Here is a 53,818-nt window from a genome sequence, read left to right as displayed (position 1 = left end):
TAAATTCCTTTAATGCCCTTTTGAGTGTTTTGGGTTTTTTTAAACAGGTTTTGGGGTTGAGCTTGTTTTAAGAAATCGATGTCAGTTTTGTAATTTATAAGAAGTTCGAAGCCTCTTTATTATATTATAAATGGACTTTGGGTGTATTTCTAAGATTGAAACACGTGAACATTAGTTGAAGAAATTGTGTATACTTGTCTTATTTCCTTGTTAGTAAATCCTTTTATAACAATTGGAGCTTTTGAAGAAGCCCATTTTTTAATTTCAATGACCATATATAACATCCATGTTTTTTTTTTTTTGGCTTCTTTGTTGCAGTACGTTTGATTTTGATGAGATGTTAATACGTATGACAAATGTTCTGGAGGTTCAAAGAAACAAGGTGATGATTAATGGATTGATTAATTACTTAATTTGATGGAAGGAAATTGATGTAGGCAAAAACGAGCAATTTCCTAATCGAATCAGAGAAAATATTCAAAGCCGTTCAGTGGCGGACCCACAGAGGCGCAAGGACACCTCCTCTTGCCAGAAAATGCGTTGGAGATGCAAGAATTTGCCCCTTTGCTTGTGCCCACCAAGTGTTCTATTAAAAGCCTCAAAGAGGCTGTTTTGTTGCTGCTGTGTGAGACCCTGAATATTTACCTTAGATTGTTGAGCTCGATCTCACGATCACGTAGGAGAAAACGGTTCGTCAATTGGACCTCCACAACCAAAGTTATAGATTTTAGAAGATTTTGAAAAAATTTCACTTAAGTTGCAGACACAACCAGTCGAAGAAGAAGATGACTCGTGTTTGTAGTTAGAATCCTGTGCTTCTCACCTTGCATTCCTTTTTAATGTGGTCCACTATCAGGGCGCCATGTGTCAAATTTTAATTAGACCAAATTTAGAAATTCATTACAAATTCATATGTGCTCCAAAAAATTCACCGAAAAATACCCCAAACTCATAATCACATCTACTTTTATCTTGTGACCTCCAAATCACATGTACTTTGGGTTAGATTAATTGGTATTGATTTTGGTTAGATTAATGGATGATTTCATATGAATTTTGATAGAATAATTGTGTAATTGACATGCATTTTGTTCATATTTGATATTAATTTTGGTAAATAATTGTGTAACATGAATTTTGTGCATTTAATTTATATAGAAAATAGACTATAGTCGATTAGGCTTAGACGTAAAACTCTTATTTATTTTAATTATGAATAATATTAGTATTGTTTAAATTGTAAGGCTATTTGGTTATTATTATTATTTTTTATGATGTTTTAGCCTTTTAACATTGCCCCTTCCCTGAAAAATTCCTAGATCCGCCACTAAAGCCGTCTTGTGTTAATTCACAAAGTCACATTGGTTTTCCATGTTGTTATTAAACTATATGAGTCATTGATATAATTTCAGATGATTTATCCCATTTTTGTTTTTATTTTTGTTCTAAGGGAGCTGAAGCTCAAAAACAAAACTACATAAACAAACTTATGGGTCTAGCAACCCCATTCATGCTCAAATGATTTATCACGTTTTTCATTTAAAAGAAAAACTAAAGCTGTTGTTAAATTCGAGTATTATGAATGCATGCACATGAGCATCATTTTATTGTATATTCTTGACAATAAGGCGACCGTAACTCTCTACAATGAGACATTGTCTACAATAATGCCAAATTAGTTTTAATGAGGTCAGCCTAAAAATTATGTTCTAATCAAGCAGATCATGTTGTATTTTCTAATTAATTTGTTGTGACAATCTTATATTTATCTGCTAATTTTATTTTGTTTCTTCTATGATTTACCTTTAAAATAAGTCAGCATATCTATTCAAGAAAAAATAACAATATTGCATATAGACATACCAATACCAACGTATTAAAGTAACATTTTACCATATAGTTTACTTTGTTCTTGTGCATTCACAAGAAGGCATAGAAATACCAATATCATCGTATTAAAGTAATCATTTTACCATTTAGTTTATACCACGCAGAAAATGTGATAGACTAATTGAAATAAAACTATCATTTCCACCAAGAAATGAAATTAACATGGGACCATTTCTTTACATGTGATAGCAGTTTATATACAATCTGCTGACAATCAATTGCTTTTACATATAACACGTCTTCAAACATCAAACTCTTACATACACCAAAATGATGTGAGTCATAAAGCTATAGCACAACATCAAACATCCAATTCACCCAAAATACTTAAATGTGTGAGATATTGGAAGCAATTAAAGGTATAAATCTTAAACAGTTCAATATAAGGGGCACTGATGCATAGGATCACCCTTATTGTTCTAGCTACCCTTCAGGTGCTAGTTGCTTTGTGCTTGAGGCCGAAGAAGACAGACAACAAGAAAGTCTTCCGGAATTGGAGCATTCTGGAATTGGTTTCACTACATCATAGTGATAGGTTGTGTTGCCGTAACATTGGAAGCTGTAGAGGAGAAAACGGATATGCCAATAGAAGTTTGAAACATTGTAATGAATAACATTTATAGTTTTGTTCTTAATTTCTTTATGCATATTTTACTATTTAAAGTACAAATGAAAATAAATTGATATATATTTTATTGTTACCAAACAACTATTTATGTGTATGTAGAAATAACAGTTTACTTATATATGTAATTAAAAATTACCAAACAAAAATTAGTAATTCAAGTTTAAAATACTCCCCTTTCGAAGTAGTATTATTTGTTGCATCCTCTTGCAAAAGATAATGAGTCATCAATTTGACTATTCATATCAAATGTCAGTAAGGTGCTTGCAACTTAGAAGTAAAATGAAAACAAGAATTTCTATTGTAACTGGCTATTTACCTTACTTTTGTTCCTTTGGCTAATGTTTTCTAAAGATAATCTTTCAATTATGACCTAAAGAATGATTAGTACTCGAACAACCAAATTAAATATTATTATTGTATAACTTACTAACTGGTTAGCGCTTGAGCGCTCCTGTCTTATATATTCTCTATCTTTCTTAAGTCTAAAGTTTTACTTAGATAATCAATAAATAGGCTCCAATAAGGACACACTGATGAAGCTATCATCTTCCCCTAGTTCCCAACAGCTAGTTGAACTAATTTTGGAATAAGAACGCCTATAGAAATACCAAATGTGCAAAGGGAAAGAACCAAGTTGGGCCTTTAACCTTGCTTTTTTGGTTGGGCTCATTTAATGGGAATTTACATTTTTGGACTATAAAAATAATTTGACCCAAAAAGAAAGATATTTAGTTATATACTCATTCTTAGCACTAGTGATATAGATAAATTCTACACCATTTAATTTCTATAAATAAACCCAAATAATGACGGTTTGCTATACTGAATTTAATTTTGATTATTAAATTTCTTTGATTCCCTTTTGGGTGTTTTGGGTTTTTTTAAGAGGTTTTGGGGTTGAGCTTGTTTTAAGAAATCAATGTCAATTTTGTAATTTATAGGAAGTTCGAAGCCTCTTTGTTATGTTGTAAATGAGCTTTGGGTGTGTTTCTAAGATTAAAACACGTGAACATTAGTTGAAGAGATTGTGTATACTTGTTTTATTTCCTTGTTAGTAAATCCTTTTATGACAATTTGAGCTTTTGTGACAGGACCCAACTCAAATTCCACTTTGGAATCTGAGTCGAACCCTCTGCGTGTCCAACACCTGGCAGGTGCCGGGCACACTTGACCAAATTGCCATTTTAACTAAGACTCAAAATTTCTTTTAAGGTTTGACTTCTGCCGAAAATTTGGCAGAGTCTCCCTTGTAATTCGCTCGTTTTCCAAAATTTTCACCTGTACAAAATGAAACTCATATCTCCACAATCATTAAGCATGCATCAAACTAGGGCTCGTCAATGGGCTGGGCCGGGCTTTAAAGAGAAGAGAGAAAATAGCGGGCCGAGTTTTTTTAGAAAATTCAAAGCCCAAGCCCGACCCATGAGCCGGGCTTGAGAAAGCCCATCGGGCCGGGCCGGGCTAAGCCCAACGGGCCGGGCCAAAACGGGCCTACTTCAATCGAAAAAAATCATAAACTTAATCATAAGGGCATTTTAGTCCAAATTTGAGATTAAACTCACTTAATTCCAATATTTTCACATCAAACCAAATTCATAAAACACCTAATAAAGTCACACAACTTAATAAGATTTTCTACAAAAATAATAAAACCAAGTATTGTTTTTGAGGTTATTACATAATTAGACCGTAATACGTTTTAAGAAATAATTTTTAAAAATAATAAGTAAATTTTTTTTTTTTTTTAAAGGATGGTATGAATAAATATGCAAATGTTTGGTGATGTGTTCAAAAAGCATGATTATATTTGGTGGTACGATTATGTTTCGTGATATGATTATATTTGGTGATATGATATGTTGTTCATCTTATTTATATATATATATATATATATATATATATATATATATATATAATTGTTGTATTAATAATTGACACAAATTAAATTCATGTGCTAATCATCCAATTATAAAACTAGGAATGAGTAAAGAAAAGTAAATGAAATGAAACAAATTATATATGTGATTTAAGTGATATAATCCTAATCCTAAACTCTTATTTATACATAATTATATATGTATGCGGGCCTAACGGGCCGGGCTTTTGTGGGCGGGCCGGGCCGGGCCTTCTTGGGCCGGGCCTATGGGTCCGGCCGGGCTTCAAACACTCAAGCCCAAGCCCAGCCCGGCCCAAGGCGGGCCGGGCCATCTCAAAGCCCATAACGGGCCGGGCCGGGCTTTTTTTTGATGGGCCGGGCGGGCCCCAATCGGCCCATGAGCCCGCGGGCCAAATGATGAGGCCTACATCAAACAAATAACATTGAATGTCCTCAGGCCTCTTTACACTAAATAAATCATTCTACCATCTGAATTTGATCTCAACTCTTAGAACAACATGAATACATTAACAAGTTCCAATATAACTTAATGGAACAAATTTTTAGCACTTGATCTTGTGGCTACACCTAGAAACTCTAGGTTGCCTACGTACTCTTACCAAGGGATCAAGCCACACATAGTTCTTTCACACTTCCCTAACCAAAAGCTTCAACTCTAATTAATCCTTTGAAATCGTACAAAATATTTTTGATTTAAGAACAATCTTCCACCCAATCACATATGTGCATAAACAACACAGATAAGTATAAAAACAAGAAAATTACTAAAATAACTTTTGGTCACATGAAACCTTAATATCGATGTCAACAGTTTAAATAAAACATGCTTCTATCTTCCACATATAATAACAGACTCATCACTTAAGAGAATAGTTATGAATTGTAGAAAATCCTTAAAACTTGGAAACCTTCAATCCTTGTCTCATAAAATCAGAAAATAGGTATTAAAATTTTTACCCAAAAATACCAAGATAAAATCATCAATTTTAGTTTAAACATCTTAAAACCCAAATACTCTCCACCTAGGCGTAACCCCATTCATGATCCGTCAATTCTACTAATATTCTGTCAATTCCAAGTACCATGTTTGTTACATTCTCACAAAACTCGAGGGACATGGAGACAACCCGAGATCGCATATCCTCGCAGAACTTATTTGCCACATTATACTGTCAATTCCAAGTGTCACATAAGCGATACATCCTCGCAGGCCTCGGAAACTCGAAGTCAACCTGAGCCGCATTCCTCGTAGAACTCGGGGGACACATAGTCAACCCAAGAACACACATCCTCGCAGAACTCGGGGGACATGTAGTCAGCCCGAGAACGCATATCCTCGCACCACACGGTTTAGGCGTCCTCGAAACTCGTGGGGCATTGTCATAAATGACAAAACTGTTTCAAATGCCTTTTTGGGGGGGGGGGGGGGGGGTACTTCTGAGGTGGGTTTGAAAACCTTTTTCCAAAACTTATCATAAAATTTCTCCTTTCCAACAAATCCCTTTTCCAATCTTTTCTCAACTTCCAAAAAATTAAATCCTTAAAAAAGCTAAACAAAAATTCCTTCTTAAAACGGGAGCAATTCCAACATTTCTTAAATGACTTTGACCATACATAATCTATCAAAACTGTTTTCGTCAACATTTAAATATGTAACACATACTATCCAGTAAACTGCTATTCATGATTTATTAGTTTCAAGTCACTGAGCATATATTTAAATATAGACATATAATTAGGCATTTAATTAATTCCTTATTCATGCCAAAACTCGATTAACCATACCATTCCCAACTCCACACAATTAAATATAATATAACATACTTGAAAACTGAAAGCGATTGCAATAATTCATAAACATTTAATAAAACTCTTTAAGCATAACACAATTGTAAAACAAACCTCTAATTGCTATTTCAAATACTAAATGGCTTCAACCGAGCTGACATAGCCACTATCTAAGTCAACTGGGCTCGTAGGGCTTACAACCTCATGAGTAAACTCATACTAGAACTTTCACACGATCCAACGGTCGGTTTGACCCCAATTGCGGATTTTGACCAATTGGGCATGCAGGCCCACAGCCTCCGATTTCTTATCCGAACATTCCTATAAGTCCGACAAGGTCTACTTAACATGTCCCGACGGTTTGGTCTCTATCGAACGGTCGGATAGCTCGCGATCGCACGATCGGACGGTTATCGTTTAACGCAAACTTTAAGTCATTGAATCAGAGCATCCGAGACTCCGATTCAAAATCTGCGAATTCCTACACGATCCTAGAGATGTCTAGATCAACATATCTTAAATTAGAGTCGATCCAACGGTCCAAACATATCAAACCCAAATAACACCTAATATGCGTAATCCGATCGACAGTCAAACGATAACCAAATTCTAATCCTAGCATACCGTCGTGCTTGGGACTAGGGCTCGTCAATGGGCCGGGCCGAAATGGGCCTAAAAAATAGTAAGTGTAAAAAAAAAAAAAATGTATAAGGATGGTATGAATAAATATGCAAATGTTTGGTGATGTGTTAAAGAAAAGTATGATTATATTTGGTGGTATGATTATGTTTGGTGATATGATATGTTGTTTGTCTTATTATATATATATAATTGTTGTATTAATAAATGACACAAATTAATGTGCTAATCATCCAATTATAAACTAGGAATGAGTAGAATTCAATGGAAACAAACACAATTTTTATAACAAGTAACACACAAAAAAAAATTAAAGAGGGGGATTTGTCATTCAAGTGATGTAATCCTAATCCTAAACCCTTATTTATACATAATTATATATGTATGCGGGCCTAATGGGCCGGGCTTTTGTGGGCGGGACGGGCCGGGCTTTCATGGGCTTAATCGGGCCGGGCTTATGGGCTGGGCCGGGCTTCAAACACCCAAGCCCAAGCCCGGCCCAAGCCCAAGCGGGCCGGGCCCTCTCAAAGCCCATAACGGGTCGGACCGAGCTTTTTTTCAATGGGCCGGGTGGGCCCCCGTAGGCCCATGAGCCCGCGGGCCAAATGATGAGGCCTACTCGGGACAACATGGAAAACATTTTAGGACCAAATGGGCCACCCAAATCTGGCCCACGCATCGGCAGCTCATGGGTGTCTTGAGAAAATTTCGGTGACCGGAAAATTCTCGAAACACCCTACAATACCTATACTATGTGATCAAAACAACAAGTGGAGCAATTTTTGTTCTTGGACCATGGCCAAAAATTGGTTGGAACTTGTTCGAAACTCAAGCCGAAAATCGGCTGAAACTTTAAATGATAAAACGAGTTCCAAAACGCAAAAATCAATCCCAACCAACCTAACCATTAGCTAAGTCACGTTGAAAGGATGAGAAAGCATACTTGGATCGACAAATTTGGCGGTCGGAATCGCCGGAACGAGCGTTGAAAAATTTCAAGAAAAATCGGTCAGTTTTGGGCTTTTTCAGGCGAAATATGTGGCGATGACGGCGGGAATGGGGTGGGGCAAGAAGAGGGAAGTGTGCTAGTTCTTTTAGGACCGGTGCCACCTTGATTAATGGCTGGATGAAGCAGTGGCGACCCAAAATCGGTCGGCTGCCAAAACTGGGGGAGGCTGTTTCACGACGGGAATGAGAGAGAGAGAGAGAGAGAGAGAAATCTAGGTTTTTAAAAAAAAAATTGACTTCGAAATATTTACGGTTATGTCACTGGGTTTCTGTAGATCATAACTTCTTCGTTATAACTCCGATTTAAGCTCACTACGTGTCTACGGACTCATCTCGACGTGCTCTACGCAACGGTACTATTAAAATCCCCAAATTCTTACCTAAACAAAAAGTCAACTTTTAAATCCATTAAAATATTCCTGGGGTAAAATTGTCTTTCACTTAAATAATTTAATAATTAGGGTTATTACATTTGAAGATACCCATTTTTTAATTTCAATGACCATATATAACATCCATGTTTGTTGTTTTTTTTTGCTTCTTTGTTGTAGTTCATTTGATTTTGATGAGATGTTAATACGTATGACAAATGTTCTGGAGGTTCAAAGAAACAAGGTGATGACAAAAACGAGCAATATCCTAATCGATTCAGAGAAAATAACATTCAAAGCTGTCTTGTGTTAATTCACAAAGTCGCATTGGGTTTCCATGTTGTTATTAAACTATTTGATCAATAGTTTATCACTTATTAAATGAGTCATTGATATAATTTCAAATGATTTATCATATTTTTGTTTTTGTTTTGGTTCTAAGGGAGCCGAAGCTCAAAAACAAAACTACATAAACAAACTTATTGGCCTAGCAATCCCACACATGCTCAAATGATTTATCACATTTTTCATTTAAAAGAAAAACTAAAGCTGTTGTTAAATTCGATTATTATGAATGCATACACATGAGCATCATTTTATTGTATATTCTTGACAATAAGGTGATCGTAGCTCTCTACAATGAGACATTGTCTGCAATAATGCCAAATTAGTTTTAATGAGGTCAGCCCAAAAATTATGTTCTAATCAAGTAGACCAAGTTGAATTTTCTAATTAATTTGTTGTGACAATTTTATTTTTATATGCTAATTTTATTTTCTTTCTTATATGATTTACCTTTAAAATAAGTCAGCATATCTATTCAAGAACAAATAACAATATTGCATATAGAAATACCAATATATATCATCGTATTAAAGTAACATTTTACCATATAGTTTACTTTGTTCTTGTGCATGCGCAAGAAGGCGTATGGAAATACCAATATAGTTTATACCATGGACTAATTGAAATAAAACTATCATTTCCACCAAGAAATGAAATTAACATGGGACCATTTCTTTAAATGTGATAGCAGTTTATATACAATTTGACAATCAATTGCTTTAACATATAACACGTCTTCAAACATCAAACTCATACATACACCAAAATGATGTGAGTCATAAAGCTATAGCCTATAGCACAACATCAAACATCCAATTCACCCAAAATACTTAAATGTGTGAGATATTGAAAGCAATTAAAGGTAGAAATCTTAAACGGTTCAATATAAAGGGCACTGATGCATCACTCTTATTGTTCGTGCAACCCTTCAGGTGCTAGTTGCTTTGTGCTTGAGGCCGAAGAAGACAGACAACAAGAAAGTCGTCTGGAATTAGAGGCTTAAGTGGGCTTTATGGTACTATTTAGCCCTCAAACCAGCTTCGTTTTGTTTGGTCGAAAAGGCCTCAGACCAGCTATACAGCCTTATAAGTAGAGCCCATAGCCAAATGCGGGCCTCATGTTCATCCGGCCCAATATCACCAATTGTTTGTGACCAACGGAAAGACCGAAAACCTACTAGAACGACGTCGTCTGCTCAAATCTTCCCTTTATAAAGACAGCCAGAAAAAACCCTACCCAAACCCTAGGAGAGCGAAAATGAAGTACAATCCCCGCGTCACCAGCTCTAGGCGGAAGAACCGCAAGGCTCACTTCACCGCGCCGTCGAGCGTGCGGCGGGTGTTGATGAGCGCGCCCCTCTCCTCAGACCTCCGCGCCAAGCACAACGCCCGATCCATGCCGGTGCGCAAGGACGACGAGGTCCAGGTGGTGCGCGGGACCTACAAGGGCCGCGAAGGCAAGGTTGTCCAGGTGTATCGCCGCAAGTGGGTCATCCACATCGAGCGGATCACCCGAGAGAAGGTCAACGGTTCCACGGTCAACGTGGGCATCAACCCATCCAAGGTGGTCATCACCAAGCTCAGGATCGACAAGGACCGCAAGTCTCTGCTCGACCGCAAGGCCAAGGGTCGCGCCGCTGCGGACAAGGACAAGGGCACCAAGTTCACAGCTGAGGATATCATGCAGAACGTTGATTGATTTCATTTTGGTTTGTGTTTTTGTTAGTAAGATTAGCGACAGTCAAATGCTATGGTATTCCTGGAAATAGATTTTGGATTTATTTATTTATTTATTTATGCCTATATTATATGCTCTCATTTTGATTTTGATTTTGATTGATTGCTAGTTTGTGATTTCTCTGCTGATAGTTTTTTATTTGCATCATACATATGTTATTCCAAATGAAGGGTAGTATATTTATTGTGTTCAATAGCAGTGTTATATGCTTGATCTTGTATATGAGAAGAGGTAAGGGGTGAATCTAAAATGTAATATAGGCCTTGTTATTGCGTATGGACTAGGGTTTTTGCTGCATTGATGATTTTGCCTTCCGATTGAGATTTTGGTTACTCTAGGACTTGATTTGACATTGGTTTAGCTACTCTAGAATACAGATATATATCTTGACTCCGAATTCACTCACGTTACAGTTGGTTCTAAGTTTGTCCAACAAGCTCGTCCCTTCTGTCTTAGTAAGATTATACATTACTCACTTGAAGTGGTTGATTACTTTCTCGTTTCTTCTATCTTAGTAAAATTATACATGTCTTGTGGCATGTTCCTATTACTGTCAAATGATGAGTGCTTTATGCTCTTGAAAATTTAAACAAAATTTGTCTTTGAGGTGAGCATTTCTTTATAGTCTCGTGGATTCGTTGTAGCTTCAAAATGATCTTGAATTAGCAAATCTTGGTACTGTATAATCAGTCTGCATAAGTAATTGTGTTTGCTTTACTCAATCTATAAGTATTTCACCTCTCTATCTCTATCTCACTCATCGATGAGAATGATAAGAAGTAGTTTCGCCTAGTGGTATTAGGATTGGAGAATAACGCTGATTTATGTGCCATTGATGCGTCGTTGTATGTTTTGCCTTCTGAAACTCGTTGTTTAGTTTTCACCTCTGTTACTGCGCTTGTATCATATAATATTCAGTTCCCTGTTGGATCATTTCCTTGCTGTTTATTGAGATCCAAACTTGGTATGATTTGTTTTCTTTTCATCCCAAGCTTTTTGGGATTTTTGTTGCCTTCTCAGGCAAAATTCAACTTTTTGTAGGATTATATTATTCTAGTCAAGTAACAGATCCTACTACTCATTTCTTTCTAGCTCTCTCGTTCAACCCTCTACTTAAATTTGTCTAGTTCACCCATCTCATACTCCGTAGATATGTCCCACTCTGCAAATCCCTTGCTCTCAGTCAGCTAGGCACAGCTTACGGCTGACAGCTGATCCGACTGTGTAGATGGCTCTCGGCTGCCAAGGATAAAATATCTGTATTATGAAATTTAGAATGCATTGTGCACGGCAGTTTGCAACGCAACTCTCCCTAGCTGTTCTGAACAAATTGCTTTGAGTCTTCACCTAACACTTGAAACGATGACAACAAAGAGTTTTAACTTGTATCAGTATCCTAGTTTATTTATTCATTAATTATTATTGTATTTTTTAAAGTATCCTAGTTGCAGATTCTTGCTTCTTAGCATGGTGGCTGAGTTTGTTTATTGGTTCTGAATGTTGTTTTATGTCCAACTTTGTTCCTCTCGTTCGACTTTTGGCATAGTTTCTTGTAGTAGCCTTTTGCCTTGTTTGCTGGGATTTTTTCTCCATGTTCTTGTAGCTGTTTCCTTCTTATTGAAACGAAAATTTCCAAAATAGTTGAGATCAGTAAAACTTTTATTTATTTTGCCAAAGGATGGCTGGTGTAAGTTACAACCCAGCGAAGTAAGGACTTAGCGACCTACAGTTATAAAGCCAAAAGAATATAGAGAAAAAGAACAAAAGAAGACCACGATTGAGCCCGAGCATCAAACAATCCATCCACAGTGACAAGGACTAGGAAACATGTTTCTGTGGAAACTAATTATTAAGTGCTCCTCTCAAGAGCCAGCCAAAAAATTGAACCAGGTATTACGTTCCAGCAAGGCATCATTAACGCCTAAAAATCACGGCTTGAGGGCAATGGCCACTCCAAACCTGGGATTTTTGTCCAGGGCCTTGGTGTCGATCTCCCCAGATATTGTCAGCAACGACTTTGGTATGACCTCATGCTGCAGGAGGGCCCCCAGCTTTCCATGATTGTTGAGCTTAGCTTTCACTACAGTCAGAAGATCAATAGCATATGACCCTCCCACTGTGAAAGTGTTCTCGTTTGTGGAAAACTTTCTAGTGATCTCTCCCACAGCAGCAGTCCTCTTCAACACATCCAGGAAATGCACATAAGATGCTCTGATATTAGTTTATTTTAAAGTGAAAATTAAAATGTCATATATGTGCACATCAACGGTATATATCGTCAAGACTCATCCGTAATAGAAAGGATCGTACAGTGATGGTGGGAGAAAGGGAACCTGGATTGGTTTTGTGACTAGTTGACTTTTGGGTTAATCCTTCATTATCCTTTCTTAATTAAAAAGTTGTTAATGATTTTGATTTAATCAAGACATGCTGAAATTTGCAAAATGAAAAGTGATGACGTGGAGTATGCCACGTCATTTGGTGCACAATTTTGGTGTCTCTAGTATTACTTGACAATAAGGCAACCAGTAACTCTCTACAATGAGACATTGTCTGCAATAATGCCAAATTAGTTTTAATGAGTTCAGCCTAAAAATTATGTTCTAATCAAGCAGATCATGTTGTATTTTCTAATTAATTTGTTGTGACAATCTTATTTTTATATGCTAATTTTATTTTGTTTCTTATATGATTTACCTTTAAAATAAGTCAGCATACCTATTCAAGAAAAAATAACAATATTGCATATAGAAATACCAATATCATCGTATTAAAGTAACACGTCTTCAAACATCAAACTCATACATACACCAAAATGATGTGAGTCATAAAGCTATAGCCTATAGCACAACATCAAACATCCAATTCACCCAAAATACTTAAATGTGTGAGATATTGGAAGCAATTAAAGATATAAATCTTAAACGGTTCAATATAAAGGGGACTGATGCATTATGGCGGAGCCACTCCTAGACCTGGAGTGGCCCTGCCCCCCCATATTTTTATTACTCTATTATATTATATATAATATATAGAATTTGTAATAAATAACTTAGAATTTAAGTTAAAATTTCCTCTAAAACAAATTAGACATGACTCAATTAGAAATATTTAGCTCTAAACATGTAAATATTGAATGTTTAGGTGTTTTATATACTTGTATTTTCAACTTTGGCCCCTTCAACTTTACAATTCTAGCTCCGCCCTTGGATGCATAGGCATCACTCTTATTGTTTCTAGCTAGCTACCCTTCAGGTGCTAGTTGCTTTGTGGAATTGGTTTCACTACAAGAAAGTCTTCTGGAATTGGAGCCTTCTGGAATTGGTTTCACTACATGGGGGAGTCTTTTGATATACTGCAGCCTGGAATTGGTTTCACTACATGGTAAAAATTACCAAACAACTATTTATGCATGTATGTGGTAAATAATCACTACGTAATAGTATACACAATAAAAAGTGACCAAAATAACAATTTACTGAATAACAAAAATTTACCAAGTGAAGTTTAAAACCACAATAAAAGAATTTTACCAATTTACCAAGGGAGAGTTTTTAAAATTATTATCACTTGTTAACTGAAGCTTGCCCAGCCAACCCAATTGCAAGTCCCTCCTCCTTCCAATCTCAATTGCGCCAAGAGAAAGACTCAAGCTGGGCCTTGCTTGGCTTTTATTTGGGAGTTTGGTCTTCTCTTTTATGTTGCTTTTGTTGGGCCCATTTAGTGTGAACTAAAATAATAACTTAGTCGGGCCTATATTATGTCTCTTAGGTAAGGTCCTATCTCTTAACAGTTAGATTAGATTAATCAATTTGATCCAATAGTTAAGAAATAGGATCTCACTTAAAGGTCATATATAAGGCTCTCATTATAGAATTCTTGTTCCCAGAAAGGCTACAATAACATCCATGCTTTTTTAATTTCTTCTTCTTTGTTGCAGTACATTTTATTGTATGAGATGTTAATTAGTATAAATTTAGTTAAAGGTTAATTTCAGTTTGTTACTTTACATGCTGTTGTACTTATAAGGCATATTTGTCTATACACTCTCAATTTTAATAATTAATTACCTCAAATTTGTCAATATTTTAAAATGTCATTCTGGAGTTAGGGTTTCAACCAACATTTTCGTTAGTTGTCTACATGATAGCCTTGAATCCCACTTGTTCGCGTGATTCGAAGTCAGTTTGGCCTCTCCGAGATTGTCATATATGACAACCGATGTTGTTCGTGACACTTAAAATCCTTGGCCTTGTTTTTCCAACCTCGCCCTCAACTAATACTTAGTTAAGCCCTAAAGCCCTCGCTAGAGTTCAGTTTCAAACAACTACTTTTTCTATTTAATTTGTTGTGAATTGATAATCTCATTTTATATGCTAATTTTATTTTGTTTATTCTATGGTTACCTTTAAAATAAGTCAGCGTACCCAATCAAGAAAAAATAACAATATTGCATATAGAATTATCAATATCATCGTATTAATCATTTTACCATTTAGTTTATTTTGTTCTTGTGCATAGGCAAGAACGTGTATAGAAATACCAATATCATCGTATTAATTTAAAGTTTTCATTTTACCATTTAGTTTATACAATGTCAAAAGTGTGATTGACTAATTGAAATTAAACTATCATTTCCAACCAAGAAATGAAATTAACATGGGACCATTTCTTATTACATGTGATAGCAGTTTATATACAATCTGACAATCAATTGTTTGAACATAGAACACGTCTTCAAACATCAAACTCACACATACACCAAATTAGCATCCAATTCACCCAAAATACATAAAAGTGTGAGATATAAAGGTCATTATATTGGCTTAGTCAGCGTAAATTTTTCCAAATTTTCCCTTTTCCTACTTCTCATATTTAGTTCAATTCTCTCCACCATGTCACAACAAGCCTGCACAACACATGCCTTCAACCAAAGGACCTTCGCTGCCATACTCTACAAGTTTTGAACTCAATAATACACTGGAATTACCCCTCCAAGGGCACCATCGTATGTGTCCTCACAAGCTGTGGCGACTCCAGATGGGTTGCATTGGCCATAAACCTTACCTCAACTAGCTGTTGGAAAAACAACAATCAGTGAAATGATTATAAATCAACAATATATAAATACCAACAAAATTGAATTTATAACAAACTGTAATTTGAAATACAGTAAACAATAAATAAATGAAACTGACTTGGATTCAAGATATAGGCTTGCAGATTTGATGCAATGTCCTAAAAACAGTAATTTCACCCCTTCTTAGTGCTTGATATTCTACAGGTGACTGTCTCCCAAGATTCAACTATTTATATTCTAAGCCCTAGTACTATGACTTAGAATATGACGAACTTTGTTTCTTTTTCCTCTCAAACAATATGAATGTGCTTATAGAATGCTTTTTCTGTGTTTGACCAATGAGGCATGTTCTGATTTAAATAGACTTTTAAAACCTTATCAGAAGAGTCACAACTGTTAAAAAATAGTTAATTAAACAAATCCGAATTAATAACTTTGCAACACCTATGTAATAAAAAGATTACCAAACAAGAAATTACCAAGTTTAAAATACTCCCCCAGAGTAAAATCTCTAATGATAAAGTGCAAAACGTATATTCTATAACATAATATTTCTGTCTTGTATTAATACTAATATTAATAACTCAATTGTAGTCGATTTTAAGCATCTTCTAACTAGAAGCTTTGCATGCTACAAAATCGAACGGCGGGGGCCTGGTTCGGCGCCTGGCGGTTTGGCAGTGGGTAACAGAGAGAGCGAGAGAGATTTGGGCTTTTCATTGAAACTGTTCAGTTTTTCGTTGGGCTTTTCATTTTGCTAAGAGATTTCAATGAACAAATATACGCACAGTACAGGCAAAGTTTAGCGAGTACAGGCAAGCAGTGCAGCAGCTATGCAGAAATTATTCTACATGTTAAATCTCATTACACAATTACACAAATGAATGCATGAACTCCTTCCCAAGTTCCACTGCTTTATTGCAATCTGGGTGGTCTCGAAAGCCACATTGCACAAGGCAGCTTTCGAACCAAACAAAATTGATTAATCGATCGATTAATTAATTTGATGGATGGAACTGGAGTACGCAGGAAACGAGCAATTTCCTAACCGCAGGGAAGGACAAACTCTTTAGTTTTATTTTTTGACTGGAAAAACTAATGGGGTTTTTTGCAGGATGTTATATTACAGGTAGAAGCAGCCCTGGCGCCGAAGAACTGGAAGCCCTTGTCTTCTATTACGCCTGCAGATACCCCTTCTCCTCCAAGTATGATATCACGGTTTCGGCCATCTCACATGGGGGGACACAGTCCCTACCTTTCTGCTGCAATACTATCTGCAAGATGAAAGCATATTAAGAAAGAAAAAAACCAATTTAAAACAAGGAATTAAAGGCTTGATTTCGTTCATAAACACAAAGTAATGCTGCCCTACACAGATGTATGATTTCCTTTACAGACATACCTCACAATTTAATGGTGGCTCGTATGGATCATCAACCCCTGTAAAACCTGCAGAATGCCAAACAAATCATTCACCACTTATATGATTGGTGAGAACTGATTTACCTGGGGTTGGGGAAAGAAATAACACAAAAATGATAGATCCATTTAGCACTGCATCGTCTTTAAACTTAAGCTCCTAGAGCATACCTTTGATTTTTCCAGCTCGAGCAAGCTTGTAAAGGCCCTTCGGGTCCCTATTCTCACACACATGGAGTGGCACGTCCATGAACACCTGAGAAATGTGAGGTTTGTCGGTCATCACTGGAAACATAGAGCCTCTTGCCTTTTGTCACATTGTGGTGGTAATAGCAAACTAAATTCACTCCCTATATTTTTGGATTGAATCCAATCCTCATATTAAAGACATCACATACCTCAATAAAATCTCCTTCAGGAAATAATGCACGGCAGACATCTCGGTCCTTTCTGTATGGAGATATTAAACTAGCAATACAAATGATGCCAGCATCCGCAAAGAGCTTAGCTACCTCAGCTTTTTTTTTTTGTGAAGAATTAAATCAGTAAAAGAAAATCTAAGAAAATAAATGGAAAAGTCAATAAATTCTGACTACAAAAATACCCACCAATTCTTCGTATGTTCTCTGCACGATCTTCTGCTTTGAAACTAAGATCACGATTTAGACCATGCCGAACATTGTCACCATCAAGGATGTAGGTCAGCTTTCCTCTCATGTGCAAGCCTTGACTCAAAGCACATGCCACAGTGCTTTTTCCTAAAATCAGAGACCAGGATATGAGAGTGTGGGTTATAAGGTGAAGACTAAAGAGTAACAAATTGAACAGAAAGAATACGCAATCAGAGTCCAACAAAGTTGCACCAAAAGTCATAAGCAATACAAAAATGTCTATCTAGAAAGTCTTCCAATTGATGGAGATGGTTAATGCGTTAGCTTTCTTCTTTCATAGTTCCTCCTTTATAGTGTACCATCCAGTAAACACCTTGATAGATCTTTAAAATGACAATTTATTCATGCAAACTATCAACATGTATGTTTCCTTTGCTGATCCGGCCTTGAATAGTTTGTTTGAGCATCACCTAAGGATGACATTCATAAATCAAGGAACAAATAATATTTTTATTAAAATGGGGACAAATATTTGTACTTATCAAATTAATACTGTTTGAGATGCATTTATTAACTATTGTTTTGATATTCACGATAGCTCCACCAACATAAAATCAGTAAAATGGGCCATGATGTAGCAACAGCAAGCTCAGTTGGACAAGGCTCTTCTTTGTTTAGATGTGAAATTAAAATAGCTCTAAAGAAAGTCATAAGATTAACTGCTCGGTGTAAACAATTTACACAATATAAATTCCTGTTAAGTATGACAAGACTAAAAAACAAATGAAAAAGCTTATGCTGCACTGTTCTATGATTATACCATTTATCTGTATTCATAGTTGAATATCAAGGATCCTGACAGAGACATGAATGAAGAAGATTGAACCTTGTGAAAAGATGAGTTTGGGTCATGCATAAACAATTAAGGATGAAAAAGGTACAACTGACTTAGGCACGGATAACCTCAATTGTTTTAATCAATGAATTAGCACTTGAAGAGGCTATAACTATTAGCCAAAAAACAAAATTACAGGGTACTTAGCTGTGTTACATAATATTAATGTAATCAAGCTAAGGTATAATAACAATACTACAGCTAAGAAGCAGCAGAGATGGGTAGCAAAGGAAAGCACACAGAAAGAGATCTGTAGCTACTGAGTGATATCTTTCTAACCTATTGTGTGTGCGTGTGTGTATGAGAGAGAACGAGGGAAGTCTACACTCATAGTATGTCAACTTCCTTTCTTTATCCTCTTTTGACATATCTCTTGAAAGGGAAAGCTGAGGTCAAATGATGGCACCACCTTTCATGTAGGTATCATCACCTTGCCTTCTGGTTATTGAGATGTATAATTCCAGAAGGGTTATACCAGCAGCATGATTACTGCTATGCAAGTATAACTACAAATCACAAATTCCCATATCAAAATATACACACAAGAAAACAGTCAAATCTTAAAGATTCCAGAACTACAGAAATTAAATAATTTTTGCATGAGTTATTAAATAACAAAATAGCTAAAACTTCATGTGTGCATATACAATAACAATTACATAGTTGCTAACGGAGACGCTGATTAGCCTTTCATATTGCAAAAGTGAATAGAAAGAAACAAACCTGAACCACTAAGACCAGTAATCCATATGACACAGCCTTTCTGCTGAAGTAAACGTTGCCTATCAAGTTTCTCCACTGAGCTCTTATGCCACACAATGTTTGTTGGATTCTCCATCGTTGACATCTGGCGTAGATTTCTACCTAGTTAGATGGTTGGTTTCAATTAGAACCCTAAATCCATCCACTGAAGAACACTAGGTTTCCTGATAACCCATAGCTTAACAACATTCTAGAACAATAACAATATTCATGCTCAAGGGCTGAGAATTTTGCTTCAGCTGAAGTTTAACACGCATATATTTCATCAAAGTGTCAACAGCATATAAAATGATTAATTCTGCTCATAGCCTCCATAATCTAAAAGCACCGATCCTTAATCAATTTTCTTTAAGAGAATTGAAAAGAAAAGGAATTCTACAAAAAGAAAAAACCTCTAATATTCACCAGATCTGTCATAAAAAAACAGGTACTTTGAGGCTCAAACAAATATGAACATTAAATATACCATATTCAATTCAAGGCCAATTTCTAACCAACACAGCAAGAAACCCACAATAACTGAAAATAAATAAATAAATAAATAAGCAAGGTTTTTATGGTTACTGAATCATCAACCTTGTGCGACGGACTTGAAATGCTTTAATTGTGCTCAAAATGGGCCGCTGGTGGCACTGAGGAGAGTTGGCAGCATGAATGTTGTATACAGAAGATGAAGATACAAAGAGGGGTTGACCAAAGTAATGACAGTATGGCATAGGAGAAGAAGAAGAAGAAGAAATTATAAACTAATCACTAATCACTAACAAGCACTAAGACTCAGCCCACCATAAAAACAAACAAAGTATGAGTCCATAACCAATGATTTAACCCACCTTCCTCCTCCATTTTATTCAAAAACGTAATTATTAAAAAAAGAAGAAGTCAATTTTGCTGTTACAAGGGAATTTTGCCCTAGAATCTACTTTTCTCGTCCACTCAATTCTCACCCAAGGCTCAAGGCCAAAAAGAAAAAGTAATTTACGAAATACCAAACATATCTTTAAAAATTAAATAAAACAGAGAGCGACATTCAAAACTCCTGAATCTAAAGTGAAACAGCAAAATGCCCAAATCCAAAAGGATATATGTTGCTTCCACAATGCAAGCCAAACATTACAACTGGCATCAAATTTTAATTAAAAAAACCTGAGAGAACTTGAAATTGAAGAGAGTGGTACCAGAAATGGCGGCGCAATCATTCCTCAAAGAAACGCTAGAGTCCTCCATTGCCTTAATCGGTCTCAAAAACCTGGATGCAATCGCATTGCTTCCCTTCACCCTAAAGAACCCTATCTTCGCCGCCGACAATGACGGCACCGCCAACGGTCCAGATTCAGCGCCCCGCGGCGGGCTATAAATCAACGGTCGCGGTCCTTTCACCACCGCACTCATGAATTACCAAAACGACAAGATCACAAGCAAGCAATTGTTCAACAACCCGGCTTTTTAATAACGTACGTTTGTGCTTTTGGATTTTTTTAGTGCTTTGGTAAAATTAGAGAGCCGTGGAGGGCTCACATGGAGAGGGAGGTTGACTGGTTGTGCGCGAGAGGAAGTGGTTGGTTAGCGAGATACGTATTGTTGAGACCAACGGCTCTGCTTCCATTTCTGAGCTTCTCTTCTCTACTTGTAGACAGGCTTGTAGGAGATGAGACAGAGAGCTCAAAGAGAGACGTAGTTCTGCTGCACTGCTTTATCGAGCGAAGGAAGTGTAGTCCCACGCGCTCTTATACTATGCTTGAGACCAGTTATAATTCGCCACGTGTTTTTTACTGGCAAAGATTTTACACGTGTTGTTTCTTTGGTAGTCCAGTGGGACTCCGTGGGGTACACGTCCCTTCCATATTCTTTGTCAGTTTTTTAAGATTGCGTCTCTGGCTTCAAGTTGCTGGGAGTTTATGGGAAAGCTTGATACCTGTGCTCTTCAACACATTTATAGAGAAAGAAATGTGGTTGCTGACAGTAATTGCTTAATGGAGCTACAATCTGATCTTCGGTGTTTGTTTTCTTGATATGGCTCCGAGTTGGATTGGCTCTAGCATTGTTGATGATTTGCTTGGAGTCACTATGACTCAGTTGGTCTGTAGTGAGTAGTTGCTGTGTGTTCTTGGGGTTTTACCCCCCCCAGCCCCCTTTCATAAATAATGGTTTTGTAATGGTTTTTCAATGTGTGAGATAAAACATAATAGTAAATAATGTTTTGTGATGGGTACGTAAATTAAATAATTTCTCACTTCTATTTGGTGAATAATTATTTGCAACTTTACCATCAAATGTCAGCCAGCAACTTTAAAAAAGAAGAAAAAACACACGGCCAAGATCAATCACTTTCAGCCCTTACGTGTAGCCAAAAACAAGGCCCACCCCCGCCAAGAATCTGTTTGTATTGTACGTAATATATTATCCAAAGCACACATCTGTTACGCACTGTCGTGCCCGCTCCTCCTATCCGCCGTCTGTGTGATCCAGTGATTCGCATAGTCAGCGCCACCAATGATGTCGCGCAATGCTGCCTACCCCAATACCCCATAGTCATCGTCACTTGACTCACTTGACACTTGGTTCAGGTTTTCGTTGATTTATAATCAAAAGCAGACGTGAATGGGCCTTGGGTTCGAAACCCGTTGGAACACTTAGTGATTAGAGACAAGTCAAATTCCGAGCGAGGATTAATTTCATCATTCGAGTGTGAGGATACTTCGTGGTATTTACGAAAAAAAGATAAACCTAAATGACAAGTCGACCAAACTTGTCCCTACCAAAAGTGGCACAAAACATTTGGCGCGAGTGAGTACCTTAAATTGACATTTTTGTATGTTTGCGAGGTTTGGTGGTAATTGACATAGAAGCCACTAGTTGTTGCTGGCTCTCTTTTTGTGAATGTGATTAATCCAAGCTAATCCTCTTATCCTACTCGTCAAACATGAATTATGCAGATAGTGTTATTTCCCTCTTTTCCTATTTGCGTACGCGATTGTTGTTTAACTTTATGTCTTTTCTTTTGTTTGTTAGGTCCCTTAGGCGTGGGAGTTTCAGTTGTAAGCTATGTGAGAGGTCAATGAATAAAAAAAATGAAAATAACTAGTCTTAAATCCCTATCAGGGTTTTAAGTTAAAGTTGTAGAGATCAAGGCTCCTCAATTAGCCTTCTTTCCAAATTTTCCTTCATTATATTCAACATACGCTTCTCAAGGGGAAAATAAAAAACCAGTAGGCACCCCATTCCTCATTTCTATGAATCACAGATTGACGCATTTAGAAATGGCTCATTAAAAACATAAAGAAATCTTTTGGGACATATACCAAACTATGATTAGTATGTAAATAGGAAATGCTAATCCAAAGGAAATGAGCAGATATTAAGGACAAGTCCAGAAAGACCATTCGAAAGGAAAAAATTTAGAAAATGGTAACGCCCAAGAAGAGATATGCATAAAAATTGAGCTTCCCCGAGAGGAAAGGTATCATGTATCATACAATAAAAATCCTAAAATTATCAATAAAAATCCCCGAGAGGAAAAGTAGTAACGTATTATACAATAATTTCTCCTTGATCAGCTACGAAAAAATGACAGGTAATTTACCGGATCCTAAACCCTATTGGATCACAATAGCTCCATCTTTATTATAGCCAATATCTCCTCCATGCCTTATGATCTTGTCCTTGGAGGCAGCCTCTTTAGCAGAACCCGAAACCCTAAACGCCTTCTTCAATCCATTTATCAACCTCTCGCTGATTTTCTTCGTCGACCTCGGTGTCCCTTTACAAGAAGAAGACCAATTGCTAGTCCCTTCACTTCTCTCTGCTGATCCTTTACCAGAAAGAATCCGAAAACTAGCCGAAGAAGCAGATGCTTTGTCACCCTTTGTTATCTTATTGCTATTCTCGTTAGTGCCATAATGAAAGCTCGCAGACATACGCCCGTCCTCTAATAATATACTATTTTCTTGCTTCTCGTGACATTCATCCAACAGCTTCTTCATGCCATTGAGCTCCTCCTCCAAGCTCTGTATCCGCGAGCTCGTGGCAGCCATTGTGGCCCTCAGCTGCCCGGATTGGCGCAGCATTTTGTCGCGCTGGAGGAGAGAGCCTAGAGTCGTGGCCTCGCCGGCCGGCTCTATTAATTTTTTGTTGTCATGATGATCATGAGGTTGGATTTGGGTGTGATCAGCTGCTGCTGCTGCTGCTGCTGCTGCTGCCGAGATAATGGTGCGGCGAGTGTTGAGCTGCTCAATCAACATGGCTCGGACTATGAACCGTAGGGGCATTATGGGGTTTTGGACTGCATCCAGGAGGACTTGTGGTGAGAGCTTGCTACAGTCAATGGAGCTGCATATTTGAGTTTTCTCGTCCTCTGTAATTTTTCCACCGTATCTCTGTGAAGAAAAGAATCATATAAAATAACTTTTAATTCGTGTCTTTTCATTTTGAATAAATTAAAATATAAGTAATCAAAAAATGAAAAGAAAATAAGAGTGCATGTCTAATGAAATTGATCTATTAACAAGAATAATATGCAAAATTTTAATTATAAAAAATAATAATAATAATAAAACTATTGACAAAGGATAATGACACTTTATTTTTATTTTTTTTAATTCAGCGATCTACATTATGGGAGAGGGGGGTCAATTAGCATCGTTGAGATTCGGACGGGTGCTATGGGTGGAGGGGAAGACCTCAACCACTAAGGTAAACCCATTGACCATATTTTATATATCTAACCAGTAAACCAGGCAAAATTATTCATTTTAAACAATTCAGTTAATTATATGTAGGTTTAAATATTTAGATTCAATTTTGACTCGTAGCTCTCAGCAAAAACAAAATGGCATAAATGCGTGGCCAAATTGACACTTGCAAGTTACAAAGGACGAAGAAAAACATAAAATGATTGATTGCCTTACCACGAGATAAAGATCTACGAGCTTATAAACGACGTCGTGGTTCCCAAAACTGCGCTGAATGGCCTCGGCGACTATTTGAAAATCGTCGGGACACACCGTTATAACCTCGTTCAACCAATCAGCACCGCCTTCACCGTCATTTGACAGAGCGAACGCCTCAATGCACCCACTCAAAAGAAACGCCGCCGTTTCTGCTTCGGGAAGCAAGGATAGGCACGAACGGAAGACAACGGATGCGTAATCTCTATTAACGGCTACTACTTGACGGAAGTAGGTGTCCGTTAATTGGAGCAAGTTGTCATCGCCGTCACCGTTACTCTCCGTCATCTCAAGCAACTCCGCGGCTGTCCTTAGAGCCGCGAGGTTTAACAGCGTTATGACGAGGTGGGCTCCGTAACAGAATTCGGCCACGAGAGTGAACGTTTCGGCCGAAATGTTCAGAGGCAGCGTGAAGTCCGATACGAAATCGGTTAGTTGACGTTTTAAATATGTGCTTCTTGATGTGAGTGCATCCTATGAATGAACAGAAAATGAAAAAAGTATTTATGGATGTCATTGATTGGAAAATAAGTAGCATTTATACGTTTCTGAATTCAAATGGACAAGACATGAAAACCAAACAAAAACATTGACATATTATTATTATTTTTAAATTCACTTGTATTATTAAATCGACCTGTTAATTAAACCATTTCAACTATAATGAATTTAAAGTTCTTAAGAAAATATTTATTTTAAATATATATATATATATATATATGGCACACGGATCCCGAATTCTCTACATTCAGAGACTACGCATTTATCTGTATTTCGCAAATGAAGAGGCTCGAGATCCTATAGGATACAACAACCATTTAAATATAGAATTTGCTCAATCCACATAAAGGTATCAAAACTCCTCTTTTGGTGCTTTGTGCTTCTTCAGGAAGCAGTTTGATTTTTTTATAAAATTTCAACCAGTTTTTATTGCAAGATTAATATATAAAGCAGCTTCCATACACATGTCTATAAATCACATAAAATCAATGGAGGCTTATCTCTTGCCACTTTACCCACAATGACTATAGTTTTTAGGTCAAGATTTCGATCCCAACCAATATAACCAAAGTACTTTAACTTTTGCCCTAAAATTTCCCAATTTTAACAAACCAAATAGGCCAAACATCCCAATTTCAGATTCTAATTGTTCAACCTCGCAGGAGGACAATGTATCCACACCCAATATAAACATAATTTCATCCTTTTCTCTCCAATGGCTGCCACGTTTTTTTCCTCTTTTACCCATCTCTCAAAATACAAAAAAATCCATGTAAAAAAATTAACAAAAGGCACACAAGATCAAAAAAAAGAAGTATCAAACTTATAATTGACAAACCTTGTGTAGGTGGAAACATTTTCCCTGAACTCGAATCAATACTTCTGCTTTGTGCCCTGTTGCCCGAGACCTAAGAAACACACAAAACTATATATATATAAAAACTAGATTTTGAAAATATGTAAATAAAGGAAAAGAAGAGAGATGAAATACCATGATTCTACTCTAGAATGCAGAGGAGTGCAAGGAGAAGAGAGGGCTGGGGAGAGAGAAGGAGAGGAGGAGGAGAACTCATAGTCATCTTCTTCATAGATGGTCTCAACAATCCCCAAGTTCTTCCAACCCCTCATATTGCCTTTAGCTACTCTTCCTCTCTCTCTTTCTCTCTCACCTTGAGAAACACAGTTTTGATTTTTGAACCCGTTTTTTATTGATGCAGCTTTAAATGCCATTAGGGTTTTTACCCCTTTTTTTTTTTTTTGAAAGGGTAAAGAATTCCCTGCTGCTTCGTTAGGGTTGAATATTTATGGCGTGCATGTGATCACTCATAAATGCATGCCAAATATTCATTCCTTTTCCTTCAATGCATTTTTATAAATAAATAAAAAAATAAAAAATAAAAATCGTATGTATGGTTGCAGACCGAAATTCTGTTTTGGTAGGAACGTCTGATTTAAGAAATATCTGATTTGAACACCCTTTTAAATTGCTCTAGATCACTAGGAACTTCTAGAGGGCTTTCCTTCTACTGAAAGACTGGCTTATTGGGGCATGGCATTTGCATGTGGTGAAAGTTTCAAGTATGTCAGCGAAAAAATTGTGAAGGTCTGCCGCTTTGCTTCGTGATCATGAAAACGTATATGGAATTTTTGTATTCAAACAAATAATTACACGTATTGATGGTTTTTTTTATTTTTTTATTTCTTATTGTTTATTAAGTGACTCATTGCATGTGACATGCGGCAGCATGAAATTAAGCAAAGTTTGCAAAAATGGAATTCTTGACAATTTGGATTTGTTTTCCAAAGAAAAAGAGTCAATGCAGAAGAATAATATTATTGCTATATCAGTCATTCATGCAATCAATCGAAATAATGGAAATACTATTCGGAAAGATGAATTCGCTTTCACGTTATATCTATAACAATAATGTTACGGGCACCATTTGATGTGGCATATGACATGACAATCCATGTCATTTGCCACATCATCTATTTTTAACTTGCTTAATTCTCTATCTTATCTTATCTTTATTAGTTCTTTTATTTACTTGTTTTTATTTTAGTCTTTGAGTCTCCATAGTTCAAGAATCTTGCAACACATTCCTCCTCCATAACCACAACGACGCAGCTACTATTGTGAAGTAACCACCACAATCCACTCCCCAACCATCAATCTTGAATCCAACTCATCGGCCCATAATAATTTGATTATGGGTTATTTAAGTCATATTAAAACTCTTGATTGAATCAATTGGAATTCACAATTAACTGCTTGAGATTCATATTCATTGTAAGATACAAGGTTTGTAAACATAATCAACATTTTTTTTTTTGGGTCCATGTGTAGATGTCCCAATGCCAAGGGTGCTTAAATAACTCTTGCATAGTAATTTCATCATCAGCAAAGTAATATAGCACTATATTACTTGATGTCTCTATTGTAATTAATATATGAAGGAACTTTCAGCCACCAAAAACACCCCTTTTAACATTTGGGGCAACATAAAAATGGTAATCCTATATGGAGGAAGAACAATGGAATTATGACGGGACCGCATCTCCACTATGAGAAGGAGATGCTGCGGCCTGAGAGACTGTATAATAGCAACAGCGTTGATGCTATAGAGGAAGTTGTTGCTGCAGGGACTCTTGAACTATTAGGACTCAGAGATTAAAATAATAAAAAAAAAATTAGACAAAAAATAGAAATAGATGATGTGGTATTGAAATGTTGGTATAATTGTTGGTGCCCGGAGCATTACTGTATCCATAATACACAAGGCCCATTGAGGGTCCAAGGAATGAAAGTTTTAAGGCCACTTGGGGGCACTAAAACTCAAGCCCATTCCTCGGGCCCAAATACATGGGTTAGCATGAGAGAGGGTAAAATGGGATCCAATGCCTTAGGAGAATATCCCGTAGACTGTTGTAGCACTTAGGCAATCCCACGTTAGTTAAAACGCCCAAAACAAATAGGCTATTTCCAGCAACTTGACGAAAACATGCGGGCTGTTGGAAAAAGGAGTACCAATAACCCAATACCTGTGAACGAAGCCCAGCCCAGGTCCTTGTTAAAAAATCTCGCATCGTGTTCCACCCTTGACTAAGCTCCACAAACAGCCAACAAGAAGCCATTGCAAGAACCAAAGGAAATCCATGTGTGTGGGAGGAATACCTAGTGGACAAACAACTTTATCCATTCTCTTTTTCCTCTGCAAACTCTGATTTGAAAACCAAGGGAGAAAGAAGGTGGCGCCTCATCCCTACGAGGAGGTCCAGCCACATGAAACCTTGGAACCCCAAAAACCCTTTGACCCAGGCACTCTGGTTGAAGAGATTTCACAAGAAGGGGGGTAATTGGAAAGAAGCAAAGGAAAAGTGGGAATGGAGGATCGACGAAATTAGGGTTCCAAATGCCTATAAAAGAGAGCTTCCTCTACCTAGAAAGGGACACCATTCCAGAGCACGACTAAGCTTTGTCAAGCAAACTGAAATTTACTCTAGACACCCCATCTTTTACTTCCATCGTTGTTTTCTCTCTTTCTGAGATAGAAATCCTCCTAATTTTCCCTTCTCCACTCTGAACCTTTTCCTTCTGAAAGAAATTCATGTTTTTATATCTCTCTCAAATTGCTAAACTTGTGAATGCTTAGCTCTCATGCCACAAGCTCCTCAAGCCAAGCCACTTATCAATTGTTTACGTTCATCTGGTTATTAGTGAAAAGAACCTAAAAGTGTTTTCTAAGATTTCAGCGAATCTTTCAAAACTCTTTTGGGAGCTTGGTCCTTAAACTCAGGCATCGGGGGTTTTTGTTTGTTTTCTTCTTACAGCAGCCCAAACTCATTTGTCAGGCTGCTGGAACAAAAAGGCCCCTACACTAACTTAGTACACAATGTTCATCTTACACACAACATACCATCAACAGAAGCAAAAATATCAATACATAGAATAGAAGGGTTTGAACTTTGAACAATGGAAAATTGGCAAAGAAACACACAATGGAAATGGACAGTTAAGGCCACGTTTGGAAGGTGAAATTAAACACGACAAATTTCGGTTAAAATGGCGCCACGTCCGATGTTTAGGGAACTTAACAATGACGAGATCGGACTATTCAATTGGACAACTGCTCCACAGACGAGTTCGAAACGAAGCTTAAGTGGGTCTCTATGGGCACAATAATATCTCGTACCGTGTTCGAAACAAGGCTGAAGTGGGTATTATTTAGGCCTCAAACCAGCTTCGTTTTATTTGGTGGAAAAGGCCTCAGACCAGTAATACAGCCTTAGACAAATGCGGGCCTCATGTTCATCCGGCCCAATATCACCAATTGTTTGTGACCAACGGAAAGACCGAAAACCTACTAGAACGACGTCGTCTGCTCAAATCTTCCCTTTATAAATACAGCCAGAAAAAACCCTACCCAAACCCTAGGAGAGCGAAAATGAAGTACAATCCCCGCGTCACCAGCTCTAGGCGGAAGAACCGCAAGGCTCACTTCACCGCGCCGTCGAGCGTGCGGCGGGTGTTGATGAGCGCGCCCCTCTCCTCAGACCTCCGCGCCAAGTACAACGCCCGATCCATGCCGGTGCGCAAGGACGACGAGGTCCAGGTGGTGCGCGGGACCTATAAGGGCCGCGAAGGCAAGGTTGTCCAGGTGTATCGCCGCAAGTGGGTCATCCACATCGAGCGGATCACCCGAGAGAAGGTCAACGGTTCCACGGTCAACGTCGGCATCAACCCATCCAAGGTGGTCATCACCAAGCTCAGGATCGACAAGGACCGCAAGTCTCTGCTCGACCGCAAGGCCAAGGGTCGCGCCGCTGCGGACAAGGACAAGGGCACCAAGTTCACAGCTGAGGATATCATGCAGAACGTTGATTGATTTCATTTTGGTTTGTGTTTTTGTTAGTAAGATTAGCGACAGTCAAATGAGCTTTTATTGTAAGCACCTGAATTTTCATTATGCATTGATGGATTTGGCGTTTAATGATCTCTTTGAGGATCTTTTGAGACATGGATTTTGCCCTCTTTTTCTATGCTATGGTATTCCTGGAAATAGTTTTTGGATTTATTTATTTATTTATGCCTATATTATATGCTTTGATTTTGATTTTGATTTTGATTGATTGCTGGTTTTTGATTTTTCTGCTGATAGTTTTTTTATTTGCATCTTACATATGTTATTCCAAATGAAGGGTAGTATATTTATTGTGTTCAATAGCAGTGTTATATGCATAAATAAAGGCCTCGTTATTGCATATGGACTAGGGTTTTTACTGCATTGATGATTTTGCCTTTCGATTGAGATTTTGGTTACTCTAGGACTTGATTTGACATTGGTTTAGCTACTGTAGAATTCAGATAGATATCTTGACTCCGAATTGTGACGTTCATTCGTTTACTTTTATTTTAGTATGATATTGAGCTGTCATTACATTATGTGCAGTAAATCCGTGATGTGATGTATGTGGGTTTAATTGTTCTTATGGATACTGTAGAATAATAATGTGTAAGGTGTTTCAGTTTTTGGAGCCATCAAAGGTTATTTTTCATGCTCTGTTCTCTGCGTTACAGTTGGTTCTAAGTTTGTCCAAGAAACTCGTCTCTTCCGTCTTAGTAAGATTATACATTACTCACTTGAAGTGGTTGATTACTTTCTCGTTTCTTCTATCTTAGTAAAATTATACATGTCTTGTGGCATGTTCCTATTACTGTCAAATGATGAGTGCTTTATGCTCTTGAAAATTTAAACAAAATTTGTCTTTGCGGTGAGCATTTCTTTTTAGTCTCGTGGATTCGTTGTAGCTTCAAAATGATCTTGAATTAGCAAATCTTGGTACTTTATAATCAGTCTGCATAAGTAATTGTGTTTGCTTTTCTCAATCTGTAAGTATTTCTCACCTCTCTATCTCAGTCTCACTCATCGATGAGAATGATAAGAAGTAGTTTCGCCTAGTGGTCTTAGGATTGGAGAATAACACTGATTTATGTGCCATTGATGCGTTGTATGTTTTGCCTTCTGAAACTCATTGTTTAGTTTTCACCTCTGTTATTGCGCTTGTATCATATAATATTCAGTTCCCTGTTGGATCATTTCCTTGCTGTTTATTGAGATCCTAACTTGGTATGATTTGTTTTCTTTTCATCCCAGCTTTTTGGCATTTTTGTTGCATTCTCAGACTAAATTCAACTTTTAGTAGGATTATATTATTCTAGTCAAGTAACAGATCCTACTACTCATTTCTTTCTAGCTCTCTCGTTCAACCCTCTACTTAAATTTGCCTAGTTCACCCATCTTATACTCCGTACATATGTCCCACTCTGCAAATCCCTTGCTCTCAGTCAGCTAGGCACAGCTTACGGCTGACAGCTGATCAGACTGTGTAGATGGCTCACGGCCGCCAAGGATAAAATAGATGTATTATGAAATTTGAACATGCATTGTGCACGGCAGTTTGCAACTCAACTTTCCCTAGCTATTCTGAGCAAATTGCTTTGAGTCTTCACCTAACACTTGAAACGATGACCACAAAGAGTTTTAACTTGTATCAGTACCCTAGTTTATTTATTCATTAATTATTATTGTATTTTTTAAAGTATCCTATTTGCAGATTCTTGCTTCTTAGGATGTGGCTGAGTTTGTTTATTGGTTCTGAATGTTGTTTTATGTCCTAACTTTGTACCTCTCGTTCGACTTTTGGCATAGTTTCTTGTAGTAGCCTTTTGCCTTGTTTGCTGGGATTTTTTCTCCATGTTCTTGTAGCCGTTTCCTTCTTATTGAAAAGAAAATTTCCAAAACAGTTGAGATCAGTAAAACTTTTATTTATTTTGCGAAAGGATGGCTGGTGTAAGTTACAACCCAACGAAGTAAGGACTTGAGGGTGAGCCTAACCAAATTCTAGGTCGGGCTTAGGTTTAGTCGAATTTGACCTTGGCAAGCTAATTGTTAAAGGGATAAAAAGGGCAAGAATAAAAGAGTAATTATACTGCATTCCCAAACGTAATTTTATCTGGTATGCATATATTGTTACATCAACTCAAATATGCCTAGCGCCAAGTTTACTGTCATTACATGATGAACTTGGCCCAAAAGCCGTTTAAAATCGAGCTAAAGATTCAGCGCATGAAATATGCTGATGCCACATAATTGAGATAAAGGCCTTATGAGAAACTAGAAAGAAACTAACCACAACTGGGGCAACGTATAGTTTGTTGGCATGATCAATTTTGCATTTATAAAAACCATTGGAGTTACTCTCGGCAGGTGGATTCTTTCAAACAGACAAGTGGCATATCACCTGGCACAACATATGTAAAAAAATTCTCTATCAATCAGAATTCTAAGGTTTCTCCATACAAGGAGACTAGAATATGCAACGACTTAGCGACCTACAGTTATAAGCCAAAAGAATATAGAGAAAAAGAACAAAAGAAGACCACGGTAGAGCCCGAGCATCAAACAATCCATCCACATTGATCAAGGACCAGGAAACATGTTTCTGTGGAAACTAATTATTAAGTGCTCCTCTCGAGAGCCAGCCAAAAAATTGAACCAGGTATTACGTTCCAGCAAGGCATCATTAATGCCTAAAAATCACGGCTTGAGGGCAATGGCCACTCCAAACCTGGGATTTTTGTCCAGGGCCTTGGTGTCGATCTCCCCAGATATTGTCAGCAACGACTTTGGTATGACCTCATGCTGCAGGAGGGCCCCCAGCTTTCCATGATTGTTGAGCTTAGCTTTCACTACAGTCAGAAGATCAATAGCATATGACCCTCCCACTGTGAAAGTGTTCTCGTTTGTGGAAAACTTTCTAGTGATCTCTCCCACAGCAGCAGTCCTCTTCAACACATCCAGGAAATGCACATAAGATGCTCTTATACTGTCTCCCTTGTCACCCCTGAGAGAGAGAGGATTTCAGAATATTAAGACTAGAAAAGTTCCAACCATTCTAAATACTTACAACAAAAGAGAAAGAAACAAAAGTTGCTTACGATAACAGAGTTTAAACTATTGTCTTTGATTATGGTTATGGTACAAACACTTACAGAATTATTGAAGCAGACTGGTCTGGTTTGTTCACGCTAATTCCAGCAGTGTACTTTGTAAAGTTTCCAGAAGTGGTGTCATAACCCCCTTCTGCACCAAATGCAATGGTTGGGGTACCAATTGTGGCTGAAAAATCAATGGCTGGCGATTGATTCAAGGCAACGGCTGTAGTGAAGGTTGCATGGTCATGGAAGTACTGAACCTCCAACTACAAAATAAAGGCCAAGTAATTATTATATCATTAAGCACAATTCCCAATATAGAGATTTATTAGTCTAAAGATCCCAGATTTTATACCTTGCCAGAGTTATAATCGGGTACTTTGAATGAAGCAATAGTCTTTGTTGATGGGACAATCTCATTGATCGTGAAGGTTGTCGCGATCTGCCAAATCGAGAGAGAAAAGCGGACATGATTAAAACAACAAGAATATTGCTTGTAATATATTCAACAAACGACGCAACCCACATTTGATTCTGTGTCAACTTTGACATCAACCACAGTGTTCTTGTACTTGTATTGTGTCACGATGTCCCCAGTGGAAAGTCCTCCTTTCTTCACCGCTGTTGACGTGAGGGCCTAAAAGGGGCAAAAAGAAGAGGTTTGGAACATAAACTTATATTATGGCTCAAATAAAAAGGAATAAACTCACAAGACAACTTCCAGGAAGAGACACACAAAAAACCAACACTACCATAATCTCAAGGTTTACTTGATCTAAAAGAGTTGTACTTTCCACTATTAATCAACCTGAATACTAAGCAGCCAACAGTTTTATTGCCAAACTAACATTCTAACTCAAGCTTTTGAAGTTTCAAAAGGGTAAACTTAAGAATTTAAATCTGACCAGCATCGATCTTGAAGCATAGTAGGAAATGAAAATTATGAGTTGTAAACATCAATTGAAATAATAACTGTAATACTAATAATAATAACAAATGATGGACACAACTCAACATAAGAAATAAGATATCCCTTCCAGCTCGCTACACAAGAACTGTAAGGGTTGACACTTCAGGTGTCCACTTTCATGAAGCAAATAAAAGTATAGAAGGTACTACGAGCTTAAGTTTTGAAGCTTCAAAACAATATTGCTTAAATATTAATCAGGGTGAATCTTAAAACATAGTTGTGAGATTTAGCTTTTAACATCATTTTAAATAGTAACTGTAACCATATTAACTGCACACAAAAGTCTAAACCTATAATAAAATGAGAAAAAGAAAATAGCTGCACAGGGAGCGACAACAAAGAGTAACATCTTCCAAAACCAGGCAATCCACAGTTAACAACACTGCACATGCACACATGAATAGGGGGAAGATTGAGACATTGTCGTGAGAGTAAATGATATAATTTTTTTACAAAAATCCCAATAGAGAAGAACTTCAAGCACGAAACACATGAAAACTTGACAACCCCTCCCCCAATCCATCCTCCCCCATTTTTCAGGAAAAACAAAGATAAGAACATACATAACTGTTCAACAGCAGAAAGGACAAATTGTACACCAAAATTTAGTACTCCAAGATCAAAAGAATTTCTAGATGCAACAACAGTTTAAACATACTTATCAAATGCTTATTAAGTGAAAGTTGCAAAGCAAAAAAAAAAAACGTGAAATATAAAACAGAACTTATTAAATAAACAATTATGATATAATATAAAAGTACTGAATGGGCATAACTGAGTTCCTTGGAGCACAGCTACAAATCACAGAATGACTCAATTATCAAATGCTTAAGACTCCATTTCCAACAAGTTGATAAAAATAGCATACGATTGCCAATATCATCTAACTAAGGAAAAAGAAAAAAAAACACCGATCCAAACCCTAAAATACGATCCAAAAGTACATTTCTCAATTATTCAATTAGATATACACGTTTTCTGTGCCATTGAGGCTAAATACATATCAAATCAGAGCTTAGAGTGCCTACCACACCGGCATCGCTGTAGGTGGAGACGATGAACTTCTGATCGGAGTTGTAGTCCTTCGTTAGAAGATCTGCAAACAAAGCCAAAAGGCAGCGTTTTCAACAGAAAATTACGTAATCGAGTCAGCGCAGAACAGTACAAAGATGAAGAAGAGAAGTGAGTGATCAGTAGAAAAACCGATTCTTTACCTTTGGCTTTTTTGCCGATGTCGGAGAAAAGTCCAGGTCCCTTGCTCATCGTTGCAGAGACGGACACAGAGAAAGAGAGAGAGTCTGTAATTTTGGGAGAGAGAGAGAGAGGTGAGGAAGCGAAAATGAAAGTGTGAAGGGCTTGCTTTGTTTATTTTCGTGGTGGCAAGTTTGTGCTCTTATCGACGGTTGTCAATGTCTACTGGTGCCACGTCTCCTTCCAACCGTTGATTTCAATACCCCAAACCTCAGTTACACCTTTCTGCTTCTTCTCTTCATCTTCTTCTCTTCTTGATTTGTGGAATTAATTAGTTATTAATTTAGGGTCAAGAAATAAGAATCAATGATTTGATGATTAACTTAACAAAAAATTACCAGATGAATCACTAATAATTAAATTTTTCAAGAAGAAACACACAGAAGTTAATTTTAAGAAAATTCGAGTCATAAATAGGTTAATTTTATGAAAAATAATAAAATAGGGAAATTCATGGTACAATCTTCGTTGGGCTCACAGGCACATGAATGAAAAGCTAATCCAATTGAAAGCACTTTGGGCCCAAAAAGGAATTAAAGATCGGCCTGCTTGTAGAATTATAAAATGATACGATGGCAGAAGTTTTTGAATCAAATGAAGCAAAGCAATGCCTTATCAAGCGCGGCCATGTTCAAATTGAAATCCAATCCAAATAGGTCAAAGAGGATGTTTCTAAGGGAAAATAGGGATGTGGTGTTATTAACTATAGTGTTAAATACGAGTGATCGACATGACGAGTAATAAATAGATACACGTGTTATAATATGAGTGAATTAATAACACCACGTGACAGTGTGACGATCACACGATCACACTGAATAATTTCTCGTTTCACAATTGTCTATTGAGCTAGCATATCTAACTAACTCCGAGTTGATATTTTAATTGTAAATTACACAAAGTTTGATGCTAAGTTGGCATGAATCATGATTAATAATGTGTTAGGAGGATTATACACGTTTGAGAGATACCTCATTTGTTTATGGTTAATTGCATGCTATGGAAGAGAGGGCTATAGCTAGTACAACATTTCAAAGATTTGACTTCGATCAATCTTGACAGCCAGAGGCCTCCAAAAAGTGAAGGAAAAAAAGGCTATATGCATGCATAACAGGGAGTGGGAGATGCTGAAAAATATTGGACCAAAATTGCCTCAACATTTCGCATGACCTTGGTGCAAGAAAGAGAGCGTAGTCCCTGGGAAGGGGTTGTTAGACTGTGGTTGCAGAAATTGCTGGTACTCTTCTTCTGCAAGGAATCAAGATTAAAGTTGTTGCAGTATAATTTCTTGATTTAATATTTTCATCCTTGAGGATATAAGAAATTAACATGCGAACATGCGAACTCAGGCTTCCTTCCAACACTAGCTAATAATTTATTAATTAATTTTAATTTTTAAAATGACTAAAACTTCTTAGTTATTTTATATGACTAATTTGTAGTTTTAAAAAACGACCATACAATTAATAAACACTTTAATGAAAAATACTTTGAAGTGACTAATACTTTGATTCATATTCACTTTGATTTCAAATTAGCAAACATGTCATAAAAGTTTCAAGACAGGGTGACATATAATGACACAACATTACTAAAGTTGGGAGACGCAATACGTGCAACAGTAAATATAAAAGGGAGATTCACTATTATACCAAATATAAGAGCCCAAATTATAAATAAAAAACCTATATAAAATGAACTTTAGAAACACACCCAAAGCCCATTTATAACACAACAAAAAGATTTTTAACTTCTTTTAAATTACAAAACTGCCATTGATTTCTTAAAACAAACCCAACCCCAAAATATCATAAAAAAACACTCAAAACATTCAATAGGGTATTAAAGTAATTTAATAACTAAAATTAAATTCAATAGGATCAGCTGTCATTTTTGGGGTTTTTTTATATAGTTTATTTATATAAATTAAATGGTGTATGGTTTATTTATAGTTTTAATGTTAAGAATAAATATATAACTAAATATCTCAATATAAAATTAGTGGGAGGCCTGTTGGGACGTGAGCATCATCATCATGGCATCCTCTCTAAAGACTGTTGGAGCAGTATCGGTCTTATTTTTTTCCTTTAATGAAAAAAGAGGTTCGAGTCGTCCCTAAGTATTGAGTTCAGATCTGCTGTCCCTAAATTACCTGTCTCCTCCCTATATCCTATCTAAAATTTTGACACTTGTCTCTACCTTCAACAGTACACAAACACCGTCAACTCGCACAGAAAATATTGTAAAATATCAATAGGCGGCACAACGCTTCGTCTTCTCCCTCAACCATGGCAGTATGAGATTCTCCTCCCTCCAACCTCGCAGCGGAAGTAAAATCTGACACCCATCTCTCTTACCTTCAACCTCGCAGCGGAGAAATTTGGAACCACGGCATGACTGCTCCAGATCTGGCGAAAACCTTGCTATAGGGAACTCTTTGGGCGTGGGTTTCCGATATTCAAAAACTAACAAATAGATGTCAGGGAGGGTTCATTTATCCTCCGAACAATACAGAGAAGAGAAAAAAATATACTCTGAACTGGAATCTGTTGAAATTGTTATTATAATAAAATAGTGTCTTTAATCTTTTGAGAGGAAGTTGTGGTGAGATTTGGTTTTCCTTCGTCTTGCGATTTTGAAGAGAGAGAAAGTGATGGTGCCACTGCAACTGCCATATCTTCTATATGAGTTAACGGTGTCTGTGTACTGTTTAAGGTAGAGACGTGGGGACAGGGAGACAGAGACAGGGTATTTAGGGTATTTGGGGACAGCAGATCTTAACTCCTAAGTCTTGGTCATCTTTCTGATATACGCGTAGCCAACGCGGTTAGTACCAATAGTCAGCTTTTTGTAAATTTCCTTTCAATAATATTCTGTACATTCTTTTATCACATGGTGTGACTTCCCAACAAAAAAATGTAACGTCAACTTTATTTTTTATTAAATTATTTTATTGGGTCTGATTGTTTAATTTTTGAAGAAATAATTGCTTGAAATCAAACTCTATATAATAACATTCAAAACTTGGTAATTTGAGAGTTGAGTGTTGACCCCGGTGAATGTTCCAAAAGACTAGGAAAGAGCAACAATGAACCGCCATTAGCTCCCAAGCCATGTAATTGTAATTCCCACCAGAATTTCGGATCCTCCTTGGTTGTTTTCCTGGTCCTTGTTCTTGTTCCTCCACTCAAGTCTTTCCTATTTTCGCTTACCCAATTGAACACAAAGCTATTCCGTTTTCTTTTTGTCAAGTCCCCCACCTCACTAACTTTGATCCTTCTCAGAAATGGCACTGAAACTTACCTCTCTGAAAAATGCTTTATTCTACGCGCTTGCTTCTCATTTCTTGAACTTTGAAGCTACGCTAATACATATATAGTGCAACATCTATATATATGTGTTCTGTGAGGAGATTGTAATAAATTAACTAGTTTAGTAAAAAGGTGAAAGAAAGGTAATGATGGAGAGTTATTTGCAAGAGTTCGGGGAAGTGAAGGCCAAGCATTCGTCTGAAGAAACGTTACAGAAATGGAGGAACCTTTGCGGTGTTGTCAAGAACCCAAAACGAAGGTTTCGCTTCACTGCCAATCTTACCAAGCGTTGCGAGGCTGCTGCTATGCGCCGTACCAATCAGGTTTTTGTTTCTTATCTCTGCTGTGCCATTCTTCTTCTTATTAGAAGTGCCTTATCCTTATGTGCTGCCGGTGTATATTATATATTAATAATATGCTACGCAAGTAAGGGACTTATAACTCAAGTGGTTACGAACCTTGTTTTTATATCCGAGGAGGTTACTATATTCGAATCTCCTTCCTTAATATCGCTTGTATAAATACACAAAAATAAAAATAATATGGTATGCTATTTTTTGAATAAAGAGAACAGAACAGGGCTGTTTGATTAGCTGTAGTACATACTCTGCATTGAAAGACTTGGGTTACTAAACAAATTATGAAACCGGAAGTATCAGTGCGATTACATAAGGAATGAGAAATATAGCATGCAAGCTCTATATAAAAAGGTCAAACGCGTCTTGGTTGGAGATGCTGTGAACTTAATATTCTTGAAAAATAAAGTCAACCCAATTCTTTTTAATTTGCACACAAAAAAGGGTAGTTGACAGAATTGGATTTCGACCATTCAAATCAAATTGGTCAGTTTTCAGGTGGTGCAATTTTTATCATCTTCTTTGGTGGTCACATCATATGTTTGAATTTTGAATCCTCTGCCGCCATATTGACACAATTGACTGAATGTTGTGGAACTTCAAGATCATGTTCAACCTTATCTGTTATCTTGGAGAATTAACCTCTCAGTGCTTAATGCAATAATTTGTGATTAGAAATCACTATTGCCATTGGTTATTATGGGTGTCTTGCCGTAGTTCGGAGGGGTGCTATCAGTTCAAATTCTTTACTTTCACAATATGGGAAGACAGTACTGCCAATAATTTCAAAATCATCCTTTTATCTCATCTTTTCAATTTCCTTTTGCTCAAATTTTCGACCGGTACTAATGCCATAGTAGGTGACTGCTACATGGTGTTGTGCTTAGTATATAGACTTGGTGTTGGGAGAATGAGATATAAGTTGCCATGTGGGAACTTAGAATACACTTGGTGATAGGAGAACAGAAATTTGCAATACCGGGGTGTGTTTCGTCCTCAAGAGATGACGAAGATGCTCAGATTACAATTTTCAACTTCAAATTCTTTACTTATTTATTGATTACTTTGTGGTTTCAATTTTGCAGGAGAAATTGAGGATTGCTGTTTTGGTTTCTAAAGCTGCATTTCAATTTATTCAAGGTGAGTCTCTTTGGCATTAAGTTAAACATTATCATACATACTACAAGGTGGTTCATGCTTATTCTAAATTCCTAATGTCTGCAGGTGTGCAACCAAGTGACTACGTTGTACCTCAGGAAGTTACAGACGCAGGTTTTCAAATTTGTGCTGATGAATTGGGATCCATTGTTGAAGGCCATGAGGTAAAGAAGCTGACATTTCATGGTGGGGTAGCTGGTATTGCAGAAAAACTCTCCACATCAGTAAAAGATGGGCTTAATACCGAATCCGATTTGCATACCCGCAGACAAGAGATTTATGGAATTAACAAATTTACAGAGAGTGAACAACGGGGCTTTTGGATATTTGTTTGGGAAGCCCTTCAGGATATGACTCTTATGATCCTCGGAGTATGTGCTTTCGTGTCTTTGATAGTTGGGATAGCAACAGAAGGATGGCCTATTGGTGCCCATGATGGCCTTGGAATTGTTGCAAGTATCTTGTTGGTTGTGCTTGTCACAGCAACAAGTGATTATCGCCAATCGTTACAGTTCAAGGACTTGGACAAGGAGAAAAAGAAGATTATCATCCAAGTTACAAGAAATGGATACAGGCAGAAAATGTCCATTTATGATTTACTACCTGGTGATATTGTGCACCTTTCTATTGGTGACCAAGTGCCTGCAGATGGGCTATTTGTTTCAGGGTTTTCTGTGTTAATTGATGAATCAAGTTTAACTGGTGAGAGTGAGCCTATAATGGTAACTGCTGAAAACCCCTTTCTTCTTTCTGGTACTAAGGTCCAAGATGGATCTGGCAAGATGATGGTTACCACAGTTGGGATGAGAACCCAATGGGGTAAGTTGATGGCAACTCTGAGTGAAGGTGGAGATGATGAAACACCATTGCAGGTGAAGTTGAATGGAGTGGCAACCATTATTGGGAAGATAGGCCTTTTCTTCGCCGTTGTGACTTTTGCAGTAATGGTGCAAGGATTGTTTAGTCATAAACTGTCTGAGGGGACACACTGGAGCTGGACTGGAGATGATGCAAGGCAAATGTTAGAATTCTTTGCTGTTGCAGTTACAATTGTTGTTGTTGCTGTCCCAGAAGGGCTGCCACTGGCTGTGACATTGAGCCTTGCCTTTGCCATGAAGAAGATGATGAACGATAAAGCACTTGTTCGTCATCTGGCGGCTTGTGAGACTATGGGATCAGCCACAAATATTTGCAGTGACAAAACTGGGACACTCACAACCAACCGCATGACTGTTGTAAAATCATGCATTTGCATGAATGTCAAGGAGGTGAGCAAACCCAGTGAAGCATCTAGCTTGTTCTCTGATCTGCCAGAGTCTGCTAAGAAACTTTTGCTGCAATCAATATTTAATAACACTGGTGGAGACGTTGTGGTTAACAAAGAGGGAAAGCATGAGATATTGGGAACACCTACAGACACTGCTCTATTGGAGTTTGGCTTGTCACTTGGTGGAAATTTCCAAACAGAGAGACAAGCTTCTAAACTTGTTAAAGTTGAGCCATTCAACTCAACAAAGAAACGGATGGGGGTAATCCTGGAGCTTCCTGAGGGAGGTCTGCGAGCACACACCAAAGGTGCCTCAGAAATAGTTTTGGCCACCTGCGAAAAGGTGATCAATACAAATGGCGAAATTGTTCCCCTTGATGAAGCATCCATCAACCATCTCAAAGTTACTATTGAGCAATTTGCTTGTGAGGCCCTTCGAACTCTATGTCTTGCCTATGTGGAACTAGAAAATGGGTTCTCTCCTCAGAATCCTATTCCTGTTTCTGGTTATACTTGCATAGGAATTGTGGGAATTAAAGATCCTGTTCGTCCCGGTGTCAAGGAGTCTGTTGCAATTTGCCGTTCAGCTGGTATCACAGTAAGAATGGTTACAGGAGACAATATAAATACTGCAAAGGCTATAGCAAGGGAATGTGGGATTCTCACTGATGATGGCATAGCCATTGAAGGCCCGGAGTTCAGGGAGAAGAACCAGGAAGAACTGCTTTCACTCATTCCTAAAATTCAGGTATTATCTCCATTTCCTTTTGAGTCACACAACCGGTTGGGTTTGCTCCTTACTGAGTAAGGTTTATGAATCTGTGAGACTGAAATTTGAGTTCCTCTGTAGGTGATGGCTCGATCGTCACCTCTGGACAAGCATACACTGGTGAAGCACTTGCGGACCACATTCGATGAAGTCGTTGCTGTGACCGGTGATGGAACAAATGATGCCCCAGCACTTCACGAGGCAGATATTGGACTAGCCATGGGAATTGCTGGAACTGAGGTGAGTACATATAACTTTCCAGTATAATGCTTTGTATGATAGATATCTTCACTTTTGTTGGTGTTTCTTAATCGTGAAGAAAGCGTTACAGAACAGACCTTTAGCTAATCATACGTCCCCTTCTTTCAGGTGGCTAAAGAGAGTGCTGATGTTCTAATCCTGGATGATAATTTCTCCACAATTGTGACAGTGGCAAAATGGGGACGTTCAGTTTACATAAACATTCAAAAATTTGTGCAGTTCCAGCTGACGGTTAATATAGTTGCTTTGATTGTAAACTTCTCCTCAGCTTGTTTGACAGGTTAGCATGCTCACATTTGATTTGTTGCCCACTTCTGTTATTTACTTCGACTTCCCATTCTTTTCAACATAGAAATCATTTCTTACTTCTGCTTGTGCTTTTGCACAAATTATTGTTCTTCAGGGAGTGCTCCCCTCACAGCTGTTCAGCTGTTGTGGGTCAACATGATCATGGACACACTAGGAGCACTGGCACTTGCAACTGAGCCTCCAAATGATGACTTGATGAAGCGTCCACCAGTCAGAAAGAGACAAAACTTTATCAGTAATGTTATGTGGAGGAATATTTTAGGGCAGTCTTTATATCAGTTTACAGTGATATGGCTTCTTCAGGCAAAAGGAACAGCAATGTTTGGTCTTGACGGACCAGATTCTCATGTGATCCTCAACACTCTCATTTTCAACACATTCGTCTTTTGTCAGGTAATCTTTTTCCAAAAGGTCTCATACTAATTCACGATAATTCAAAATTTTACCCACTTGGATGTTTACTGCTACACAAAATGTGACCTGGTTCTGGTTTGCAGGTTTTTAATGAGATAAGCTCCCGTGAGATGGAGGAAATAGATGTGTTCAAGGGCATATTGGATAACTACGTCTTTGTCGGAGTCCTCAGCTCCACAGTTCTGTTCCAAATCATAATTGTTGAGTTCCTGGGAAAATTTGCAAGCACAGCACCCCTCACCTTGGCACAATGGTTCATCACTGTATTCATTGGATTTTTAGGGATGCCAATTGCTGCTGGTTTAAAGAAGATTCCTGTTTGAACTACATAGAAGTAGGGGTTAGATTTTTCTTTTTCTTTGTTAAGGAAAACAAAAAAATTTAGGGAGTTTAGAAGCCTAAATTTGGAAACAGATCTCTTAAAATTCCCCATCCTGCAAAGGTGCATGAATTGATGAACCATTATTGGTTTGGTTGTTGTCTATAAGCTAATTAGCCCACAGTAGCTACTCTACCCAAGCCAAAGTCTCCTGTTTAACTAAATTAAATTGAATGCAAGTTTTACATGGTGAACACAAGGTTGATCTCCTGTATCCTTGCAAGTCCTGTAATTCCTCAGACTGTATTTTCTTATCTTTATGTAACTAGTTTTCTGCTCTGGCAATGATTTCTTTAACCTTTTTGTGTAATTCTCTTTTCTCTGCACTACCTACTAGTGAATCGTCTCTCAGAGAAAAACTTAGCTGTCCCAGTACCACTTGTTCCTATAGTCATCACGAACGGGCATATACAACAGTGGAGAAGATTACAGATTCATCCCTAGAGTGTAGTAATGCCATTTTCCCATGAACAAAGTTCCAATGCTGCTTCTCTAGTCAGTAAAGCAAGATACAGAAATAAACACACAAGTATTTTCGTCTAAAGGAATCTCTCAAGATTGCATGGCATTGGTATCATCTTTATCACCTTCCTCACTGAATATGTACCGACTCTGATACTCCATCAAGTATTATGTTGATCTCTTCACATCCAAAAACGGATGGTAAACTCGGGTAATATCCTCCATCTCCACAATATTTCGCTTCCGCTTTTGACATGCCAACACTGAAGCTGTTATGAGATGGATAGCATACCTCAAGGGGATCAATGGGAATCCCACGGGGGGATTTGTAATTTGTGCCTCTGTTGGTAGCAACAACTAACAACTAATATTGGAGCCATCTCGTTCTCCAAAGCACGATCCAAAAATGAAAAGCACTCAATGTCAAGCATGCGCACCTCATCGATGAAGAGGATGCCTGGCACAATCTCTGCCTGCCTTCCATTCCTCCCTCCACTCTGCTACTTTTGTGTCAATTTGTTCTTTCACTTCTGAACGGATTTCACCAGTATCACCAGTAACGAGAGCCAGAAATCCCTGTGTCCTGGAAGAGATAGATATAATAATCAGAAAATGAAATATCATATTAATCTGTGTCTAAAAGAGAAGCATTGCAATCGATACATTTTATAAAAGCTTATAGATTGATAAATATCTTGAAATTCCCTAAAGCATTAAGATTTTTACATGCATGTGTGTGTATGAAAGAAGGCATCTATACTTATCACATCAAAGCTTAACAACCAGAAAAACTAAACGTTCGATAATATTCTGTAACACCTAAAACATGTAACTCATACACACTTCTCTCTTTCGTATTCTATGATTCAGAATAGATGTGGAGTTCTGTTTTGTCTGAACAGATATATAAAAGCTGGAACACCTGTAGCGCAAAAGATAACATTCACTCTTTCAGCAAACCGAGCTGCAAGTTTGGCTTCGAGCATCAGAAAGCAAGATTTGGTGGAGTTGACTGTCCTTGAAACATCTTCAGGTTAGGTTTTTTCGAGTTTTGTTGGAAGGTGACAAGATGAAGGTTTGCCTAGGGGTATTGTATTAACGAAAAAAAAATCTATAAAATGTGGGCATCAATAGACACATACAGCAGGCTGGGGAGGAGTCAAAGCAGGATTGCCTGGAAGGTGACCGAAATGACAATGATGATGTTAGAGAATGCTTAATCCTATGCCATTCCCCTCTTCTCCCCTTCTCATATGATTCATTAATAATGAATAAGATTTCTGTTTTTTATTTTTTTATTATTTTATTTATTTTATTTTTTTAATAAAAGCAATGTGAGAAGCTTGGTAAGCATATCTGTCGACGGAGAGAAATCTCACAACAGCCGGCCAGTAAACTTCTCAATTATCTGATTTGGCTACAGCCACTTTGGCAATTCAAGATCAAGAGTACTGATTTTCATTTCAAACCCTTCCCTTGGTACATGTAGCCACATCAAGATAAATATTGAAGAAGAAAAAAAATACTCATCATTCACTAGTGCATAAGAAATCAGCAGGAGCATGCTCTGAATTTAAGTTCATGAACAACACAAGCTGAGAACTTTTGATTTGCTGTTGATGACATCAATTTCATGAAGTGTGACGCAATGCACCACCTCCTTGCGCTTCTGCAACTCCCCATCAGGGCACTGCTATGGAAAAAAGAGAGAGAGAGAGAGAGAGAGAGAGAGAGAGAGAGACATGAGTTTTGGCTCGGCTCTGGAGAGAAGAAAGAAGAATGAGAGAGAGATGGAGACAACAGAGAAGAAAGAGAAGAATTTTAAAAAAAAGAGAAAGGAGGCATGTCAGAGGGAAGAGAGGGAGAGCGATGCAGTTGTCCGCGGAAAACGATTTTTTATATAGAAAATTTGGCATAAATCTAATTATGAGGAGAGATTTTGGGTGTAATCCACGTAGAAATTGTTGTTGATCCAAGTCCTTTGACTTTTGCGCCACATAAGATTACATGCCTATTTCAATTTATTGATATTTACTTTTTTTTTTTTTTTTTTTTTTCCAGTTATGCACCTAAAACATAAATAAGATAAATTATGTGAGCTTGCGGAAGAGTGTTCTTTTTTCTTTTCTTTTTATATTACTTTAATGACATAGGGAAGAGTGTTCCATACTTGCTTTTGAGCGATTGTTAATAGCATTCCTCATCCCCTTTATATATTGATTGGAAGGAAAAAAAAAAAACAGAGAGGTATTGGGCTTGGGTTTGCGGCAGGTAATATCTCATTAACAAGCAAACAAAAACAGAGAGGTCTTGGGCTTAGGTTTGCAGCATCAGTCATATATATGTGGGCTTGCCGGCTGGGCTTTTATGGGCGGATCAGGCTAGGCTTTAATGGGCTCAAATGGGTCGGGCTTATAGTTGGGCTGGAACTTTAGACACTTTAGCCCAGCCCACCAAACAACGAGTTGGGCTGGTCCATAGCCCACAACGGTCTGGGCCGAGCCTTTTCTTTATGTGAGTCGGGCGGGCTCCTATCAGCTCATGGGCTCGCAGGCCAAATGATGACCCCTAACTTCAACCCAACAACGATGACATTTTAGTAATTAGCACTACTCCTACCCCCAATTCCATATGATTTAGTAAACAACTTCAATAGGAATCCGGAATCCAACTCTTCATTCATATGGTTTAGTAAACAACTTCAATACGAATTCAAAATCTAATTCTCATCAATTCAACTCCGCAATTCAATTCATTCTAATCCGATTATGGATTAGTAAGCCAACGGAGTCTAGCCTAGTGGAAAAGGACCTTGACTTGCAAACTAGAGGTCTCAGGTTTGAACTCCCATAGCATCTTAGTTGTGTGCGTGTGTGTGAGAAATCCCCTTCTTTGTAGTTTAGACGATCGCTTGTACTAAAAAAAATGTGCATGTACACGTCTCATAATGTTATTTGTTCATATAAATATGGTTCGAAATGAGCTCAAATTTGAATGGATGATAGAGTGACACATCATTTGGTGAAAAAAAATGTGTTTTTATAAATAAAAAAATTAATATTTGCCTAGAATTTGTTATTACACAAAGGGTCAAAACTGGAATTGAATGTAGTCTCGAGTCATATTGTGGAGTTTGAATTTTATTTTATTTCATCAATAAAAATGTTTGTACTACAAGAATAATCTAAATGTGTATGTACACATCTCATAATGTTATTTGTTAAAATAAATATGGCAGTGAGCTTAAATTTAAATGGATGACAAAGTGGCATCATTTTGGTGAAGAAATGTGGTGCTATATAATTGAATAAAACAATTATATATTTTTTCTTATAATTTAGACAATCGCTTGTATATAAAGATAAATTATAGCCAACCACAAGATGTGGTGCGATTGGCAAACTACCACCTCAAGTTGGTGAGTTACCTAGTGTCTCAATGGCAGGGATTCGAAAACCGTTGGAAGCACTTTGTGGCCAGGGGCAAACCGAACCCCGACCGGGGATTAATCACACCCTTCGGGTGTGAGGACACCTCGTGGTATTTACCAAAAAAAGATAAATTATAGCCGAATTTTATTTCAACCATAATTGCAAATGTACAAAAATAAAATAATTTTGTTTCAACCTGTACATGCAATACTAACCCTGTTTGTCACAAATTGGTCATTTCTTGGCTAGTTATTCTTTACATTCAGGCTCATGTTTTCAATCTAGTCTTCCTCCATAGAAACCTTCCCAGTTTCATACATATGATACATCCAAATTGGTTCAAGCAATTCCTTTGCACTTCGCAGATTTTCCCTTCCATCTTCTTGGCTTTCTTCTTCCATTTCTCTCTCTATCTGAGGGTAAAGGTCTTGAAGAGAAGCCAACATCATATCACCCCACTCTTTCTCATCTTGCCTGAATACCTTCAGGCATACAAAGCGTACAAGTCCGGAAACCAACCTGAAATTCTTCATTTCCAGCCCAACTATGGCGGCAATCAAGAAAACCACTCCAAAAACATCCCGTATGCTGAGGTTTCCTTTCAACAATATGACAATCATGTCCAGAAGTTTCTTAAATGCAGGAAACTCCTCTGGTTCAGAATCTCCACCTTCTTCTGGCCTAACTTCACTTATTTCGCAGACCTCAATCTTTGCTAAAATCAAGAGCCATGATGGAAAGTGGAGTCTGTTGCGATCAGCTGCAGTTATTTCTGTCGCTTCTCCCTTAATCTGTTTCATAATCTGGCCAGATCCTAATGCCAAAACCAAGTCAGGAAGCCAAGACTTTACTCCTGTCACCATATGCGCAACGTAGTTAGAGCCCAAGTACAATTCAATCGAGATGATTAAGTCAAGCAGATAGTTCGCAAGATCAGAAGCTTCTGTGAGAAGTAGTGAAGCTTCTGTAACATCTTTAAGAGCTAGATTAAGTAACTTGGCTGCATAGGTGAAGGAGCTCTTCAGACAGAGAATCATATCCTTCAAATCCTCCTCCTCCTCAAATTGAAACTGCTCCCGAGATTGTCGCTCCAAAGTAGATGTGACGCATTGTAAATAACCTGATGTGAACTTTAAGCACCTGCCCTGATTTTGAGGAACAAAACCTATTGTAGCAGCATCAACCACGAACCTTAGGACTGCAGTAAGCATCTTCACCTTGTTTGATAACTTCTTTGGTTCAGTATAGACACATCCTGCATATATTTAGGAATAATATTCAATAATAGCACAGGCAGAAGTACATATAGTCAGTACCTGTGAGAAGCAATGAAATAAAGTTATTTATGGTGGAACAAGGTGGATATGCATATGGTTGGAGATTATAATTTACATCTTTCGCAGTCCCTTTGTTTTTTAATTTTTGGCCATTGCAGTCCCACTGTTAAAATTTAGACAATGTTCCAGAAAGACCCGAACCTTGCACAAACAACAACTAAGTTGCCCAATGTGCAACTGTCTGGGATAAACACCAGAGAGGCTTCCTACTTAACAGTGTAAGTCTCTTCAACTTATGTGATCTGTGCCTTTGTGCCCTGTCCATAATTACTTACCACCATCACTTGGACTGGAGGCATCAATCTGAGGTCCTCTGTGTCTTTTTTCACGACGAGTGGACGACTTATTGCTAGCATGCTTAGATTCTGGAGAAATATTTCCAGACCCTCCAGAATCACCTGCTCCAAATAGCCTGTCAGTACAGTTAAGCAGGTGATCCAATACCTGTTCCAACTCAGTCTGCTGAAAAAGAAAACAGAAGCAAGACTTTAGACAGTGAAATCGTGTCAGATAGATTACTTCAGCTTCAAAGCAATGATCTTTGGTCCGCACAAAGTTCAGGAAGATTGAGAACAAGCCCTAATATGAATATTCAATTATGTAACAGTATACAGTACAGAATCATCTCTCCAATTCAACATAAGAAATCTGATATAAACTGAACACATTACAGTTGGTTAATCATGAATAGAAATACAAAATAATGACTGGTTAAGTTTCAAATATGAGTGAATGTAAAGACAGCAATAAGATCATAATCTCGGAAGAAAAGAAAAGAAAACTTCAAAATAACACATGAAACAAAAAGTGAGACAGTATCACATGTGAGAGAAACTCTGGTTTTGATATGTTCAGCATTAAGATATGAGCAGAAAAACAGCTGAGAGACATAGCACTTGCCTCCAAACTAGACCTTGTGGATTCAGTCCTATGATCCTTTTGAAGAGACATATGCAGAGCAAGATCTGTATATGCCAAAACCGGAGATGCGTCCATATATTCACAATGCATGCACTGCACAACGCTGACCTCAGACAAGACCTTTAAGGATAGAAATAGCGATTCTAGAACTTGAGATCCCAATATAGATTTCCGAGTGTTGACAGATACAAGCAAGTCTCTAATTTGCCAGGCTATTCCTACTGCAATTGAATAATCATTCTCAAAATTGGTTTGCTTTTTCCCACCAACGTTTTTCCATCGAGCTGAAATTTTGCTAGAGGACTTCGATTTCTTCCTTTTTGCAGAGAAAACACTCAGCTTCGGTATTTCATTGCCAAATTTAATATGGCAACGGTATGCAGCTTTCTGCAGGAAGGCTGTTAGAGCTTCAAGCATGCCATCAACCCCATCACAAGAGAGCAACAACTTGTGAGCAGACCTCACTTCAGCTTGCCTCTCCACATTTGTGGATAAACCACTACAATTTGTGACCTGGTGCATGCATTCATCAAGAAGTCCAGTCACATCATCTGGAGAGATAGCTGAAACAATGTTGAATACAGAAGACTGAGCACGCCCAGTAGCCGCTGCAGCAAACAAGCACTTCAGCTTTTCACCATCAAAGAACTCTTTAAGAGCATTCTTGAAAAATGGCTCGCTGGCTAGGGTATTACAAAGGTTGGCAGCAGCGAGAAGTAAACCCTCAACTCGATCTTCATCCAGATTATTAGGCAGCAAGACCAAAGTAACCAATACTCTAACAAGTTCCACCAAAGACTTATGAGATGCCCCTTGGGACACAGCAAACTCACAAAACCTTGCTCCAGCCATCGGAGACCTTTTAACAAGTGTCACACAGCGATTGCATGCTGCTTCAACAGACACTTTCGAGGGAAAGTATGATGGCATAAGCAGTCCTGTGATTTTCTGAGCAACTTGAGGTTGATCATTTGCAAGGGTAGATAACAATACATCTAACTTGACCACCTGTTGAAAGATGAAATGAAGTAGACAAACCAACTAATGTCAAGAAAGGCGTCAGAAATAACAACAGCTTATACTAAGGATTCTGAGGGCATTCAGTACCTTATGGAACTGGAAATTTCGAATATCTCTTACAAGAAGAAGAAGATCTGCCATGGCAACTCTTATTGATAGGACATTGTCCATCATCAAATGCCCCAATCTGGGTAGAAGCACATTGAGAATTTGATGACATTGGGGATTTCCAAACAAATACATAATACCATTCAATGTGGAAAGTCTAACCTCGTGCCATACATCATGTGACATATCATCAAAAATCTTAGTAATTAACTTTGTGATGGTGGGCAAAGGGATGATTTCCCAAAAGAGATGAAGGATGCGACAAGAACCTTCCACCGCAACCACTCTCACATCAGGACAGTCGTCAGCCAGTAATCTCTCCAACAAAAAGAACTGCTTATCAAGCAACGAATCTTTCACCTCTTTTGTGGAATCAGGATCTTCAAGAGGGAACAAGTCTAGAATCAAATGCAGCGCATTTTGACGAACATTAGAATTCGCAACCTACCACCAACCAATCATTTAAATACATCAAAAGCACAGTCTTTGGCAATTGGCATTCCAAACTTATTAACAAAAAATTACCTGCAGAGAGCGAAATATCACAGGCTCAGAGAGCTGGAAAAGAAGCTTCTCAACACCAGCAGTGGTCCTCTGGTTTATAAACCCTCCCAAAACCCTTCTAATTGAAGCAGCCAAAGCTCCAGAACTGGCATGTATTGCACCCTCAATCAAACCCTGCAAAAAACCATTTTCAATTTCACTTCTTGAGACCCCCTCCAACACTTTCCAAGCCCGAAACAGAACATCCCCATAAGCCTCTAGCATCGACTTTCGTCCAAACGGAACCTGAGACCTAATCATTGCCAACACTTCCTTCAACAGCTGGGAACTCCAACCGAACAGAAAAGCAAGGAACTTCTTCCCCTCCTCTGTCTTTAGATACAGAGGCGAAATCACACACCGGATTAACAACTGCTTCAAGTCTTCAATGCTATCATCCTCGAAATCGAAGCACGCAAAGGCCGCGCGGAGCGCGTAGACTCTGTGGACATCCGCCTTCTTCTTCAGAGTCAGAGATCGAGACAGCAAGAAAGGGAGCGACTGAGAAATCAGAGATTCTCGCCCCGGCAACTCCTCCTTCCACCATTGCTCGCACAAACTCGCTATCTCCGATACCAGCACTGAATCCGACTCCAAAATGATCAAATTGTCGTGCAGCGCCTGAACTCCGGCCAACAAATCCAATGGCGAGAACGCATTTTGGGGATGCGAAACGCATAGTTGCGTGATAAAAGCTAAAACTTGAAGCTCGGAAAGAAGCCGCTGCTTTTGCCGGTCAGGATTCGGGTCGGGATCGTCTGGTTCGGGTTCGGACCAGGTCTTGGACCTCCGAGAGGACCTCCGGAGGCGCTTGGTGGGAGGAGAGCGTGGGGAACTAGGCTTAGAGTTCGGGTTTGAGTTAGGGTCTAGAAGGTTCTGGAAGGATTGGATGGTTTGGGAAATGGAGTTGCAGAGAGAGAGAGGGAGAGAAGAGGAGAGGTCGGAGGAAGGATTGATGGCGTGAATTAGGGTTTTGAGAGCGGGCTTTGAGGATTTTAGGGTTTGCTTTGTGGCCGAGCTCAGAAATTCGTCGGCTGAGGATCGGAGAGCAGAGCGAAGCCGTTTCTCCATGGCCAGAAGTGTTTTCGGTGTTTTACGAATCGAAGCGTTTTCTTTATTTTCAGAAATGAGAATTGAGAAGACGAGGGGAGACCGTTGCCTTCGATTTTCGGTTGAACTAAGGAAGAAAATTCACCGTCTGTGATTAAAATCAATCTGACAGACAAATGAGGACGCAATACACATAATACTCAGGGGGTAAGAACTTGTCTGTTATTTTCATTAGAAACTAGACTGGTGCCACTTAAATCCTTTCAATTTTCAAATGGGATTTTGGCGCTGAGGCATTGGCGAAAACGAACCCGGCTCCTTAAGTTGGAGACTAGGATGTTTCTCGGGCATACACCCCCAAAACATTTGATCACCACACCCAGTATCTAGAAATAGGGTTGCAAAACGTCTAATTTTCCCCTCTAGGTTTAGTAATTGTTGAGGCCCAAAAAATTCAAGATTGGGCTCGAATAAATTCCCGGCCCAGTACGACGCCTTATTAAGAAGAAACCCGGTGTGGGCATGCGAAAATTCGTCATACATGCTCGCACGAGTTATAATCCACGTGTCATGCCAAATAAGTATGTAATCCGTCACGCTGAGAGTTGAAACGAGCCTATAAAATGCACTGGTTCTATGAACCCATGCTAATTATCCCATCAAGCATCATATCCCTTTCCAAAGGCGATAAAATTCAAGCACGCCATGCCAAGCGGAACATCATTATGTTACACCTAGCCACGCTACAAGCTTAAGTGTGCCCAAGCCACGCAAATGCTCGGGGCTTGCTGAGTGGGTTGTGGTATGGATGGTAACGAGCTTTCATGAGGCCCATTGATGAGCCGAGAAATGGAAGTTTTGGGTCGCTTGGGAGCCCCAAAACTCAAGCCCATTTCTTGAGCCCAAATATATGGGTAAGCATAAAAAAGAGAAAAAGCCCAATACTCTAGAAAAAACCAACCCAATACTCTAGGGAAATTAGCCCATCATTTTGATAAAACAGCCCATCACCTAAAAGAGATTAGCCCATTCTCTTAATTCGCTAACCCATTACTTTAGGAAATGGCCCAAGTGGCTTAGAAAATATCTAAAAAATCTCCAGCACATGGTTTGAAATGAAACCAAGATAGAAAACCAAGAGATGTTTGTACGCTCAGACTCCAGCACATGTCAAAGGCAAACCCAACGCAAGTCATCAAAGAACCAAGGGATACTTGAGCAAAACACCCTTCAGACCAGCCAAAGTTATCTATCTCCTTCCTTTACCAGACCTTGCCAAGAAATAGGGGAGGAAAGAATGAGAGGTGATAACCAAAGATAGGAAATCACCACTGAAGCAGCTGCGGGAAAAGCCTAAGAGCCCCCAAAAATCCTGTTTTGTGCGATTGGGCAGAGAGATTTTTACCAAAATAGGATGAGTCCAAGGGAGATAAGAGAAAGGAAAGGGGAGACTTGACAAAAATTAGGAGAAACCATTAGGGTTTCTTGAAAAAGGAGAGCTTCTAGTGGCTATAAAAGAGAGTGTCTCCTACCCATTAGAAACAACTCAATCGAAGGCAAGCAAACCAGACCCATAGAGCAAGCATCATCTCTCACCTCTGGAATCCTTCAATTTCGAGCCACACCTCTCCATCTCCTCCAATTTCCTCTTCTAGCAAGCTATTCCAGATCTTGACAGACTTTTCGTCAAGCTGCTGGAAATTACTTAAACCACCCATCGTTCCTTCCCATCTCTCTCCCCCCTTAGCCAACCTTCTTAGAATCACTTCCCTTTCCTTAGAACCCCTGTTCCTCATAGGAATTCACACCCTTCTCTCTGTTTATGCTAAACTCATGATGGTTTTGCTCCCATGCCACAAGCTTCTCATGCCAAGCTAAAAATCTATCTGTAAGCATACGTTGTTTTTGTTGGTGAAGGTAACCAGGGTGTTTCCTAAGGTTTCACCGTCCTTTCGAAGCATTCTCGGAGCTTGATCTTTGAACTCAGA

General features: G+C 38.1%; 6 protein-coding genes, 1 non-coding gene and 1 pseudogene across 19 annotated transcripts; 3 read left to right on the top strand and 5 right to left on the bottom strand.

Moving 5' to 3' along the window:
- Window positions 1-9,786: 9,786 nt before the first annotated feature.
- On the top strand, window positions 9,787-10,383 carry LOC110746585 (large ribosomal subunit protein uL24z). Its single transcript, XM_021946817.2, has one exon. It carries the CDS (start codon window positions 9,824-9,826, stop codon window positions 10,262-10,264), a length of 441 nt encoding a protein of 146 aa, XP_021802509.2. The 5' UTR covers window positions 9,787-9,823; the 3' UTR covers window positions 10,265-10,383.
- A 4,569-nt stretch (window positions 10,384-14,952) lies between these two features.
- Window positions 14,953-21,177, bottom strand: APK4 (adenosine-5'-phosphosulfate (APS) kinase 4). Of its 12 annotated transcripts, XM_088254818.1 has the most exons (9): window positions 20,249-20,415; window positions 19,647-19,702; window positions 19,032-19,155; window positions 18,718-18,814; window positions 17,411-17,560; window positions 17,201-17,319; window positions 16,974-17,058; window positions 16,786-16,832; window positions 14,953-16,657 (listed from the first exon to the last, which is right to left on the bottom strand). In XM_088254818.1, exons 1-9 carry the CDS (start codon window positions 20,267-20,269, stop codon window positions 16,559-16,561), a joined length of 798 nt encoding a protein of 265 aa, XP_088110944.1. In that variant the 5' UTR covers window positions 20,270-20,415; the 3' UTR covers window positions 14,953-16,558. The 12 variants fall into 12 exon arrangements, with proteins under 12 accessions (XP_088110944.1, XP_088110941.1, XP_088110947.1 ...); XM_088254815.1 differs by lacking the exon at window positions 19,647-19,702 and having other exon boundaries at window positions 19,032-19,168; window positions 20,249-21,177; XM_088254821.1 differs by lacking the exon at window positions 18,718-18,814 and having other exon boundaries at window positions 19,032-19,168.
- A 1,302-nt stretch (window positions 21,178-22,479) lies between these two features.
- LOC110746582 (Phototropic-responsive NPH3 family protein) lies at window positions 22,480-25,710 on the bottom strand. The gene is made up of 4 exons (XM_021946804.2): window positions 25,509-25,710; window positions 25,356-25,425; window positions 23,978-24,490; window positions 22,480-23,446 (listed from the first exon to the last, which is right to left on the bottom strand). Exons 1-4 carry the CDS (start codon window positions 25,643-25,645, stop codon window positions 22,667-22,669), a joined length of 1,500 nt encoding a protein of 499 aa, XP_021802496.2. The 5' UTR covers window positions 25,646-25,710; the 3' UTR covers window positions 22,480-22,666.
- Window positions 25,711-28,926: 3,216 nt separating this feature from the next.
- LOC110745408 (large ribosomal subunit protein uL24z pseudogene) lies at window positions 28,927-29,535 on the top strand (annotated as a pseudogene).
- Window positions 29,536-31,790: 2,255 nt separating this feature from the next.
- On the bottom strand, window positions 31,791-34,930 carry LOC110746341 (mitochondrial outer membrane protein porin 2-like). The gene is made up of 6 exons (XM_088255035.1): window positions 34,698-34,930; window positions 34,512-34,579; window positions 33,040-33,150; window positions 32,869-32,955; window positions 32,571-32,779; window positions 31,791-32,422 (listed from the first exon to the last, which is right to left on the bottom strand). The coding sequence occupies exons 1-6, from the start codon at window positions 34,744-34,746 to the stop codon at window positions 32,116-32,118; spliced, it is 831 nt and encodes a 276-aa protein (XP_088111161.1). The 5' UTR covers window positions 34,747-34,930; the 3' UTR covers window positions 31,791-32,115.
- A 2,831-nt stretch (window positions 34,931-37,761) lies between these two features.
- Window positions 37,762-43,255, top strand: ACA2 (calcium ATPase 2). The gene is made up of 7 exons (XM_021945489.2): window positions 37,762-38,368; window positions 39,487-39,541; window positions 39,626-41,574; window positions 41,677-41,835; window positions 41,965-42,136; window positions 42,260-42,558; window positions 42,663-43,255. The coding sequence occupies exons 1-7, from the start codon at window positions 38,192-38,194 to the stop codon at window positions 42,900-42,902; spliced, it is 3,051 nt and encodes a 1,016-aa protein (XP_021801181.1). The 5' UTR covers window positions 37,762-38,191; the 3' UTR covers window positions 42,903-43,255.
- A 1,495-nt stretch (window positions 43,256-44,750) lies between these two features.
- On the bottom strand, window positions 44,751-44,846 carry LOC148293608 (small nucleolar RNA snoR109). The gene has a single exon (XR_015836919.1). It is a non-coding gene; the product is annotated as a small nucleolar RNA snoR109 (small nucleolar RNA).
- A 2,117-nt stretch (window positions 44,847-46,963) lies between these two features.
- On the bottom strand, window positions 46,964-52,113 carry HEB1 (ARM repeat superfamily protein). Of its 2 annotated transcripts, none has more exons than XM_088255681.1 (5): window positions 50,763-52,113; window positions 50,217-50,681; window positions 49,089-50,117; window positions 48,464-48,650; window positions 46,964-48,106 (listed from the first exon to the last, which is right to left on the bottom strand). In XM_088255681.1, exons 1-5 carry the CDS (start codon window positions 51,849-51,851, stop codon window positions 47,133-47,135), a joined length of 3,744 nt encoding a protein of 1,247 aa, XP_088111807.1. In that variant the 5' UTR covers window positions 51,852-52,113; the 3' UTR covers window positions 46,964-47,132. The 2 variants fall into 2 exon arrangements, with proteins under 2 accessions (XP_088111807.1, XP_088111808.1); XM_088255682.1 differs by having other exon boundaries at window positions 48,464-48,647; window positions 50,763-52,111.
- Between the last annotated feature and the right edge of the window lie 1,705 nt (window positions 52,114-53,818).

The sequence above is a fragment of the Prunus avium genome, chromosome 6, assembly GCF_965620075.1.
Source record: "Prunus avium chromosome 6, drPruAviu1.hap1.1, whole genome shotgun sequence".
Classification (NCBI taxonomy): domain Eukaryota; kingdom Viridiplantae; phylum Streptophyta; class Magnoliopsida; order Rosales; family Rosaceae; genus Prunus; species Prunus avium.
Note: the sequence above shows the minus strand (reverse complement) of the source record. Positions and strands in the feature narration are given on the sequence as shown.

Bases quoted from the DNA above. Each gene is read 5' to 3' on its own strand.
- LOC110746585 (XM_021946817.2), top strand. From the start codon at position 9,824: ATGAAGTACAATCCCCGCGTCACCAGCTCTAGGCGGAAGAACCGCAAG.
- APK4 (XM_088254815.1), bottom strand. From the start codon at position 20,462: ATGAGTGCGGTGGTGAAAGGACCGCGACCGTTGATTTATAGCCCGCCG. The intron at 17,320-17,410 runs GTGGGTATTTTT...AAAAAAAAAAAG, and splicing joins AGAGAACATACGAAGAATTG to CTGAGGTAGCTAAGCTCTTT. The intron at 16,658-16,785 runs GTATGTCTGTAA...TTCATCTTGCAG, and splicing joins AGCCACCATTAAATTGTGAG to ATAGTATTGCAGCAGAAAGG.
- LOC110746582 (XM_021946804.2), bottom strand. From the start codon at position 25,645: ATGAGGGGTTGGAAGAACTTGGGGATTGTTGAGACCATCTATGAAGAA. The intron at 25,426-25,508 runs GTATTTCATCTC...TGTGTTTCTTAG, and splicing joins CATTCTAGAGTAGAATCATG to GTCTCGGGCAACAGGGCACA. The intron at 24,491-25,355 runs GTTTGTCAATTA...GTTCATTCATAG, and splicing joins AATGTTTCCACCTACACAAG to GATGCACTCACATCAAGAAG.
- LOC110746341 (XM_088255035.1), bottom strand. From the start codon at position 34,746: ATGAGCAAGGGACCTGGACTTTTCTCCGACATCGGCAAAAAAGCCAAA. The intron at 34,580-34,697 runs GTAAAGAATCGG...CTTTGTTTGCAG, and splicing joins CATCGGCAAAAAAGCCAAAG to ATCTTCTAACGAAGGACTAC. The intron at 32,423-32,570 runs GTAAGTGTTTGT...TCTCTCTCTCAG, and splicing joins CAGTCTGCTTCAATAATTCT to GGGTGACAAGGGAGACAGTA.
- ACA2 (XM_021945489.2), top strand. From the start codon at position 38,192: ATGATGGAGAGTTATTTGCAAGAGTTCGGGGAAGTGAAGGCCAAGCAT. The intron at 38,369-39,486 runs GTTTTTGTTTCT...TCAATTTTGCAG, and splicing joins CTATGCGCCGTACCAATCAG to GAGAAATTGAGGATTGCTGT. The intron at 41,575-41,676 runs GTATTATCTCCA...GTTCCTCTGTAG, and splicing joins CACTCATTCCTAAAATTCAG to GTGATGGCTCGATCGTCACC.
- HEB1 (XM_088255681.1), bottom strand. From the start codon at position 51,851: ATGGAGAAACGGCTTCGCTCTGCTCTCCGATCCTCAGCCGACGAATTT. The intron at 50,682-50,762 runs GTAATTTTTTGT...GGTTGGTGGTAG, and splicing joins TGATATTTCGCTCTCTGCAG to GTTGCGAATTCTAATGTTCG. The intron at 50,118-50,216 runs GTACTGAATGCC...ATCTTTCAACAG, and splicing joins GAAATTTCCAGTTCCATAAG to GTGGTCAAGTTAGATGTATT.